Genomic DNA, 72,089 nt, shown 5'->3' with positions numbered 1-72,089 from the left:
TGTCCTCCATCAGATTAGACTTTTGCTGTGCCAACTCCACAAACATGCTCCTAAGTTTTTCATGTCGAACCATCTCTTCAAGAATTTTATCCTCGCAAGCTGTAGCTTGGACTTTCTGCTGCTCATTGGCCTTGTCTGAAGTACAAAATATCAACTTCGACTGCCTGTCCTTCTCAGCTTGCCTTCTATTTTTCTCCTCTTCATTTGACCCTGATGTGATGAGATGGTATGTGTATACAAATTTTTTCTGCCCAACTCTGAATGCACGGCATATAGCTTGACGCTCAACAGATGGGTTCCATTCAACATCCAGCAACACAACCCTTGATGCACCAACTAGATTAATCCCTTCTCCACAGGCTTTGGTCGATGCAAGTAAAACCTTTGCTTCACTAGATGGATCGTTGAAAACTTTTAAGGAGGAGTGTCGCTGCTTGATGTCGCAATTTCCATCTAAACACATAACTTCCCTGTCCTCGTGCCAGTTGAGATAGGATCTAAGCAGGTCCTTAATGAAGTTCAATGGATCAAGAAACTGACTGAAAACCAGCACTTTCTCATTTAAAGCCTCACTAAGCTGTATGAGTTCTATTAGAAATTTGGTTTTCACTCCAGCATGAGGATTCATTTTATCTCTTTTCAAATCATCCTCGCTTACAGAAAGTTCTCCTACTCTTGTAAGCAACAGTGAAGGATGGATAGAGGCTAAAGTCTCCTCGTATTGCCTTCTGAAGTAATTTGTGCTCCTTTGAATGTCCTCAATGACACGCTCCTGCAATGGAGCCGGCTTTAATTTCACCAATACACTCCTCAACCCAGGAAGATGCTCTTGCAATATGTTACCATTGTGTACATGAGCTAAACGGTCAATAATAACCCTAAGAGTTTTTAGGTTGGCATCTTCCATTTCATCTTCACCTTTACCAATGGAACTGGTGAATCTGGACCAAAGCAATTTTGCACGATTTTTCCTTTTCCCTGCATACTTCCTATCAGAATCTTCTTTACATGCATCTTCAAGCTTCTTTTCAAAATCTGGCTGCACCAAGCACAGAGTGTTGAACAGCTCATTAAAATTATTCTGGAAAGGAGTTCCTGAGAGAAGAATCCGCTTCTTCGTTTGGATTTCCGAAACTGCCTTCCAGATAAGGCTATCCTCATTGCGAGGGGTATGCCCTTCATCAAATACTACCAGACCAGGATATTCAAGAAGGACTTTGCTGAACTCTTCACATTCGGCAGTTTTCCGTTTCCTGGCTCTCTCATCCTCAGCATCTTTGCATTTTTTCCAGCCCTTTTTACCATCAGGTTTGTTCCTTTTTCCTGCCAATTGCTCAAACAGAGGGTAACTGATGCCCAGGATGCCACCTTTTTTGCACCAGGAATACAACTTCGCCCAGCGGATTCCATTTACATCTACATCCCTTTCTCGATTGACATGCTTCTTTTTCTTGAAAAGCAGACTGACAGCCAAATCATTTTCCATTCCTGACAATTCAGCCTTGCTAAGATTGTGAATTGGAATGTCGACATTCCACTTTTGAAACTCCTCTTCCCATGTCAGGAGCATGCTGGGAGGAGCAATAATCATTGGCTTGCAATTCGGGTATAATTTCATGTACGTCTGGAGAAAGATAATCGTCAAACGAGTCTTTCCTGTCCCAGGAGCATGAGAAATGATGCAGCCACTCCCACCATCAGAGCCTGTACCTTTTTTCAACGTTTCAAGATCAATTGATCCGGCAATTTTATTCCAGATGAACTCAAAGCCTTCACGCTGATGTGGAAACATGCTACTCCTGGTACCAGGAATTAGATCCCAAACTGTGCCATCAGCATGATCGTAGAAACCACAGTCAAAATGGGAATCACAACCAAATTCTTTCTGAAACTCAAAAAAGCTGGAGTTGTCAGATTTGCCAAGCTCTCTTGCATCTGATCTTCCCCACGGATTTTTGCACTACAACATATAGATCCAAAATATAATGATTAGACATCTGAAGATTAAATCCAATACTTAGATTCAGCATGAAGGTAATATCTGTACACTTAGAGCCTAAACTGATAAAGCACTTTGAAGCAAATAGTTAATCTAACCAAACCCTTATGAATCTAGGATCAGACAATAAAATCATGAATTATCGCAATCAGCACAAACTAACATAATGATTCTTATTACTCAATCAAACTGACACATGAATAGACTTAGAAATATCAATGTACAGAAGAATAAATCAATGCGTTCTTTCTTACTGAAAATATCCTAAGCAATTCAAATGGGAAAGTATTATTAGGTTAAAGGCCCATATCACTGTTATACTCAAAATAGACACAAGATTATAAAAAGAGCTAGTAATTGTTAAAGTCCAACAAGGTAGAGGTGCAGCTAGTTCGCAGCTATAGCATAACTAATACAAAGGGCCAGCTGAATGACTGCCATCACCAAATATGTGTGCCAGTTAGCTTACCTAGCAAAAGAATACAAACTACAGTATAATATAATATTCAACGAACAAAGAAATAGAAAATTAATCAATCAATTAAACTGGAACAAACAAACAACTCCACAACTTCAACTGGCAGCTAACTTTCATTTCAAGAAAATTAGACCTGGTCATTAACTATTGCTATAGGTAAATAACCAGGAGTAACAACAAGGTTCTTGTCAAGAAAGCAAAGTCCATATAAGGTTATTGTGCCCCTACTCAGATACCAATTTGGAAAAATTTTATGGCACTCGAAATGCATGTACAGTGATTGTGACAAGAAACACACTGCATCACAAGCTAAAGCTTTACATCATAATTATGCCCTCTCAATAGCATCATACAGTGCACAGCAAGAAAATCCAGGACAATAAGACTAACAACTTTAAATAAAATGAAGATCAACAGAATGTGTTTGCTCAACTTACAAATTCGGGTACACAGTACTTGATCTCCAGTTCAACAAATGAGCAATATGTACATCGAAGTCCAATTTCTTCATCAAGAACAAGCTGATGTTTCCCTCGACTGCAAAGGAAAGCTATATCAACTTCTTTCTCTGGAGGTAGGAAATCTTCATTTTCAACCTGATGATCCAAGTGGCATAGCACAATTCATAATTCTATAAACAATTTATGTTGTCTTATCATCTGAATTATGTGTTAGTGTGTTGCAAATAAAAATGGCACAGGAAACAGACTTAACAGTATAATGCATGCATTGAAATCAAACCAAACCAACAGCCTTCCATGACTCAGATATGTTATATTCATTCTAAAAGCAAATGAAAGCCTGAAACAAGACTAAATTGAAAGAAAACATTGCCAATGGAGACTGCATTAACAGTCATGTTGTGTCAACAAGTGTAACACAAGTTCAAATCCTAGAACAGAATGAATTATATATCAAATACAAGTTCCATTATAAAGTCTTACACACTATATAAATGAAATAAGCTTAGTTTATATTGCAATCTACCATGATGTATCTGTCACAACCATATTTCACTATCTCTGAATATGTATATATATATATATATATGCGTTTTTTTAACCCTCGATATATTAGACTCTGACTAAAAACCATGACAAAAATACATAATCTAGTAGAACAGTTAGAGAATGGCACATAAGAAACAAAACTAGGATGGCATCCAGCAACAAGACAACGAAAAATCTTTACAGATGAAAAGTGATGCAAATATAAGGAACAAATATAACAGGACAGGGTTAGATACAGAGTACAAAACAAAAATGCTGCTAGATTTATTGTCTCTTCGAACCTGCTGGCCGGAACCAATCTCACAAGATCTCAACGCAAAAGCATACTCAGCCCAAAGCCTCTCCAATTCTCTATCAAAATCTGAAATCTCTGGTGGCTTTGGCTCCTCGACTCCAAAAGTGAATTTGAGGGGAAGCACTGTTTCATCACCAGATGGATTTGTTTCGGCTTGGGGGTCTTTATTTCTAGAAGAAAGTAACTCTTCCAGATTCACTTCCCCTCTCTCAAGAATGGAATCCATGAGAATCTTAGAAGCATTATAATTTTTTTTCACATTCACACCGATTTCCTTTTTCTTTTTGGGCTTTTCCAATTCCAGCTCATCATCATCATCCAAACATTTCTTCTCATAGTCCTTATGTTTCCTACAATCATCCAGCTCATCATCAAAACCTTTCTTCACATATTCCATTTTTTTCCTAGGGTCATATACACATTTCTCTCTATCAAACCCAGTTTTCCTAACTAACCGATGGCCATTCTCATCAGTATCAACATCAACTATTTTATCATTCGACCGAGCTTTCTTTCTATGATGGCTAGTCTTCTTTACATTGAAATCATCATCACTGGTATCCTCGTCATCACTAGTATAATCATCATCTTCACTAGTATTATCATCATCATCATCATCCTCAGTTGGTGAAGATTTCTGGTCATATTCTGAATCACTATCCTCATCATCATTGTTCTCAGTTGATGACGATTCAACATCTTCGCTATCAGATGAAGAAGGTTCCAGCACACCACCACCACCACCACCATCATCATCATCATCATCATCATCAATGCAAAAAGGGTGACTAGCGGACCCAGGTTCCATTTTTTCCTTTCCACTTGTCACATTAAACTGTGAGGCAGTTCGTTGGGGCTCACAAATATCCCCTTCTTTTTTTCCCTCCAAACTCTTAGAACCCGAATCTGAATCTGAATCATTCACAGAAACCATTCCATCATCACTATCATCTACATCGATTATATCCCACTCCTCTGCTCTATTCTTGAAAGCCATATGAGAATTTTTTACATCATCTACACTAGCTGTTGACTCATAGTCCTTCACAGAATCAGACTCCAATTTCTCAGACCCATCACCCCTTTTTCTCTTCCCCACCATTTTCTCCTCTGTCCTTGAACAACCCGACTCCGAGTCACAAACATTATTCGTCTCCTTCTCCTTCTCTTTCTTCCTCATCTCCTCCTCCTTTCTCTTCCGAAAAAGCTGTCTGTAAAATATATCATGACTCTGTCTCGTTCTCCTCGCTACCGGCAAAAGAGGGTCCATATCTAACAATAACAAAGACCCAAACTTTCTTCTACAAAAATAAAAACCCAGAAAAGAAAAACCAAAAAAAAAAAAGAGAGAGACAAAAAGGCGCAAAAGTCAGTGACTTTTTTTAAGCAAACACAGAGCAAATAAAGCAAACAAAACTAAGAACATTGACATTTACAGCAAGAAAAACAAAAACCCATCAAAGATTGTTGAAAACGTAAACCCAGAGAAAACAAAAGAAAGAGAGAAAAGAGTGGAAAGGGTAACAATGGCCGAAAGTTGCAGAGGTAGAGAGAGAGAGAGAGAGAGAGAGAGTGGACAAAATAGGAGTAGGCAAAAGGGCGCGAAAGATTGTGCATGCAAAGGGAAAAAGAGAGAAGAAAAGCCAAGCGGACCACTGTTTTGAAGCTTTTGGGGAAAAGCGACTGACGACGACTAAGGTTTTAGACTCTTATGTAATTTTCCTTTCCCTGTTCCGAAATTACCCTCCTGTGCTCCCTTTTATTACTTTATTTACCTTGGTGTTGCAGAAAGAGGAAATCAACGTGGAGATCTGTGATTGGTTGTTTTTGGTCTTGTACGGACTTTGACACAGTGGAGAATGTAGGTCTCATTGGTCTTGGTCTTGGTCTTGGTCTTGGAGAACTGGAGGATGGGAAACTGAGATTTTAATAATTATTTACTGGGTCAACACCTTGAATTATTATTATTTTTTTTAATTTAAAAACCACTTTTTTTAATATAATTTTAAAATTTTTCTATTCTTTTTTATATAGTTTATGGGATAAACATTGTATAAACTTTAAAAAAAAAAAATTTGTAAAATATTTTTTAGTCGATGATAATCAGTGTTAAATTTAAGAACCATAAAAAAAAAAAAAAAAAAAAAGAGAGAAGAGAAAGAGAGATGTAATTTAAAAAGTCAGTACTTGTTTTGACAGTACTTTTTTTTTTAATAAATAAAACATTAATGGTTCAAGATTTTGTATTGATTGACGATCGTGCCTGGTGCTCCTCTTTAGATAATTAATCTTTCATGTCCACTGAAAAAAATAATAATAATATTTCATATTGTTTTAAAATAATAATAATATCAACAAAAAGTTTGTATTGCCTTTTTAAAGTTATAAAAATATCATAATTTTTATCCATAACAAAAAAATAAAAAAAAAAACACGCACACCCTAATTGAGAGTATGAAATAGTAGCAGGCATTTCTTATCAGTGAAAAAAGTAACAAAAACTAACCCAAAAATAAGCTAACTGGACCTGTAAAAACATGTCTTTTCTATCTTTTCCTTTCCTCTAGGAAGAAAAAACAAAATATGAACTATTATAGTTTTCAAATTTTTTTTTTTATATGAGTTTCAATATTTTCATAAAAAAAACTGAAACCCCAATTTATCTTCTCAAATTTAATTGTAGCCATGCATTAATACCTCTGAATTTTCAAAAAAAAAAGTTTCAAAACTGCACATCCTTAATTTTCTCTCAAATAATCTATTTTATCCAAATTTGATAAAATTTCACATGACATAATAATATGATATAAATCTATATAATAATTTTTGTATTTGAATTGATGATATTGTGTCAAATTTGTATCAGTGTCATCCAATAAAATCTAATAAATTAATAAATTTTAACGGATGAAACATGATAATTTGTGATAAATCCATTAAATCTATTAAATAATGATATTTTTATAATAACACAAATTTTATAATATTAAAATTACTTAATTTATTATTAAATATGTATTAATTTGTTCTTTTTTTAGTTTAATTTTTAAAAAATCTAAAAAGAAACAAAAAAATTTTGTAATTTTTTTTTTAAAAAATATTATGTTATTATTTGAAAACTAAGTTAAATTTAAATTTTCAATTTATATTTATTGTTAATGGGTTAACAAATCGGGTAACTAGTTATATAATAATTTATTAAATGGATTTGAATTTTTCTATTTTTCATACAAAAATTTAACAGATCATGTTTCGATTAACTAAATTCCACACAAACAAGATACAATACGATTCAATATGATACATTATCAAATCTAATTTTATATACATTGGCAAAGTTACTATTTCATTATTCTCTCAAACCAATTCCCTGACCCTTAATAATAATAATAATAATAAATAATCTCTTAATATTACATGTTTAATATTCAAAGTTATATAATTTATTTATTCTTGAAATAAAAACCAACCATTTTTGAAAATAATAGATTATTCAAATACCACTAAACCGTAAATGCTGTAAACATACTTTTTTATAAGTACTTACAATCTGTTTGGCGTTAACGACTAAAAACTATTTTAAATCTAATTTAATTGGATTAGATTTAATGGATTCGTTAAAAAATAATAATTTTGACTAATTTTTTTTAATTAAAAAGATAAATAAACCCAAACCTTTGTAACAAATCCTGACATGAGCAAAAAAATCGCATGGAGTTAGAATCGTGTAGTCCCCAAATACAAAGAAAAAAAAATATATCCTTTGTCTATACTATAAAGGAGAAGAGAGCAGCGGTTTTTGGTCTTTTTTTACTATTTATTTTGGTTCAAAAACGGCACTCTCCCATGCGTTTTTGCCCCCTTTATTTTCATGTGTCAAGGGATGATTGCTCACTCTCAACATAATCTAAACAACTAATTTCTTCTAGGCAGGAAGTGGTAGGAAATCACTGAAAGCTTTCCCTTCCTCAACTCCGTGAAAAGGTTGATAAGACACGGTAGCTGTTGACACTGTTGGTTGCTGTTGTCATGAGCTAGTCATTGCTATTGGTAGCTGTTAGTAGCTGTTGATGCTGTTGGAAACTGTTGTTGCTGTTTTGTGTAAAAATAGTCAATAGGAAGAGTCACGGGTGCAAAGAAGCACGAGAATAAATAAAGAGATGTGTAAGTTTTTTTAATAAAAAAACAACATTGTTCAAAGGTCTTCTTCAAACTATTGTTCTCATCAAAGGCATCCCTCATCTCCCCTTTGGCAGACATATAAATGACATTTCCACAACTATGACTTTGAATTCGTCAAGGACTTGGCCAATATATAAAAATGGGTTTGGCATCTAATTTATCCGACGAAGAGATTTGAAGCCTTCAAGAACTGGGTCTTCATTTTCCAACCAAAGCTTCTATCGATCCGAAAATTTTCTGGCTTATTTCCTTTGTTTGACGATTACTGTTATTTCTTCTTTAATTTCTCATCCCTTTTTCCTTTTTTAACTATTATTGATTTAGCTTTTGGCTGTTTTATGATTATGATCAATCAAGCCTTTCTTTTTATTGCTGTAGAACTTTACTTTATCTGAAAAAATTATCAATTGAACTGTAAATGGTTAAAAATTACTAGAGAAAGTAATTTGTGCTGTCAGAAATCTATGACCTGAAAAATAAAGTAAAAAAGTGATGGGTTCTGTGTTTGAAGAGTATGTGTTTGTGAAATTGTCTTAGTGAACAAGGAAATGGATTTTAGTGTTTGTTGTGAATTGTTTTATTTGTCAACCAACAATTTAACAAACTACATGAACCATAATTGTAAACCAACCTGAGAACTGCCTCTTCCAATTTTCCGAGGGTCAAAGGACATTTGATTGTAATTGTTACTCTTTTTCTTTCGACAAATCGAGCTTTATTCGGGAGCTAATTCAAATAGATACATATAAAGAAACTAGTAAAATAATCACTTTTTTTTTATATATATAAGTGGAAAAGATGATTAGTTTAAGACTTGAAGTAGCCAAAAAACTAGCTGCCTGATAATTTAGTGAATTGGCCAACAAGTTGACCCACTGCACCATATGCATCTAATATGAGCACCTTTTCTCCTTTCTTAAGATTAAACTCCTTGGAGAATCCAACATGAGCAGACAAGCTAGGCATACCTATATATATACCAGTAATCCATAATATGTATTATATATTAATAGCTAATTGATTTGGAAAACTAAATAATTAATAATTAATGAATGGAAATGGAAGAAATTGAGCATGTACCAATAATTTCAAGAATTCCAGCAAAGTAAGAAAGAGGCACATTAGTATGGTGGATCTTGATGAGGTTTTCAAGTTTCTCGATAAGGCTATATTCTTCCCACCTTGTTGTTCCCCGAAATAAGTCACCATCTTTGTAGTCTGGATGTCCAGCATCCAACACTCTAGACACTTAGAACCCACTTAACAACTGCATGTGCATATATGTGCAATGATTAAGTAGTTTTCAATATTAATTAATATTATCAAAATTAAACTATTCTGTCTCCAAATATATATGTGTGTGTATATATGTAAAATAAATAACCATAATATTATTGTTTAAATTTAATAATTGGTAATATATAGCTTGAACATGTAAGAAAGAAAATAAAAATAAAAATAGGGAAAGATACAGAGGCAGGGGTATAATCTGGCCGACCAATCTATTGGCTTTGCATAATAAGTCGCAGAAAGGGATTGTAGGACAAGTAGAGGTTCTTCATAAGAACATCAGTGTAAGCATGTGGAAGCTTAAGCTTAAAGTAGCTTCAGAGCTCAAGATATATATACTTGATTATGTAGAAATGTGTAATTGCTTACATTTCTTAATTAGTCCTCTCCTCACTTATCAAATCATCATTTTATACTTTTCAATCTTTTCTACAATTTTTGCCTTTGCATTTTCTCTACTTTTTTTCTTTTTTTTTGGTATTAATTAGACAGTTAAACTAGTTTTGGCCACCCCTAACAAAGACTTTTTAAAAAAATAATAACAAAAAAAAAAACTTGAACTGTGAGTCCGTGAAAATTGATTTGTTAACTTTGTAATTTATTTATTATGTGGTCTAGATATTGTTGTATTGTTTTTACTTAAATTTTTGTTGGATATTAAAACTTTATTTTTGTTGGATATTAGAACATTATGAAATTTTTTTTTTTTTTTTAAGTGGCAAGTGTGGTTGTTTTTCTTTACCCTTTTTTTTGTTTGTAATTATGTTCTTTTACTCATGTTTCTCTGTAAATAGTTTCTTTTAGATTTTTGTTGCTTCTACAACATAAATTTGGCATGGCTTTTGTTAGTTGGGAAGTTTGGTAAGCTTATATATATGTTTGTTACTTTGTTAGATATGTTTTTTCAAGTTTTAAAATTTTTTTACAAGGTTTTAATTTTGTTGAGTTGTTCTGTTAGTACATTGTTATTGGTTGATAAAGATGATCAGAATGTAAATAGTATGGTTCATATTAATATTATTGACAACTCTTCACTATTTTTTTTAGTTTAGAGTAATTAATATTAATTGGTTTCCTTCTCTTCAATCCGAAAATTAAAATAAATTATAATTGTCAGTGATGGAATATTCATTAATATTTATATGAGTAAGTTCTATTAGGTTGGTTTATATGGAATTCAAGATTCAAAATGTTATACTATTTATATATAACACCATTCTTTAACGAAACATAAATGTTACCAGGTCAACATATATAGGTGCAACTCATTTTAGGAAGAAATTATTTCATTCGTTTCACTTTTGTACCATATCTAATTAACAAAAATAACTTAATACACAGAGATTTTCTTTTTTAAAACTATAAAATTACATAAACTTTTGTTTAATATATTAATGCATGTATTTTACAACTTTTAGAATATGTTATATTTGGAAATAAGGGAGAATCATAATTAGTAATATTTGGTCAGGTTAACAAAGAGAATGAGGTCGTGAAAGTGAGGCAAAAATGACAAGCAGTGTACACCTTTCACAACCAAATGATGTTGAGAAGAGATCACAAAAACTATAAAATCCTCTCCTGTATGATAGGACAAAAAAGAATACTTAATTCGCCATCATGAGACATTCTTTTCATTTATATTAGGATAGTAGAAAACTATAACTTTTTGTAAACTATTACAAAATACTTTGTTTTCAATTTATCCTACAATAGGAGCACTAACATTAATATTTTCAAAATTACAAGATGTAATAGAAAATAGTTTATGTATTACCTATTATATTTCTATTAAATTTTACAATTGTCTTAGAAAAGTACTAATGATGCTAAGACATCCTCGTTTATGATGCAAATATTTTATGTTTTTACTATTTATTATTTTTTTTACCTTTTTGCTCTGTGAAAGAATGTTTTATTTTCTACAAATAAATCATCCTTAATAGAATGTTTTATATGATTATTCTATTCAAATAAACTTTCTCATTTCTATTAATATAAAATTAAAAAAATGATTAATAGATATATATTTTTTAAATTATCATATCATATCAATCATAAAATTATTTTAATTACAATATCTCCAAGCAAAAAATGAATATTCAAATTTCACATTAAATCACATGCGCACGTACCCACATCTAAGTATACATATATATATATATATATAAATATAAATATATGGTTGTAGGCCCTGAATACAATTATTATTATTATTATTATTATTATTATTATTATTATTATTATATATATGATGTTTTTAGTCTTTATTTTTTATTTTTTGTTTGGGGACAGGTGCTGAGAGCATCCAATTTTCGCCCCTGACACGGTACAAATGTTGTACAGATTTCCTTGTAATCATTATATTTATTGATGTAACCTGTAAAGCTAGTTCAAATCAGTGGTATTCATGTAATTAAATTACAACAGCAGTGGCAGATAGAAAACCTAGATGTTTATAAAGCCCACGTTGGCTTTCACCATTTGGGTCATGACCTTTTAACATTGCGGCAAAGAAAATAAATAAATAGAGCCAGCTTGGTGAGTAGAGCATTGTGTAACTACAGACGACAAGCTGTGAAAGCTATAAACATATCTTTCTGGTAATAAAACCTAAGCAAAAAATATTTTTGGGAAGTCCAAGTTCATATGGGCTTTCACCAAATTAGTCAAGAGAATTATAGAAACTGATAGAATCCCTTAAAAAGTGTTTTATTTTCAGCTAAAGTTAGCATAACTTGCACCAATTAACTTGCTTTATTCGTAACTTGCATATCATTCTTTTTCCTGACAATGGATTTCCAAGTTTTTATTTTTCTTTTTTTAATGGTAAAACTAAAAACAAAGTCAGCCTTTCTTTTAATAATTTTTTGTCTTATTTGTCCATAAATAAATGTCACATGCGACACTTTTTGAATGTCGAATTCTTGGCTGTGAAAATTAATGCTGAAGCAGGTTAATTGAATGTCGAATTCTTTGAACGCCAATTTTTTCATTAAAAAAATAATAATGACCAATTATGGTGCATTGCCCAAAAGAAAAGAAATCCAATTATAGCGCGTCGAATCACGAGTCTATTTCCAATGTTAAAATTAATTATTTAGAAATATTGCAAAATATTCAACTCTATTTAATCATATTTCAATTCAAAATATGCCTTGTAAATTTTGTTTTGAAGCAATTTGCTCTTAAAGCTATTATAAAAATGTTAAATCGGCTCCTTTTTAAATATATATTTGTGTATTTACTGTTTAACAAAATTTACCAACTGGCAAGTGGCTCCTAGTATTCAAATTGGTTATTTATGTTACAAATATATATATATATATATATATATATATATATATATATATATATATCATAATTTAAAAAAAAAAAAATTGATAAGCAAACAGAAACAATATTTTGTTTCTTTACCTTTCTGTTTTCATCAAAGTGGTTTTTTAATAAAAATAAAACCTACTTATGATTTTTTTTAAAAATATATTGTATTTATAAAATAAGCTATTCCAAATGATTTTCACATTTTTTTTTTTTATAAATGCAGATACTATTAGAATTATGAATACAACAGAAGTCTAATCGAGATTAAATAAAACATGCGATAAATTATATTATTATCTATTAATTTACTAATCTTTTACACAAAATTTTTTAAAATATTCCAAACTATTTTTTAAGTAACAAATCTGCGTATGGACGTACATGATCAAAAACATGTTTTTCTCTCAAGTTGTTTTTTTCTTCTACTAAGATTTTTAATCTCTAGAAAATAATACATAAAACCTTATATTTGTAGAGGTTAATAAACAGTATATTTATATACTCCTAACCCTAATTTTTTTGGGATTTTGTAAAATATTAAGCTCATTTAATGGATTCATTTTTGTACCTTAATAATCAATTAAATGGATTATATCATTTAATAAGCTAGTTTGGAAATCCTAAGATCGCTTATTAATCAAGATTTTTAAACATAGATTAGTTTGCTTTAAAAGTATAAATCCAACATGAACCATAAAGCATTTCTTTTTTTAAATGTGATTGGCCGAAAATGGTTTGATTTGGTTTTATCTTTTAACTTTAGGTTGCATGAATTTATATTTTCTTACTTTTCCAATTGGTTTCAAGAAAAATTTCCTAGTTTACACAAATTAGAGGATGGTGTATGTGGTGCCTCTCTTATTCTCTATTATCTTTTGGCTTGATGGGACAGTGCCAGCTCCATAATCGTAATCAATCATAATTATGTTATAGTTTGAAAACTAAATCAAAATCTTTATAATCGTAATCAATCATAATTACGTTGTTTTGTTCATTTTTTATCATTAATAAACCAATACTATGTAGCTAAAAAAACAAAAAACCAATCTTACTGTTATAAATTATCCTTTTATAAATATTTAAATTCCATTCCCTGCTTAAGACTAAGCTGGATTGAACTAACTATTTTTAAATCTAACTAAATCCATTATTTAAGTTTACCAATTTAATTTGATTAGTATAGGAATTTTAATTTTTAACATTTTTTTGTTAAAAAAAATTTGCAAAGTACAGGCACTCATAATCGTTATAATGTTGGTACACCACGGAGGCCGTACAGCTGTTTTAAATACAATGGCATTCATGTAATTAAACACAACAACAGTGGCGGATAGAGAACCAGGCTGTGAAGACGGAAGCCAGTTTGGGCGAGTGGCATTGGTGTAATTTACACCAACGGCAATGGCAAATAGAGAATCTAACATAATCTGTGAAGCTATAAATTATTTTTGGAAAGTCCACGTACTCTTTCACCAATTTAGATGGAGAATCGCGGAGGAGACATTTGGTAGAATTTTTTTTGGTTAAAAGTTTTATTATTAAAAAATAAAAAAATTGGTAAAAATTAATAAGTATTTGTTAATTAAAAAAATAGATAGTATAATTTTTGAACTTTTATTTTAACTCATATGTAAATTTAGTATAATTTTTTTTTATTTATAATCAAATATTTATTAATTTTTTAATAAAAAATTATTTTTAAAAATTTACTATATAAAATTTTGTATATTAAAATTTTATTTTTATTAGCTATACCTAACAAATACTATTAATCCTCTAGCAAAACATAATTATATCATGTACTTGTCTAGTGGTTATTAACAGGGAATCCCGCAAGGCGACCCGTTGTCTCCTTTCCAGGGAAGCAAAAATCGACGAGACGGTGGAAATGTTGGCGACAGTTTCCGTTATCGACCCCTTCCGACACCGACAGGGGGGGGGAAGAAGTTTCTTGCACGCGTGTTGTCGACCTGTCACCGGAATTGATGGAAGTCAACGGAATCATCCATTGTCGGTGAAGATTTCGGGTTTTGGGTAGATAAGGTGAAAAGATCGGCCAGTTGTCGACGGGAAAAGGTGGAAATTTTTGGGATATGTCGGCCGGACTGGTTGGGTGTGTTTGTGTTGATTTGTGTGTGTGTTTGATTTGTGGTAATCGGCCGGGAGAAGAATTGAAGGGGGAAGAGATGGGGGATACACAGAAAGAAGAGAAGAGAAGAGAAGAGAAGAGAAAGAGGAGAGAAGAGAAAGAGGAGAGAAGAGATCGGTCGAGAATGGAGAAGTTTGAAGAGATGGCCAGCCGAGAAGAGAGAAGACGGGAAAGAAAGGGCCGGCCGGAAGGGGAGAAGAGATGAGGGGATTCACAGAGAGAAGAGACGAGAAGAGAAGAGAAGGGAGAGGGCCAAAATTGGAAATTTTGGTTTTTTTTTTGTTGTTATTGGCTTTAAAAAAAAAAATTGCATGAGAGGGTGAGAGCCGAAATTGAGGAAATAAAATGTGAATGATAATGCATGAATGAATGTGCCGAAATGATTGATTATTTGATTTTTTTTTTTTCAAAATATTAATCAAGTAGGATACCGAAAGCATAGGAAAAAAATTTGAAATGAAAAAAATAATAAGTTTACAGCTATGAATTCACATGTTCGACTGAAAAAGTAAAGTGACGAAAAGAAAAAATCACCAAGAAATTGCATAAACAAATAATAAAATGAGAGAATTGCGGAAAGAAATAATAAAATAAAATTATTATAGGCAAGTTTGTGTTGTCGTTTTTGTTTTCTTTTTAACTTTAAAAGTACAAACATTCACGAGAAAACTATAATTTTGAAGAGGTAAGGAAATGAGTGTAGTATAAAAATGCATGTATAGCACCTCAGCCATATTTTGATGTTTTGAATCCTTCTGTTTCAGCATAAATTATAGAGAGAGTAAACATAAAGCTTCAGAAAAATAAAATTGAGTGCACGCGAAGTTTTCACTGAAGTAATTAGTTTTCAATCTTCTTTTCTTTCTTTATTCAACATTTATATTCATAAAAGTAATAACTTTTGGAAGATCCACGTTAGAAAAAAAGTCTTAATTTACAATTTCGAGATCCTCAAAAGTAAGCATTTCAATAACAAATATTGTTAAAATTGTGTTTATTATTTAATAATTTCTAATTATTATTGTTATTATTCTTATTAATATTGTTATTATTTATATTATTATTAATCTTGTTATTATTGTTATTATTATTATTATTATCATTATTGTTATTAATATTGTTATTATTGTTGATGTTATTATTATTATTAATGTAATCATTATTATTTCTATTATTAATATTATTATTAATGTTGTTATTATTGTTGTTTATTATTATTATTAATATTATTATTATTGTTATTATATTTATTACCGTTATTACTATAAATGTTGTTATTATTATTATTAATATTGTTATTATGGTTATTATTCTTCTTCTTACTATTGTTATTATTATTATTATCATATTGTCATTATTTATATTATTATTAATATTGTTATTATTATCATGATTGTTATTATTGTTGATGTTATTATTTTTATTAATGTAGTCATTATTATTTCTATTATTAATATTATTATTAATGTTGTTATTATTGTTGTTTATTATTATTATTAATATTATTATTATTGTAATTCTTCTTCTAATTATTATTGTTATTAAACTTGTTATCGTTATTATTATTAATATTGTTATTATTATTATTATTAATATTGTTATTATTGTTGTTTATTAATATTGTTATTATTGTTATTCTTATTATTATTGAAATTATTATTACTCTTATTATTTTTTTACTTGTTATTATTATTATTATTTTTCTTATTCTTATTGTTGTTCTTAATTTTATTATTAACTTAATAATTATGTATGATTATTAAAAGGAAAAATGGAAAGTAGTAGCGGAAAAGTAGATCCAGCTTGGTCACATTGTATTCCAATTGAAGGTAACAAATATGGTACAATTTACAAATAATGTAACCATAAAATGCAAAGTGGTGGAATAACAAGATTAAAGTATTATTTAGCACATTCTGATCTAAAAAGTAATGTCAAAAAGTACCCCAATGTACCTCCAGAAGTGAAGAAAGAAAGTGCCCCAATGTACCTCCAAAAGTTAAGAAAGAGATTTACCATTATTTGAGGAAGAAATAACATGCAAAATTGAAAAAAAAGACAATAGAGGAAGATATTCGTAATGAATTACGGGGTAACTTAGCTCCATCTCGGAGTAATTATGATGATGGTGATGATGATGATGATGATAATGATGATATATGTATATATCCAGCAGATATGCATCCTGATGAAAGAGACTCATATAAAGCTGCAGTCCGTGCATTTAAACAAGACAGATAAGAAGAAGAACAAGGAAGGAACTTTGTTAACCCTAGAGGTCAAGGATCAAGATCTTCTCGAGAGGGTGGTAGTCAACCATGTGCTCAATTTCGTCATGCAACAAGTGTGAGGGAGCCCATTCATAGACAACAATCTCAACAATTTTCTCCAGTTGCACTTGCACCTTCGTTGTATAAGTCATCCGGTGTAAAACAAAAAAAATATAAAAGATGTACAAAAAGTGGTATGAAAAACACATTGGGAAGACTAGTAGCAAAGTTCTTTATTTATGATAATGTCCCACCTGCAAAGGTAAAATCGCACCATTTCAAAAACATGATCGTTGGTGCTCAACAATCAGGTATGGGAGTTCAAATTCCATCTCCATATGAAATTAAGGAAAAATATCTAGACATGGAATATAAAGAGATGCAACAGTTTATTGCAACGTTTAAAGAAAGCTGGAAGACATATGGTTGTACAATTATGTGCGATGGATAGACAGGACCAACTAAGCTGTCCATATTGAATTTTATGGTCTATTGCAAAGGATCATCAATGTTCCTTAAGTCAGTTGATGCCTCAGATAAAATAAAAAACTATAAGTATATATACAAACTTTTGGAGAATGTTATCAATGAACTGGGCAAGAACAATGTTATGCAAGTAGTTACGGATAACGATGCTGCATTCGTAAAGGCTGGTAAGAAATTGATGACACAGTACAACTTGTATTGGACACCATGTGCTGCGCATTGTATTGATTTTATATTTGAGGATATTGGAAAGCATGAAAATATTGCAAGGATCATTCAGCGTGCAAGAATGATAACCAATTATATTTATAATCATAATTGGTTACTTTTTTTAATGCGAGATATATGTAAAGGAGACATCGTTCGACCAGGAGCAACAAGGTTTGCAACAAACTATATTGTTTTAAATAGTCTCCTTGAAAAGAAAACTTATCTAAAACAAGTCTTTATAAGCGATGCATGGGCTGAGCATCAATTGAGTCGAACAAAAGCAGGTAAAGAAGTGGAGAAACTTATCCTTGATAATCATTTTTGGGATTCTGTTACTCACGTTGTTAATTTATATGGGCCATTATATAATACTTTGCGAATTGTTGATGCTAAGTTCATACCTACGATGCCAATATTGTATAATTGTTTTCAAAAAATAAGATATGCAATCAATAACCAAAGAGGAATTCAGTGGGTTATGGGCATTATAAATGCTCGATGGGATAATACACTTTCTCATCCTCTCCATATGGCTGGTAATTTTATGTCAATTACTTATTATTAATTAATATTTTGTCTTATAATTTATATATTAGATTTAATTTTTATTATTATTTTGTAGCATACTTTCTGAATCCACAGTTCCAGTATAAAGAAGGAAGTGACACTGATTCAGATCTTGTACAAGCTGTTCATGATGTTTTTGCAGCATTATATCCAAATTTGAATCGTATATCTCAATTTGGAAATGAAGTAAGATTTTGTTTATTATTTTTTTTAACTAACATAGTAATAACGTTTTTTATAATTTTTTTCATTTTTACATATAGATAATATGCTTTAAAGATGCACGAAAAGGGTTTGGTGATCATACAGCAATTGTCGCCCGAGCGAAAATGATGCCTGGTATGTGCATTTCAATTACTTGTTCTAAAAAAATGTGCTTAATATCAAAAATTTTATTAATATTTAAAAATTTTTTAAAATTTAATATATTTTGATTTATAATGTTGAAATATACAGCTGAATGGTAGACAAAGTATGGTAATAGCACCCTAACGCTCAGAAAATTGGCAATGCGTATTTTGTCACAAACTGTATTATCATCTGCATGCGAGCGTAATTGGAGCACCTTCGCTTTAATACACACAAAATAACAAAATAGGCTCGCATATGAAAAACTTCAGAAATTGGTTTTTTGCTACTATAATATAAAATTGCGGATACGTGATATGGAATTGACAAACCAACCGTAATTAGATTCTGATTATTTGGATCTTCTTGAAATTGGAGCTGACCCTAGTAAAGATGAAGATAATCCTATTATCCAATGGGTTAAGAATTCACACTTAGATGATGATGAAGGCAATCCAGATCCTCGAGTCGCAATGCATGCTTCACAATTAGAGATAAATGTTGAGAATGTTATTGCTGAAGAAGTTATGAGTAGCAATAGTGGAGGAAATTATTTGTTTGAAGTAGTGACAAGGCCTTCAACTAGACGATTTAGTCCTCGTGTAGAAACATTTGGTGGTGGTTATTCTCAACCAAATGAATATGAGGATGAAGATGATGATAATGTTGTTGATCTTGATGATGATGATGATGATGATGATGATGAAGATGATGATGATGACGACGGTGGTGGTGGTGGTGGTTGTGGCAATAGAAGAGGAGGATATTATATAGGTGGAGATGGGAGTGAAACATACTATTTGAGAACCAAGCCAACAACCATTAAGCCCATTTACTGGTGAAGATCAATATACACATGCAACATAGGATTTTGATCATGGAGCTCGAACAGTAGGCACTGGTTCAAGAAGGCATTATGGCACTTCGATGATGAATCAACATGATAAAGATTATCTTTCTAACTCTTTGGATGCAATGAGTTTAAATACACAAGTTAATTCTCAATCTGGAAATTCTAGTATTCCAATTGTGTATCCAATTGGTCAAATGAGCTCACATAATCTTCACAGAGATTATGATGTTGATATCTTCATTCATCCCATGTCTCAAAATGAATGTTATACTCCTCATTGGATAAATCCACACTATCCTCCACTTAGACAATTGGTTGAGATTGATAGAGAAAGATATACTTGGCACATCTACAATTACATGGAAAATTTCTCTAATATGATGAGTTGGAATGCCTATTGTTATACACGTGAAACATCAAGATATGATCATCAATTTGAAGAACCAAGGAATTCTTTTTGGTATTAATAATGTATTAGGGATTATATTTGAGAATTTCTTGTATCTTACTATTATCTGTTAAATTTTCTATATTTTGGTGTGAATTAACTTTATATTTTATTCACTTATAAATAATTTGTTATATTTATAGAATATTTTATGATTATTGTATTCTAATTATTGTATTTTTATATAATTTTATTATATTAATTATCTCATATATAAAAAATTGTATTCTAAATTAAAAATTTACAATTTCCGTAACTTTACCGATATTTCCATCTATATCGACATTTCTATTGATATTTTCGTAAAATTATACCCTCGACATTTTCATTGACATCAATATTTTCTTCACTGCTCCTTTCTTATTTATTCTACTGGCAGATTTCCTCTCTCTCATGTTGCTTAAGTTGGAGTTAGAAGGAAAAATATACGGGGTGAAAATTGGTCGAACATGTCCAGCTATTTCCCATTTGTTCTTTGCTAACGATATTTTACTATTTTATAGGGCAAACATTGAAGATGTTAGACAATTAAAGTGGTGTCTCGATCAATATTGTAAATGGATTGGGCAACGGATAAATCTTAATAAATCAAGTTGTTTTTTCTCTAAGAAGACCTCGGCTCAAACCATTTTCGGATTGTGAGAGCTCCCACAGGAGGCCAAATACCTCGGCAACCCCCTCTTTGTGGATAGAAATCAGTCTACATTGTACGAGGAGCTGCGAAGGAAGCTTGAAACAAAACTACAAGGTTGGAAATTGAAACTTCTTTCTCAAACTGGAAAGTACACTCTTATAAAGTCTGTTTACTGCTAGGTACCTTTATTTGCTATGTCTGCAGTGAAATTTCCATTAAAGTGGTGCAGGGATTTAGACAGTATCACAAGTAATTTTCTCTGGAGAAACAACCAGGATCAAAAAGTCTTTACTCCTATCTCGTGGTCTAGACTTTGCAGGGCTAAAGAAAATGGTGGCCTCGGAATTAGAAAATTCAAAGACATGAACATTGCGTTGCTCAGCAAACTGGGGTGGTTCATGGCTGTTGATTCACACAAGTTATGGGTGCAAGCTTTAAAGGCAAAGTATATGCATGGAACAACCTTTTTGAAGTGTGGCCTCAAGCGAAACAGCTTTGGACGTGGAAGAGCATTTTAGCTTCGAAGTCTTTAATTCTTAAAGGCCTTTGTTACCGAGTGGGAAAGGGGGACCACATAGATATTTGGGAAGATTCTTGGGTTCCCAACAATCCGACGTTTAAACCAAATCCTAGGACAGAATTTGCTTCCATGAACTGTGGCATGGTGAACTCTCTAAAAAATGAAAATGGTTCTTGGGATTTTGACAAACTCACATCTCTTTTTGACAGACAAACAATGCAGAATATTGCAAAAATACCATGCACCAATTCCAACTTGGATGACAAGTTAATATAGATGGGGAATAATACTGGTGAGTTCTCAGTGAAATCGGCCTACAAGATGATGTACAGGGACAATGTTTCAACCTCTAGGTGGTGGTCTTATTTTTGGAAGGCTCCAATTCATGAAAGGTTAAAATTCTTTTTGTGGAAAGTTGCCAACCGGGGACTTGCCACAGCTGAGAACGTAGTAAAGAGGAATATGAACGTGCAAGTAAGGGAATGCGTGCATGGGTGCGCCTGTCTTGAATCTGAGAATCATCTGTTCTTCCATTGCCAAGTAGCTAAAGCTATTTGGTTCACTAGCCCTTGGGGCATCAAATGGGATGGTTTCATAGACCTCCCCCTGGAGGAAAAGTTACTGCTATTAATTAAGCCTGTGGGGAGACTTCCTGTTCTCAATGAAGACAAAGAAAAAAATTTCGTGTTTGCTTCTCTAGCTATGCACCAGTTGTGGAGAACTAGGAATTCACCAGTATTTAACGGTAAAAAAATTCATTTGGAGGAGAGTGTTCAAAGTCTGAAGGTGAGGTTTAGGGAGGCCATAGCAACCTTCAGTAGGACTGATACAAGAAGTGTCGAGAATCATCACAAGTACACTCTGTGGAGAAAACCCCCCATGCAAGTAGTGAAACTTAACTCAGATGCTGCAGTAAAGGAGGGGTTCGGTGTGGCAGGTGTGGTTGCTTGAGACCATCAGGGTGAGATCCTAAAGGTTAAGTCTTTTATCATTCACTTTGATATTCCTGAATTGGTGGAAGCCTTTGCAATCCTCCAAGGCCTTTTGCTAGCTAAAGAAGAAGGATGAACACGGGTTTGGTGCGAATCTGATGCTAGGAATATTATTCTGTGCCTAAATCAAGGAGGAACAAATGACCATCATTGAGCAGCGGAGGGTGTGATTAAGCACATCAATGACATTAAAGCGTTCTTTGTGGAAGTTTATTTTAGCTGGACTCCTAGGAGAGCCAATTTTGTAGCTCATTTTGTTAGCCAATGGTGTCTGTATAACAGGCACATTGGGAATATTTCTTTAAGCTCTCTTCCTTCTGTTTTTACTTATTTTGTAACCCAGGAGAAAGGTTGTATCCCTATCTCCTTTATGTAGGTTTTTGGCCTTTGGGTCTGTTTTGGTTAATGAAACAGTCTTCTCAGCCAAAAAAAAAAAAAAAAAAAAACTTGCTCTGTTAATTTGAAAAAATAAAAAAAGAAAGGCTTGCTCTTTTTTATAACTTGCAGATCATATTCTTTTTAATTATTGACAATGGATTTCAAAGTTTTCTTTGCCTTTTTATAGCAAAACTGAAAATAAAGTTTTTTTTTTTTTTGTCTTTTTTTCTAAAAATAAATGTCTTACCATAATGTTTGAAAAGAAAATAGGTTGTAACCATTCTTGGCTCTTGAAAGTGAACGTTGAAGGAGGTTAATTAAATGTCTAATGATTTAATAGCTAATTATTTTCTTTCTTTATTTATTTTTTTTGATAAATTTAATAACCAATTCAATTGTGGCGTACTATCCAAATAAAATAAATCCAATTAGTATGCTGGATTAATAAGTCTATTTCTAATGTTTTAAATTAATTATTTGAGAAATTTATAAAAATATTTCACTCTACTCTTCATCTATATTTAATTTGCCTTAATAGATTTTATTTGAAGTAGTTTTTCCTCTCAACTTATTGTATAACGACAAATAATTGTTCATTTCCTAAAACTTAACCAACTAATAATTAAATTGGTTATTTATAAAAATGTACATCTAAAACATAATTCTTTTAGAGGAAAAAACATAATTTTTTTCTTAAACAAAATTGACAACAAAAAACAAATCAAAACAATCTTTTGTCTTGATGTCTTTTAGTGTTTACAAGTTTTGATAAAATAAAAATAATAAAGTCTTTATATAGACAATTTAATTTTATTATTTTTTATTTTAAAATTTTAAAAATCATTAATAATAATTATTTAAATTATTATTTAACATTCAAATTTTAATAATAATTACTCATCAATAATAAATAACATTTTTCAAAAAAAAAAAATCAAAAGGAAAAAAAGATCAAAAAGACACAAAAGTTGGCGACTTTTTTAAGTAAACACTGAACAAACAAGCAGACAAAGCCAAGAACAGTAACATTTACGAAAAGAAAAAGCAAAAACCCATCAAAGATAGTTGAAAACGTAAACCCGAGAAACAAGGAAAGAGTGAAAGAGTAGACTTACCAAGCATGCAACAATGGTGGAAGTTGCAGAGGTCGAAATAAATAAATAAATAAAAGGGAGAAAATGGCAAGCGAACAGCTGTTTCGAAGGTCTTGGGGAAATGTGACTGACGACTGAGGTCTTATGTAATTTTTCCCTCTAGTTCCGAAAATACCCTTCTTGTGCCACCTTAATTACGGTATAACCTTTGTGATGCAGAAAAGGAAATCAACGTGGAGTTCTGTGATTGGGTGGTTTTGGTCATGTACGGACTTTTGGTGGTCTTGATCTTGGGGAGGAACAGAGATTTTGTAATTATTAATGCGTCAGCAGTTTAAATTATTTTTTAATATATTTTTAAATTTTTTTTAGTCTTTTTATTTTTAAGAAGTCTTTCTTTTTATATAGAATGTAAATCCTCTTCTTGCAAATATGTATGCAAATATGTATATGTATATATATATAAATGTATATATACAGATCCTCTTCTTGTATATTGGATAAATATTTGTAAATTTTGTATTTTTTAAAATATTTTTTAGTAGATAATAATCCTTGTTAATTTTAAGAAACAAAGGTAAGGATAAATCATGATATTTAAATACAATTTTATATAAGGGACGAGAAAGAGACATGTATTTTTTTTTATGGGAGAAAGTCAGTGTACTTTTTTCTATTAAATAAAACATTAATTGTTCAAGATTGTGCATCGATCGACGTGTCCGGGGCCTCTTTAATTAATATTTCATTTTATTTTACAATTTAAAATAATAATAATAATAATAAATTTGAAGAAATAATAATTATAATAATAATAATAAAACATTATATTGCTAAACTCCAAAATAATCAGTTATCTAAAAATGAATTTGAGTGTTAAACCCACGTATGGAATTTACAAATAATGATCACAATGTGGGGGAAAAAAAAAAAAAAACTAATTAAGAATATGAAATAGTGGCTGGTATTTCTGATCAATGAGAAAGGGTAGCTAATAAAACAACCCAAAAATAAGCAAACTGGACCTGTAAAAAACATGTCTTTTCTATTTTTTACTTTCCTCTGAGAAGAGAAAATAAAATAAAAACTATTATATTTTTCTTTTTTCTTTTTTTCTTTTTTTTTTTTTTTTGGGGTTGGGGGGGGACTGAGTTTTCAATATCTTCAGAAATTAAATTGTAACCGTTGATTGATACCTTTGAATTTTCAAAAAGAATAAAAATTTTAAAACTGCGCACCTCAAATAATCTATTTTACCATTGTGTCATAATCCTCACAATACCGATCCTCCACCTTCAATATATATATATATATATATATGTATATATATTTATTTTTATATATATAAATAAATAATAATCCCTAAACATCGCATGGATAGTATTCAATTCAAAGTAACACAATTTGTTTCTTCTTGAAACAAAACCAACTAATTTTGAAAATAAGATATTCTTCTATTAGTTAAAAGACAATCGTTTCTTTATTTATAATTGTCATTATCTAGATTTAAAACTTTGATACGGATGAAAACATAAGTGAATCTATATAAGGTTTAGGGTCACATGCCACCCCTCAATTTTTTTTACCTTTTAATTTTTTTTTTTTATATTTACTTACATATTTACAAATTTAGCCATCAAAACTCATTATGTCCCCCTGTTTACGCTCCCACCTTTCCCTGTTAAGGGCAATATTTGGATTTTAAATTTTTCCAATTTTTTAAATATTTTTCCCCACTTACCCGCTTATCCATTTTTCTCCCATTTCTTATTTATCTTCAATCAAAATTGTTTTATTTAATATAATATTTAACCATAATTCATTTACCACTATTGAATTACTCTTTTTGGTATTTATAATTAGTTAACACATGCAATTAGTTAGTAAAAAAAAGTTATCTAAATAAAACAAAAACAAATATGCTTATTATAATATTCATCTACTTTATTTAATTTTAATTAAAGAGGGGTTTTTTTCGTGAGGAAAAAAAAAAAAAAAAAACAACAACAACAACAACAACAAAGAGAGGTTGAGTTGTCCATTCTTTTATTAGTTTTTTTTTTTTATAATTTTCAATTTACTTTAATTGATTTTTTTCCATGAGTATGATATATGTTTATGTTTGTTTTTTTCTGAGTACGATATATGTTTATGTTTTTTTTTCCCCTCTAATTATACGAGTACGATATATGTTTATGTTTTTTTTTTCCCTCTAATATAGTTGGAGAGTACGTAACTAAAATGATGCATTTGTGCACATAGTTGTGCATATCTGAAAAAAAAAAGAAAAAAAGAAAAGGGACAACAACAACAAAAATTGGAAACTATATGCTATTTTATAAATTATGTGTGCCCAACTAGAAAATTATTCTCGATCCATCATTGAATAGAAATATTAGAAGTTTCAAATATGAAAAAAAAATATTTATAGAAATATTAAATATCAATAAAAATTTATAAAGAATTACGAAAATTGACTAAATTTATTTAAAAAATATAATTTTTCATTGAGATTTAGGATTAGTTATTTAATTAATTAATTATCAAATTAACTATTAAATTAAAAAAATATTACATAGATATTATATTTTTGTTAATCATTTGATTTATAATAAGAGTTAATGGTCATAAATATACTATTAATAAAATTATATAAAAATAATACATATTTGATAACATTATTTATTAATTAAGATATATAAAAAAAACTATTACAATTATATTATATTTCATAAATATTATTTCAATGCTACATAAAATTCCGTGATAGTTGAAAATTGTTGGTATTTTTCTCATTTTTATTTTGAAATATAAAATATAAGTAATAATTATTAAAAAAAATATATCTCATTGACAATTTTGCATATAATTGTTAATATATAAACCATATAGATCTTGTACTAAATATAACTATCTTGGCTGATAATCATTAGATAAAAATTAGTTGACTCTATGCATAACTATCATTCATTGATGGTTGACTATGAACATAATATATTCCTTGCATATTTACCAAAAAATAAAATATATAATATTCTACATATTTTTTAATTTTTATCTATTTTATAATATTTATACAAATATTAAATTTTTTATTGTTAAAAAATACAATAATGGGTAGGTAGACTTGTGGTTTGTCACATAAATTTTTCCCTAAAAGTGAGATATGTAAATTTGTTTGATATAATTTTTGACATTGTTTGTTAAATATAAACTATTTATTTATATTTGCTTAATTTTTTGAAATTAATTAAAAGGTTAAAAAAAATATCAACAAGCTTAATTTGGTAAATTTTTTTAATAAACATCAATAATATTTATAAATTTTTTGATAAAAATTAAATTTAATAGATATTTTTAAAATTTTATTAAATTTTCATAAAAATTATAAATTTTTTAATCAAATCGCACAAATTGATGTGGATATTTTAATAAAAATTATAAAAAATAATAAAAATTTTGATAGATGTATATGAAAGTTATATGTATTTATATTTAATAACTAATTTTTTTATATATATTTAAAATTAATTTCGACCATATTTGGGAGTTTTTAAACCCTGAGCCCACTGTGAAAGCTATAAATATTTTTGAGAAGTCACGTCCATGTTTTTTCACCAATTTAGACAAGACAATTATAGAAACTAAAAGAAATCTCTTAAAAAGTGTTTGATTTTCAGCTAAAGTTTGCAGTACTTGCACCAATTAACTCGCTCTATTTACAACTTGGCATGTCATTCTATTTACTGACAATGGATGTTCAAAGTTTTTATTTTTCTTTTATAGCGAATCTAGAAATAAAGTTTTCCTTTTTTTTTTTTTTTTTTTTGTTTTGTATTTAGATAATGTTGCTCTTCATGCTACTCTTTCTGCTGATATCTTTTAGCTTCAAGAACATTACAGTGGCGTTGGATAATGCAAATTTGATCCATCATCTGCGTGTAGGAATATGTAGCTATTCATGAATGTGGAGCCATTTTTCATTTTATAGGTGCGTTAGAAATGTGGAAAAATGTAAAGAACATGCCAAGTGATCAATGTAAGGTCCATGTTGACCATTCAAACGAAAAAAAGAAAAGAAAAAGATTTGATTTTTTTTTCTTTTTTTTTTAAACAAAATCTGTTAAAAAATTTAAAAGATTTGGACTTATGTATAACTTTTTTAAAATATGGATATCAAATGTTAAAATTCTTTTACAGCCTCTTAAATAAAAATTTGGTGAAAATAGTACATATCAAAGTGCATTTTGGCCAAAAATTCGATTTAACCATTATATTTTCCAAATAGCATGAATAATTTATTTTGTAGGATTTTTTTTTTTTTGGATATATTTATAAGAGTTAACATCACTAAGCCCCCAAAATACCAAACCGTTTTTTTTTAATTTATTTTTCTTATCTGCACTAGTTTAATTAGAACGTTTAATCAGTACCTTTGAATTTTCAAGAAGAATCAAAGTTTCTGTTTTTTCCCCCCCATTCATTATAAAAGAATCAACATTCCAGAATTGCATATCTTAATTAATATCTAAATATGACGCGGTTACCATCAAATCAGATAATTTATCTATTCCTAAAACCAAAACCAACTATTTTAGAGAGGAATAGATTATTTAACTATTTAGAATAAATTAATTTGACATTTTTATAAGAGTTAATATCACTAAACCCCCAAAATATTTCTTGTTTTCTTATCTTCACAAATTTAATCATAACCTTAGATTGGTACCTTTGAATTTTCAAGATTAATCAAAGTTTTTTGGTTCCCCTTCATTTTTAAAAGAATGAACATTTCAAAATTGCATATCTAAATTTTTCTCTTGAGTAATATCTAACTATGATTTTATATTTGGTGAATAATATCTAATTATGACAGGGTTAACACCAAATCAAATAATTTAGAAGAAATTAATTTGTTTAGTGATTATTGTTCTTATCAACTACTTTTATTAATAATCTAAAGAGAGAGAAATCAAAATATTGATTCAATAACCAATAATAATAGTAGTTATCTATAGTGAGCTCTATTTATAATAAAACATTACAGTAATAGCTAGAAAGTTTAACAATGTCTATTTATTTTTTTGCCACGTTAGATTGACAGCCAAAATCATTGGAGATTTTTTTTTTGAATAAATGTACATATTTTTCATATGGTAAATAAAATCTAGCGATCTATAGAATCATTTGAAATGTTCTAATTACATATTTTTGGAGGATATATAGATATTGTAAAGTTTATTTAAAAGCAAAATTTTCTTTTAAAAGACAATTTTATTAAAAAAGAAAAACTTAATAAAATATATATAATTAATTAACAACTATAAATTGAATTCTACATATTATCATCGAAGAATAATGTAAAAAATAACTATTTATTTATACCATCTATATTCAAATGGTATCAAATTTTATATTACATTACATAAGTAGTAATCCATTTTCATTGTTGAACATATTCTTAAATATATATATATAAATGATTTATCAACTTAACCAATCTTATTTGATTAAATTATTTTAAAATTTTATTTTAGAAAATCAACCTAGAGTTAACCTCTCAAATTTTTATTGTTGTCCAAAGAGGTACTTGAATTAACTATTAAGTATGGTAAATACAGTTGGATCCAATGAAGTACAATAATTGAGTGCCATGAGATATGAACCTGTGAAGTGATTAATATAACGTTAGCGTTGACCATTTGTAAAATAAAATATGAAGTTCATATTATACCCAAAAATAGAAAGAAAATATAATTTTTGATTTTAAATATGCTTAGTCATAGATTTTTTTTTTCTTTTGATTTTACCATTATATTTTCCAGTAGCATGAACAACGCATTTTGCAGGAGTTTACATTTTATGATTTTTTTTTTAACTGGATTTTATATTTTTATGATTGCTTAAAAAAATCTGTACGTATAAAAGTACTTTAGAATTGGATTATGTTACTTTATGCATTTGAAAATTACGAAAACGTCCAACTTCACTCAATTTTCAATTTGGTCCATACTAAAAAAAAAAAAAAAAAAAGGTTTTCAATTTGTTCTATAAACATTTTTTTTTTCCTGAAGCAATGTTCTCCTTGAAATTTTGCATAATGTCAATTTGCTATCTTGTTATTATTATTATTTTTTGATAGAATTTGTCAAAATTGATTGAAATTGGTTTTTAAAATAAAAAAAAATATGTAAATCATTTTTTTTAAACAAAATTGTTCAAAAAATAGAACAGAACAATTTATTCTATTCCAGTTATATATGTTTTATTAATTTTTTTTTATAAAATTCAATTAAAATTATTTTTGTGTTAAATAATTTTTTATTATTGTAAAAATAAATTTAAATACTAAAAAAAATTAATTTTGCCAAATTATAACAAAAGATTTAAAAAGATTTTAGAGAGAAATTGAGATTATACCAAAATTAGATAGATATTGCTAAAAAAAAAATAATTTTTGAAAGCAAATTCAACTTTCTTTTCAAGTAAATTAAACTTTTTTTCTTGGACAAATGTTAAATTAGAAAAGAGAGATTTTTAACTTCATAAAAAAAGTAAGAAAAAAAAAAAGTAAAAAAAAAAGGGGGTTCACAGACGGTTGTCGAGTCCTGGCCACAGTATCAAACGTTCTTGTGACAACGAAAACAGAGACAACAACTAAAAAACGCGTCCGTGTCCGTGGTGGGTCCCACTTTTTTGCTCCAGCTTCCATAATTAGAGGTTTTTCAAAATCTGCCCAAAATTATCGGAAAAAATTTATTTTATTTTATTTTATTTTTTTATTTTTCAAAATCTCGATCTCTTAGAGTCCAAACCCTATTATTTTTTTTTTCTTACCCACCGGAAAAACCCAATTTAAAAATACAAACTAAAAAAAAAAAAAAAAGAAATTTATATAAATATATATATAACTTTTTAAGGAAAGGAGAAAAAAAGAAAACAATTATTATGTAAATAACGAGGGAGGAAGATGGTATTGTCTGTAATATAATTTTCCAGATCGGGGGGGACAGAGTTAAAGCCTTCGATTTTGGTCTCTTAGATCGCCACCATTAACCTACATTGCTACGATCTCATCGCAAAGTTTGAAAATTTTTTATTCTTTTTCATAATTTTTCCTTTTTGAGCTCGATCTGGTTTGAATGGAGTTTTGTTTGGAACTCGGTTTGAGTTTTAAATCTCTGTAGCCGGGTTGGATTTTTTTTTCTTATGTGGTTTTTTTTTTGGCCGATCTGACCGGGGATTTAGGAAATTTTGCATATAGAAACTTGTTAAAGGATTTTTTGAGGATCAGAGTTTTCGGATGAATTTGGGGTTTTGATTAAGTTTGTGAAACTGCATTGTGGATATTCGATAACAGAAAATATATATATACATATATTCGTGGGAATTAGCCGTTTGGTTCTTTTTTTTTGTTTTTTTTTTTGGGGGTTTAATTTGAGAGATGGATCCCTTATCAGTAATCAGTGAAGAGCTTGCAGAGATTGACGGCCAAATTACCGACATTTTCCGGGCATTATCGTAAGAATTTTGCAGCATTTTTTGGTCTCCAAAATTTAATTCAATTCAATTTAGGCGAAAATATCAGTTTTTATTTATTTATTTTTAAAATTTTTTTATTTGCATTTTTGATAAAATGGTTTTCAAATTTAAATTTGTCACAGAAATGGGTTTCAGAAGTTGGAGAAGATTAAGGACTCCAATAGGCAGAGTAGGCAGCTGGAGGAGCTTACGGGGAAATTGCGAGAATGTAAGAGGTATTTGACAATTAATCCCTCTTTTACACTTAAACTCTTATTATTAGCGGATGTTTGATGTGTTAATGCAATTGGGTGATTGGAGGAAGTGGGAACCTATAAACTGATAGTGTTGCTTATGTTATAATCTGATTTAGAATGTAATTTTTTTTTTTTACACGCACGAGTTAAGGTAGGATTTTGACTTTTTGAGCAATGCCTGTAAGATCTGGGTTTTTCGAAGTTAAAATTTGATGATTACAGTGATGGATTCAAACTGTATATGAAGCTGAAAAGATAAAAGAAAGTAGCTCAAGAGTTGAGGAGATTGACAAGGATAGATTATAATCTGATTGGTTTTACTAGCTCCTATTCTTTGTTCATTTATAGGGATTACAAGTATTTGTTCGGATTTGATTCTTTATTAAAATGCCAATCCTAGGTTCATCTGTTAGCGGTGTTTATCTTCTGATACTGAATCTCACTTTTGATGTACTAAATACAGAAGCAACAGACAGCTGGAATTTCATGTGCTCTAATATTTCTGGGGTTAAAATTTCTTGAGATGATGTTTCTTGAACTTATCATTCAATATTGCTATGATAATATCTTGTGTAGTGCCACTGTTTCTCTCTCTCTTTCTCTCTGACTATCTTGTGTAAGTCTTTGCTTTCTCAGTAAGAAAGAACATTGTTCTTCTTTTTCAGGCTTATTAAAGAGTTTGACAGAGAAGTCAAGGATATGGAGAGTAGAAACGATCCAAGCACCAACAAGATGCTTAATGAGAAAAAGCAGTCTATGGTGAGCTGTTTTTCATAAAGTTTATTGCATCTGATATCCTAAAAAAGCTGCTAGTTTGTGACAATTAATTTTCCATATGAATGCTTAATGTTTTCTTTTCCATACAGATTAAAGAGTTGAATTCATATGTCGCTCTAAAGAAACAGTAAGTCATTCGGAAATTATGTATTTGGTTTATGAATTGTTAAGAAATAATTTCATGGATGCATCTATTAGTTTTCGTGCTTTTCCTCATAACTGGCCTTCAGGCCCATGTGAAAACAAATTGAAATTCTCATATTTAATATTTTTGCATGCGTTGAAGATCAGTTAGTCATTTGTACACTGTCATGATTTTCCTTCGGCTTGCAAGTAAGTTATTTGTTGTTAAATAATTCTATCTTCTGCATACAGGTATGCAACCAATCTTGAAAACAAAAGAATTGATCTTTTTGATGGAACGGCTGAAGAGCATGGGGAAGAAAATGTCTTGCTAGCCTCAAGTAAGCATAGACACATAAAAGCATATATACATGTAAATGCATGAATGTATTTTATACTTGCTTCCCTATCTATTGTTATTAGAAATCTATTAGGTGGCGGCATTTGTTTTAAGATGTGGATGTATGTGTGATATTACTGTCTTATCATCATTGTGAACTTCTCTATCCTGTAAATCTGTCATTTAACGTCATTTAATAGGCTTTAACATTTCGGGATTCTGTAAAACATTAAGTCTTATGGAAATTCAGAAGTTTCACAAAGCACTATGTTAAGTTGGTTTAAAATCCTGCCCCTCATCTGATATATTCTAAAATATGTATTTGTGATATTAGCTGTAATTCTGTAAATCTTATTTAAAGACATTCAAGATATTATCATTTCTGAGGCAGAGGCTTTATGTTTTACAGATATGACAAATCAACAGCTTATCGATAATGGAAATCGGATGATGGATGAAACTGATCAAGCCATTGAGAGGTCAAAAAAGGTTGGTAAAAAATGTTTACCTTTTTTCCCAGTGTTGTTAGGAATCCACCTATGCAAAAACTTCAGGCATAGAAATATGTGCTTTATTAGTATTTGATTGGACAGACTTTTTTTTTTTCTTTTTTTTTTTTTTTTTTTTGGCAAAGATTAATTTGCAAGCTTCTTCTTGGTAACATTATTGAAAAGATAAATGTTTAACCAGGATTGATTTCTAGTTGTTTTCTTTTTCGTACTTTTCATGTGTCTGCTAGATTAGAATGCTGGTACCACAAATGTGTTTGTTTTCCAACAGTGTTTTCTGGAAAGAGAGAGAAAGAGAGGAAAAAGTTTCCTTAAGAAGTGCACCACACCATGAATTTGGGTGCAGAAATTGCATTTGTCTGCTAATTCTTAATAAATTTCCGTGCTAATTGAAAAACTTTCTACTAAAGTATATAATAACCATGCGGGCCAAATAGACCCTCGGTGTTTTGGACTAGTCATTTTTCTTTTTGTGGATTGAAGTGGGGGATCAAAATGTACCTCTTATGCTTTGTTTGCCCCTATTAGTGGCTAGGTGGTAGGGTTGGTCCCATATAGTTTCATTCATGTTGTGGCCTTCTTTCTCACTTTTTTATAGAAACTTTAGACGTGAACTACAATCAAGAGGGGAAAAAAAAAAAAAGTAAAGAGAGAAGAAAAAGGGAAGACTACATAGAGAACTCAGAAACCATGCATTGATCCTTTTGTGTTTTGAAGCTTGATTGTAAGTCTCAACTATTCACACAAATTTTGTTCTTTTATCTGAGTTATAGGTTGTTCAAGACACTGTCAATGTTGGAACAGAGACAGCAGCAGCTCTCAAAGCTCAAGTATGTAACTAGAGATGATTATCATTTCAGATTCAATTTACACCTTTTATTTTTTATTTTTTATTATTTACAGTTTAGATTGGGATGAGAACTAAAGACATTTATCACTTTTATGTTTAGACTGAACAAATGAGTAGGATTGTTAATGAGCTTGATTCAATCCATTTCTCAATCAAGAAAGCATCTCAGCTGGTCAAGGAAATTGGTAGGCAGGTCAATTTCTGAAATATCCACTTCTTTCTCTTGTAATATGATTTTATTTCTGTTCCATATTCCAAGTTTTTACTTTTCATTTTAATTTTTTCTATCAGGTTGCAACTGACAAGTGTATTATGGTATTTCTTTTCCTTATTGTTGTTGGAGTCATAGCCATTATTATCGTGAAGGTATGTATATATGCCTACTTTTTTAGATGCTAGATTTTCTTTTTGTCATTTGCAGTTACGTATTGGATGTTCCTTCTTTACCTAAGATATAGCCGATAGACAACTGCAGAACAATCATTGTTCTTGATTCTTTTTCCTTTCTTAGCTTTCTTTCGTTACTTTATATATTGCTTTGAATATGCCACTCGGATAAATTGTTTTTTCACTGTGAAAATCTTATACTGAATCTTTCATCTGGATATCTTCACTGTGCTGCTTCAAGGTTTTTTTTCCTTTTTTTTTTAGCCCCGCCTTTTCTTTTGACTTAGTGAACCTTGACTTACTTTTGCATTTGATCAATCATTATTTACAAGTGTTTGAAAAATTAAAATATTGTTGGTTTGCTTTTGAAAAGCAGAATACCTTTTTCCCTTTTTGGTTCAATGTATTTAAAAGTATCTAACATGGTCCCCAAGATTGCAGATATTATTAGAGATATTGACCACAAGAAGTGGTTTGTGTACTATCAAGCTGGGGTCAAATTTCCTGCCAATGCTTTGGTTGGGGAGAATAAATAAGAATTTCCGTGATTTATTAATTCTTTCCTGTTGCCAGTACGCATGTAGATGATGAAACATCCTAAATCCTTAATTTTTAGCAGGTTTAGTTTAACACATAGATCATATTGGTTTCATTTCAAGATCAGCAAAAATATCTTGTATGTGACACTGTTTATAAGGAGTGCATTTTCATGGAAATATGTTTAGGCATACTGTTTCTACGTTTATATTCTATGACTCCGGATTTACTTGCTAGGTCACTTGTACTACCTTAATCATGTATTTTCCTTCACTGTATGTGTAAAATGTATCTTTCTTATTTCTAAATTTTCAGATTGTGCATCCAAACAACAAGGACATCCGGGATATCCCTGGATTAGCCCCTCCGGCAACCCGAAAATTACTTTGGAGCCAAAGATAAGAAAAGAGAAAAAGTTAGGAAGGGATGATCAATGTCTTGACTTTTGTCAGGATGGTGTTTGTGCTGAGATTTTATGAACATGAGTTTGGCTTGTGATACTTTTGCCAGTCCTTGGTGTCACACAGCAAAAGTGGTGGGTTAGTGGAAATAATAATGTCATTGTAATTTTTGCCCTAGACCGGCCAACATTTTCCAAATGCTAGTTCCTAGCTGATGAACATGAATTGGATGAGAGATATGTATGGTCACATTTTTTTATTTTGTTCCCCAGACCCTTAAAGATTATATTTAAAATTGAGGGATATAGCCCATGTGTGTAATTGAGGTTGTATTATTTTATATCCTGTATAATAATATTTTAGAGATTTTTTTTTTTCACTTATTTTATTTTTGACTTAGAAATTTTCTCATCATGGTAGTTATGGTCCCTTATCTATGAAACTTTGGGAACAACAAAGTAATAAAGTTTTGTCCAATAATAATCTTTATAAGTTCAAAACCTATACACTCGTAATAAATAGATAAATAAATAAATAAATTAAAAAAACCTAGCCAAAGTCTTCAAAGAGTTTAACCACATAATTATACACTAGTTATTGGTGGACATAAAAAATTAGCTGAGGGATTGGTGAGACTTACGGTGTCCAATAGTCAATACATTTTTTGTTTTTTTGGCTTGTAGTCCAATAGTCAATACATGTGCATACTTAATTGATTCTTATTATTATTTTCTTGAGAGTTAGGCAACAAATTAGTCCATCTTGTTGGGGAATTATTCCGACACCTTTGAAAACTTTTATTAGGTCTTTTTAGTAGGTTTCCTATTAAGGAACGATCGTCAAGCAAATTGTTTGGAAATTATGTGGAAATAGACAAAAAAAAAATGTTTGTTATTAAAAAAAATAAAATAGAATTATATTTTGTTTAGTCGCGTGATATTTTTATATTATTATTTTCAATTTTTATTTCTTTCAAAGGCATTGACTGGTAAAGTTTGGCCTTGTTTTTTGTTTGGTAATGTATAGTTTGACTTACGTGTAAAATATTTTTTCTTGATATGATCGATTATAGATGCGTTTGAAATAAGAGTAGAGTAGTGAAAGAATTTCAATATAGGGATACTTTGTTTGAAATTATATGATGAAAATTTTTTTTACATGACTGTTCTAAATTCAACGAAAAATATGAGGATGGTTCTTTTTTTTTTTTTTTTTTTTTGGGTATAACGAGGATAGTAAATCTTATGAATTTATATTTTATGATTATTGGAGTATGTATGTTTCATACTAATTGCATTGAGTACATTGTCCAACAAATTGTCTATAACGATTGAAGAATATAAACTTTCTATTTATGATAGTCACCTATTAAAATTATAATCAGATTGCATAGCATGGTTTACTTACCAATATCAAGCATTAATGATTATTCAATTTCGAACAATTTTGAATTCATCTTGAGTAAAAGTAAAATATTAACATCTTCAAGTTTTATGATTTTAATTTTTTTGACAAAAAGGAATAAAAGAGAATTAAAATAATTTTTTTCCCAAAAAAAAAAAATAATTTGAAGGTTTGAGAGATTGTTAACAAATGATATACATTTCATGGTCATTGAAAAAAAAAAAAAAAAAAAAACTGGAGAGTAATATGATTGCATTTGTAATTTACTAATTCAAAGTAAAAAGGAAAAGCAGAAAGATAAAAGGAGTGGGAGTAAGGTTCAAATCCACATGGACACGTAGGAAGAAACATAAATGGGTTACTTGCTTTTGACGCATTGATTGAAGCTATTAGTGGCCATAAATGGCTGAAGAAAATGCAAATGACATTTTTGTTTTTTTTTTAAGGTTTCACTTTGGTCGAGATTTATTCATGGCATCCTTCAATTTTTTGGTCAAAACCCATAAAATCCAACAAATCTCTCCCACGTGTAAACGTGTTCAAATTGATGATATTTGACGAAATTTCAATCAAATTGATATTATTTAGATGGATGAATTTTAATTAGAATTTGAACAAAGTTTTCCTTCTTTTTCTAATTTTCCTTCCTAATCATATTTGCAAAAAACTTTAAAAAAAATAAAAAATGCATGTTTGTGGAATATTTTTTAAATAGTTCTCAATACTTAAAAGAGAGACATAAAAGATAAAGCAATTGTCAAAAATGATACTTTCTATTCTCTATTATTATTTTTTTTCATCGTCATATATATATATATATATTTATTTTGAAAAATCAATTTTAAAATAAGAAAATATATCATAAGTAAATTGGGTTGATTACAACATACATAGATTAAACTATTTAATATACTCATACTAAACACGATTTTAAATATTACTTTCTCATTAACCGCCCCTATATCTTAACATGAAAGAAAAGGTCAAAAAAAAAAAAAAAAAGCCTAAAGGTCAACCAAGTGGGCTAGAATGAGACTTGTTATTATTCAAAAAGCATTAAAAAAAATAAAAATTGATTAAGGTCATTCTTAGCTTATCGCTGACAAAGTTAAGAGACCAAAGCATCATATGCATGGTTTGAAAAATAAACCATTTTTAATAAAGACAAATCTTTGCTGGGCTAAGAAAATGTAATGGGAATCTGTATGTGGTATGATGATTTATGGCCCACATTCTTTGTGGTTTTGCTTAAATTCGAATTTCATATCAATATTTTAGGCCTCACATACTATTAGTATTTTATTTGTTTTTGATAAATAATAGTATTTCATAGTTGTTTTCCAAAAAAAATAGTATTTTATAGTTTTGAAAGCAATAGGAGTGATTTTTAAAATATAAAAAGTAGCCCCAGTTTTCTTTGCATATATTTTATAAATATGAGCATTCATCCTCTTTTTCTATAAAATATTACGTATACATTTATGGTTTTCAAACAACTTAATCGTCAAGATAACTCATCGGCACTTGTTTCAAAGTAAGAAATGGAAGTCGGGTATATATATATATATATATATATAATGCCAATTAATAAATAAAAAATTTTCCATGCGTCTTTTAACAGCTTTTTCTTCTAATGGGATTTTTCTTGATGGCTGAAAAAGGTTTTCGTTTGTCTTGTAAAAGTCAAAGTGTAAATTGCATTTTTATTTTCCTTTTTGGCAATCATTGCCAAAAGCCATCTGAAACATAACGAAAATCTTAATTTATATCCGATACTTAAAGCAAGAAACATATATATATATATATTCTATTTGGGTGCCTTTTGGACGGTGTACGGACACCGTGGCTTGTAATTTTCAGATATATATGCATATTATGATGCATACACACTTGGCCAGAGTTGAAAGAAAAAAGGTTAAGAGAAAACACATGAAACAAAACGTTGTCGATCGTTTGGAGAATTATATACATGATTGTCTATTTTCTAATAATTATTCTATACAAAAAATATTACATGTATCATATAATTCATATTGTTAATGGAACTGTGACTATTCATATAGAAGCTAACCAGTTTTATGTACATATTTAATGGGCGAGGAAACATATATAATATGGATAGAATAACAATGATTTTATTTTATTTTATTTTATTTTCTGATCAAGTTTTGTGTGATACGTACTGCCTTGATACAAAATTAACATTCCTAATAAGTACTGCTTTGATAGAAAATTATCATTCCTGTTTTATGGTTTTACTTTGCCATTTTAGAATTAATATTTCATTGTATTTATATAGTCCCCTAATGATATATTTTATTAAAAGTTTAATATTTAAAGCAATTAAAAAACTAAAATAGTAGCTTTTTGATGATTTTACAATTAACTAACATCACAATTGATAAAAATTGAAGTCTACAAAAAACATATTACCCATAAAAATTACTTAATTTTTTATAAGAGGCTAATTTTTTAAAATGCAACATTAAACTGGATTATTTCAAATTTTATTTAATTATATTGGATTAAATTTGAAATAATTCAATCTAATCAGGGTAGCTACGTTTAAAATTATCTAGTTAAAGTTGGTCCAATCTGATTAAAAGAAAAAAAATAAATCCAGTCCTGTATCACAAGCAGATTTGTTAGTGAATTTAATTAAAATACATCTTAGCTTATTAAGTGTAAAATTTCAAACTTAAAAAACCAACCAAAAATTGCAATTTTTTTTTTCTTTTTCGATATTAAAAAGATTATAACTTTGGAAAATGTTTAAAAGTTAAATCACTGGTTTGGTGAAGCTCGGACCGACCTCATCAAACTATTGAAGAAACCATAAAAAAAGTTGGTTTTTTGGTTTTCACAAAAGAACCGACACATTAAATTCCAAGCGCACTTTGTTGTTCTGTTTACCACATGGAAGCGTCATCAGCTTTCATGTCATATTGTCATCAGCTACGCAATTTGTTGAGAAAAAAGATTGCATGCCCTCGTTTCCTAGGCGGTTCATTAATATAATATAATAATAATAAATAAATATATATATATAATAATATTTGCAGAGATGTTAGAATTAATGGGCTACAACTAACTAATAGTGAGTCAGTAAAAAGTGGGTTTTTTTTTTTTTAATTAATTAAAATTAATTAACGTTGCGGTTTTTCATTTTCTTCACTCCAAAGATGAATCTAATTACAGCAATCTGTTTGTTTCGAGGGAAAAAACCATGAACTTGGGATCACGTAGTTCCTACGCATAAAAATAAATGGAACCCGAATATGAAATCTACGAGGACCGAATAGGAACACCATGTGCTTCCGGTGCATGTGAGTTTTTTGCACTCTGTTTCCGTCGTTGCACCAGACAAATTGAATTGGATTTTGGATGTGATAAGGTTTCTTTTTGAGACTACCAAGAAAGAGTAAATAGCAGACAAAACCAAAAGTCAAGAGTCTTATGGAGACCACTGTGCAAACGCGCTGTGCTTTAAAAGATAACATTTTCCAGTGGGAACAAACGCTATTGAAGTGTTTGAAAGTTGTTGAAAAGGTCTACTTCTTGGTCTTTGCTTAGGTGGATACATTACACGGTGGGGTTCTTCCCTTTCTTTTCCTTAATTTTTTCGTTTCATACACGGTATCTCTCACGGTATCTCTCAACCAGACGTTTGATCTCTCTGTCTCTCTCTCTCTCTCTGTGGACATGGGTTTTTTGAAACCTTTTTCCACCTATCAACCTTTGTTTTCTCACCTGGGTTTTTCTTCTTTCTTTTCCCCTCACTTTGTCTATCTGTTTTAGCTATAACTTTTCAATTTCTTTAACCACACGGTCAAAACCTCCAATCCAAGATTGCTTTGAGTTCCTGTCGGCTTGTGTGTTTTTTCACTTTCCAATTCAAATTTTCTCGTCTTGGGTTTAGTCTTTTTAGTCCCTTTCATCAACTGGGATTCATTCTCCTCCTAATTACAATTTTTTTTTTTCTATATAATCTGTTTGATTCCTTAATATTCCACTCGGTTTCATTTATCCCTTCCCTTGTTTTTGTCTTTTTCAAGCTACTGTGGGCCATTAATTCTTTGTGTCTATCTCATTTTCTTCTAGTATAATACGTAATTTTTTTCTGGGTTTTCTCCAAAATTCAATTTCTGCTTCCTCTTTCTATTTTTCTTTCTGATATGAACGATAAAGTAGTTTCATAGAGACATTTGAATTGGTGAGAATTCTGTTTGTTTTTGAGATTTGAATAGCGATGAAGTGCTTTTTTCCATTCAAGGACAAGTCCAAAGCCAAAAAAGGAGCACAATCAGCACCAGAGTTGAGAAACAGATCTCATAATCCGGCACTAGACCGTGCAGTGAAATCTTCGGGTTCATTACCATCTCCTCGGAGCATACCTGAATTGTACAAAGAAAAAGAGCAGAATTTTAGAGTTTTCACTTTTGAAGAGCTTAGAGATGCAACAAATTGTTTCCACAGGTTGCTGAAGATTGGGGAAGGAGGTTTTGGGAGTGTATATAAAGGTTCAATCAGGCCTGCTAATGGTCATGGTAATCCTACGGTGGTTGCCATCAAAAAGTTAAACCAGAATAGCTTACAGGTTTAATCTTTATTTCTCAGTTATTTCCTTAGCCTTTTATTTTATTTTTTGCACATTTTCCTTTTGAGTCATCAATCTGCTTTCCTATTGCAAATTTGAAGTGAATAAAACCAAAATGAACCATCTAACAAACTAGTTTGTTAAAATCAGAAAGCTTTTTTTTTATTTTTTTTTTATTTTTTAAACAGTTCATATGTATCTAGAGCAAGAGATTCTGCAGCCAATTGGGCTTTGATTCTGTAATTGAGTGAAGAAATAACTCAATTGTGCCAAATTCTGATATTGGGAATGCTATGTTATAAATTATTATTATTATTATTATCATCTTTTTTTTTCTTTTTAAAAAAAAAAGGTTGGGGGACTGACTTTTTTCGAGTATTTGGATAAATTTTAAAAACCTTCATTAGGAAAAAATGTTCAACCTGTCGAGGATCGAAGGATGTTGGCCATCTTCATTTGATTAAGAGAAGAAATTTTGATTTTGCATTTTTAATGACATCAAATTGGTGATAGACTGAAATTGAAAAATTTGTATTTTGGAATTCACATTTGAGTTATTGTAACAGACTGTTAGTCAAAAGCTTGAGCAAGAACAGAGAAGAACGTTTACTTGACTTGAGATGTTTCATGTACATATTTAAAATGCCCTTGCTAAATGGGCGTTTACATATATTTAAAATGCCTTCGCTAAATGGGCGTTGAACTAAGACGTTACCCCAGTGTCCAAGATGATGACCCCATTTTGGTAAAATAAAGTGCTTTTGATTATGTTTGGTAAAAGGATACACTTTTCCATGCCCTTTCTATTATATGTGTGCTTAAAAACTGCCATTTCTTGAACCATTGATAACTTCCGAATTATGCAATCCTCGAGTTGCATTGTGTGCCTCAAGTGTAAAAATGTGATTCATCTATTTTTCTTTTCGAGTGTTTTAAGGCTTTTATTTGTTTCTTCATTGTTGTTTCATCTTTTTGATTACCAGTCTTTTGGTTTTCTTTTTTCCATACAGGGTCATAAAGAATGGCTTGCAGAAGTACAGTTTCTTGGTGTTGTTAGTCATCCGAACCTGGTAAAACTTATAGGATACTGTTCTGTAGATGGAGAAAGAGGGATCCAACGGCTATTGGTATACGAATTCATGCCTAATAAAAGCTTAGAACATCATCTTTTTAATAGGGCCTTGCCTGGTCTTCCTTGGCTGACAAGATTAAAAGTCATGCTTGATGCTGCTGAAGGTTTAGCTTATTTACATGAGGGATTGGAAGTCAAGGTACATTACATATTCCTTCTACTCAGTTGACCTCAGTGGATATCATAAATTTATCAAGTTGTTCTAAATCTTAACTATCTTCAAAATAGTATCTGTAATGCTTGTTTGCTTAGTTTTGGCTATGTTTGATACTGACAGGACACTGAATATGCAGTTAGACATTCTTGTTATTTTCAGTTGTTTATCTCTGTTTAATTTTTAAGTACCTGAGCATTATAGCATAAGCTTTTTATAAATGGCCTATAAAAGCACCCTAGAATTTTACCATGGGGGATTCTGCCTGCAACTTTTAAGTTAAGAGTCGACTTGGGAGTTGCATTATGTTCAAGACATGTTTCTGCATGATAATATTTCCATCTTGTAATTGTGCTCCTTCGTTTCCTGGGAATATGCACTTTCTTTGCTAGTATGTGCCTTTTATTTATATTTATATTTTTTATTTTTCTGTGGTGAATATTTTACTATCATGTTGGTGATACATTTTAGAAGTGACAAAAACTGGATTTAGGTCTCTTTGTGAGCTTGGCTACCTATTTTTGCCTGCTAATTTTGCTGATCTCTTGCTCTTCTTTTTGCTTGCCAAATTGTACTTATAAAATTAACCATTCATTTTTGCATTCTTTGAAGGTGATATATCGAGATTTCAAATCCTCAAATGTATTACTGGATGAGAACTTCAAGGCAAAGCTATCAGACTTTGGGCTTGCTAGAGAAGGACCAGTGGGTGACCGTACTCATGTATCCACAGGGGTAAGCGTGTTGATGATAATTTGAGTTGCATATTATTAGTTACATAAGATAAGCAGTTGATTCATAACATATAACTATCATACGTAAAACCAATGCTACAGCTATGCCTTGTACAACACTCCATCTTCATATGTTTGATTTTTATGTTTTTTTAACAGGTGGTAGGAACATATGGATATGCTGCCCCAGAATATGTTGAAACCGGCCACCTCACAATCCATAGTGACTTATGGAGTTTCGGTGTGGTGCTGTATGAGATCCTCACAGGCCGACGAGTGTTGGAAAGGAACCGTCCAACAGCAGAACAGAAGCTTCTAGATTGGGTAAAACAATACCCGGCAGATGGCAAAAGGTTCAGCATTATAATGGACCCTAGGCTGAGAGGCGAGTTTTCTGCCATTGCGGCAAGGAAGATTGCTAAGATAGCAGATAGGTGCTTGAACAAGAATGCAAAAGATAGACCAACAATGAAACAAGTTGTAGAGAGCTTGAAGGAAGCAATACAAGATTCAAAGCAAGGAACTTCTTCTGCAAATAGAAGTCCTAGGTCGTCTCGATCTGAATTGGTTAAGGGGAAGTCGAAGTAGAGTTTGTATAAGAAGAGATTTGTGTTAAGAGAGAGAGAGAGAGAGAGAGAGAGAGAATCATATACTCGGATATTATACATAAGAGAGTTGGTATAAGATTCAGCGGAAATGTTGGTTCTATTCAATTGAGCTGAAAAGTCCTGTCCATGCTATTCTCTATTGTAAATTTTAACTAAAGCATAATCTTCTATATCGTAAAATTCTTGGTTTGGAAGTGGCGGGGAAAAATGGGAAGTCAATGGCTTTAAGTAGCTGTGATGTTGTAGTTTCGTGAGGGTTTTACCTCATTTATTTTATTTTTTACCTCGTTTATTTTATTTTATTTTTTGTTTACATTGTTGCTAATTATTTAGACGAATTCTGTTGAAAGAAAGCATAGTTGTAGATTTGAATTTGGTTTCTTTATTAATGTTTCTGAGTAGAAGGTGTGTGGGGTTGAAATGGGGCAGTCTTTAATGTGAGAAAATAAATTATCCTACTTAAATTTATGTGATTTTGGTTTCATCTAGCAGTTTGCAAGATTTGAATATGAGCAATACACAACTTCTTATTTTTGATAAAATGCAATAACACTACTACCTTTGATCTTCTTTTTATATACTTTCTCAGTTATGGGATTTTTTCTCCTCCCAGTTAGCCCTTTTTTTTTTTTTCCCTTCTCGCTCTCAGTTATTGGAGGAGCCATTTTCCCACCATCTACTAAGCAGATTTTCTTGCAGTGGATTTTCTGAATTTTCTGGGATGCTAATTGGCATCAACATGGTCTTCTTGCAAACCTGTTGTCCAAATGGATGGGGTGATTGGAATGTTAAAAAAAAATAATAATAATAATAATAAAAAACAAGGGACCTAACAAGCTGCAATTTTGGGATAGTTGCAAATATGGATCAACTTGTGGGGGATAACCAAATAATAGATAAATGATATAAGAATTGAGAGAAACAAATGGATTTTCATTAGATAAAGTGTTACAATTTGGACTGACCAGGCTTGTTAGAAACCTTGTAGTATCTGGTTTGAAATAAAATTGGCTAACAATTCATTCTATTGAGATATAAATACAGTGAGATATGTGTGCGTTCCAAATGGTCTTTAGCTTTTAGAGCATGCCAAATTATGGATCAAAGCATCTGTAAAGTTTAGTTCCATACGCAATCCACAGAAATTCCATGAATCCATTGTCGGAGAAGTTGCTGATTGTCTGTTGGAAGTTTGCTGTATACTTATATAGTATGTCGGTAATACAGTTTTAAGTGATTTTTATTTCTTTATTTATTTTGGTAATAATTTATCTATTTATTTTTGCTAAAACGGTTCTAGGTGATTTTGATGGACAATACAGTTGTAAGTGAAAAAAAAAAAATAAATAAAAATTAAATTAATCAAAAAAAGGGAAAAAAAAAATAATAATAAATAAAAGGAAAGGGAAAAAAAAACCAAATTCAGGTTTCTTTGCCGTCTAAATTTACTTTCTTGGTCTATGTTTTTAGTTGCCAAGTTGTGCTTTGTTTTATCCACATTCCAAATGAAATCTTATCATTTTGAATGGGCTGTTGCTCTCAAATTTTTAATTTTTTAATTAAAAAAAATATGATAGTGACCTGGCTTTTTAAAACACATGGCAGTAAGAGATTGGATCGGTGGTATATAATCCTATTTCTGGTTCAATAATAAATGGGCCTGACCATGGATGAAAATGTCCACAATATTTCGATGACATTATCAGAAAACTTCTATTTCCGACTTCGAAAAAGGAGGCAAAGAAAAATCTTCCATGGTATCCTGGATATTATCAAAGATATTCATAAATATCGGTGATATCGTCAATATCAGTAAATATATGCTGTGAGATAGTCAAGAACTGACGAGATTTACCGATAATATCGCCAATTTATCGTGGATATATAGTGAAGAAAATGATGAGAAACCCTAAAGGGATGATAGATACTTGGGCCGTTGGGTTAGGCCCGTTTTGGATGGGGCTCAGTTAATATAAACATGTTGACTCGCTTAAAAATTATTAGTCTTTTTCCTCAATATAAAAAGTTTTATTTTTTATTTTTTATTTTATTTATTTTATTTATTTTTCGGATAAAAAAAATAAAAACCTTTCTTAAATAAATAAAAATTGAATAAATATGGGCAACATTTAAAAAAAAAAAGGCCAAAACTTTAAAAAAATTAATAATAAAAAAATATTTCAAAAAAGTGATAAATGCTAAATAAATCTTGCATGTATTTACACATAATAAATATAAAATTATTTACTTACGAAACCATCATTTTTATAGATGTGCTTGAAAATTTTATCCATAAATGCTCAACTAACGTCATAAATAATTTTTTATCTAAAAAAATAATATAAATAATTTAAGTTATGATAATAATCAGTGATAAAAATATCAGTATCAATGAAAATATTGAGAGTATAATTTTATAGAAATATAAAAGAAAATATTAATATCAATGAAAATATTTATAAAATTATAAAAATTATAAATATTTAATTTAAAATATAGATTTTTATATATAAAATAATTAATATAATAAAATAATATAAAAATATAATAATTATAGTATAATGATAATAAAATAGCTCATAAATATTAAAAATTTTTGTAAATAAAAAAAATACGGTGTTTTTAGCACCAAAAATATAAAATTTTTGTTTGATAAATTTAAATAAAGACAATAAATGTGAATTGTACAAACATTTTAATTTTTTAAGAAGTCAAAACACAATCAATTCACAAGCCCAAAACTTTATGATTAAGTGGAAGCCCAAACATTTTTTAGTATGGCCCAAATCCAGCAGCACCAATGTTTTCTTCTTCATCTCTTATTTTCGGCAGCCACATGCAAAAGTTCTGCATATTTCGTTTCATCGGCAACGATAAATTTTGAAAATATTGTCGTATTTCACCTATTTGACTCTATTCCTGTCGATATTAACAGTATCATTTATTATCATGCATTTCGTCAACAAAATCTACGACACCGAAAACGGTTTTCATTACCCCCATCATCAAAGGATGGCAATTTATCTCGTACACTTCAAAAATAGTGGTGCACCGCCCTTAATGGAATGGTTTTTCTCCCAAAAATTGGAGTGATCAGACGGGCTTGGGACAATAGATGAAAAACCGATTTGGGGCCGAGTCGGGCCAGAAGAATAAATACTCCAGCCCAAACCCGACCCAGTATGTATATATTCAATTAATTTATTTTTATTTTAATTTTTTTTATCATTCCCAATTTTTTATTAACAACACAGTTGAGCTCCTTGTGCTGCTAGCAGGATCTCTCTTTCCTTCTTGTTTTTTTATTCTTGTAAGAGCTTTCTCTACCATTGTTCTAAATCAGACATTTTGTTCTTTACTTTTTCGTTTGTGGGGAGCCGTTTGGGGATTGGGATTGGGGGTCTAGGCCATCTGACATTTAGGAAGGGGCGACCAGCTCGAGTTAGGAAGATGGAAAGCTGTTGATTTTTTGAAACCGGTCGGGGGCACTCTATTTCTATTTTATTACTTTCCATTTTCTATTTTTCCTTTCTTCTAATTATTTCATTTTCTTACTTTTTATTTTTTCATTTTTTATTTTGCCTCTATAACAAATAATTCTAATCCAATTTTTCCTTCTTTTTTTTTCCAAAATAATAATTTTAAAACATTTCTTCTTTAGTGATTGGATCATAGCATTTCTTCTTTATTACATTTCTTCTATTTATTTTTATCCTCACAAAATATTTTAATTTTATATTTTGCATCCGATTCATTCATTGAAGTATACTTGTTTAATCCCCTTTAATGCTATGAAATCTTTGTTTCCATGACAAAACTATATATATATATATATATATGCATTTGATCACTGCGGCAAAACTGCCTTGAATATGTAATTGTTTATTTTAATTTCCTCTTACACTTGTTATCATTCAACAAAAAAAAAAAAAATATGGCCAAAGTATGTGCACTTGCTTTTAATTTTTATTTTTTATTTTTGTCAGTATCATCATATTGTGTTAATAATTAAACATGGTCTTGCTAACACTCATTGCATTATGGAAAACAAGATTGACTCTTTAGATTTTCCAAAATCATTCATACAAGACCATAATAATTAATTTGTTTGGAAATAATATATATATCAATTAAAAAGGGGGAAAACCGCCCCGTCCAGTCTCCACCCCGTAAAATTCCCGTTCCCGCCCCGTATCTAAAGAAATGGGAAAAACCGTGGGGATGGGATGTAAAATTCCCCGCGGGGATGGGGACGGTATTTTAAATACCAACCCCGTCTTGCTCCGTTGACAGTCCTATCATTATCGGTGTCGGATATGGTGTTTTTTTGATATGGTTAATGATATTTTCATCACTGAATTAATAATTTCTCTTTATAGAAAATAATTTAAACTCTTTTGATTGAAAAAAGTAATGGTAACACCTAGCAAGAACATGAACGACAATATTAAGAAATTTATTATTATTATTATTATTATTATATAAATAATAAATCTTCCTCAAATAAATTAAATAATTGGTTATTCAATAAACTTTCAAGTTCTTGTATCTCGAATTTTTTAAATATTGGAATTTATGGTTAAAAGTTTAAAATTTGACATAAAACTCAATAGTACATATGATAGTTAAAGTTTCTTTTTTTTTTTTTTCGTTTTAATTATATTAATAATTGATATTATAACAACATATTCCTTATATATGTTATTTATTATTTGCTTCTTATTTTATAAAGTTTGTTCACTGCAAAAGATGCATTATTAATACATTTAGCGTTTTTAAATGGTTTCAATAAAAACTTTTAACATTTTGATAAATATAAGATGTTTCCAAAAATTTTCCAAAATGTTCATCTGACATTTGGGTCCTTAATATCTTTAACGATATCGACATTTTCTTTCTTGCACCTGACTATATATTATATAATATATAAAACCTCTCATACAGATCTAGAGCTGTGTTGGATCATCTATATCTCATTAGAAGTATGGTTGGAGCCAGTGAAACAAATATCGCCGAAACAGGCAATAAGTCTGTGACAGTATCGGGTATCGAAGGTCGTCGATACTGATAAAGAGGGGGGGGGGGGGAGGGGAGTTTTTGTCACCAGTGCTGGAGAAATGTCGTCGGAGTTTCGGATTTAGGGTGGAAAATTATGGAAAACGAAGTGGAGAAGTTGGTTGTCAGTGGAATTATCGGTGGAAATCTCGGCCGACCCTCCCTCATGATCTAATTTGGTGTGTGTGTGTGGGAGAGGAGCTGTCTGAACAGGTGAAGAAGAAGCAGAAAAAAAAAGAAAAAAAAAAAAAAGAGAACAAGTGGGAGAGAGATGCCATCGGAGAGAGAGAAAGAGAGGGAGGAAGAAGACGAAGGGAAGAGAGGAATAAGAAGAAAGGATAAGAAAGAAATCTTTCTTCCCAAGTGGGGGAAAAAGGAAAAAGAAAGAAGAAAAAATAATAATATAATAATATTATATTGTATAAAGGATGATATATGACTTTTTATATTGTAGCATATCAATACACATTCTTTTATCTTTTTTATTTTTTTGTCTTAGTTTTTAATTTTATTTTTTCTATTCAAAAATAAATAAATAACACTGTTAGTTTTTCTGTTATATAATATATAGGATTTTAGTATATATGCCTAATTGGATGAGTATTTTATTATTATTATATTTATATATTATTTTACTTTATTAATTATCTCATACGTCAAAATTTGTATTTTAAATTAAAAATTTACAGTTTTCATAACTTTATCAATATTTCTATCGATATTGACATTTCCATCAATATTTCTATAAATTCATATTTTTGATATTTTTATCGACACCGATATTTTCTTAACTGGTTGTAGCTACACACAAGTTAGTGGAGCAGTGCCTAAGCAAATAAAAAAACAAATTGGTGGAGGGGACTACAAAGGCTGTATATTATTGGTCTGGACTCCTACAGGGTAGATAAGCAAATATTGTGTTGATCCAAATAGTTTCTGGGTCGATGATCCTCACCATAAAGTCAATTTCTTTCAAAAAAAAAAAAAAAAACGTATGGTTGGAGCTGTGTTGGATCATTCCAAGGATGGTTGTTTTTTGCAAAAGCTGATTGTCTGCTGAATTATAATCTGCTTTCCGCTACCAAGAAGTAGAGGGAGCTCATGATAAAGTTCTACATGTTGCATCGTAGACAAATCCTTGTTTGGAATCTTTTATCTTTTGAAGTTGTTGCAATTTTTCATTCCACTTCTGGTGGTTTTAATTATGCAGCCTATGTGAAATATGTTGATGAATGCTGAACCTATTTGAAAAGCAACAATCGAGGATGGATCTTTTTTAAGTTGTCTGTTGAAATTCTATAAAGGTCAAATTCTTGGTCTATTAGATGGTTGGTCAAATGGTGTCAATAGCAGTAGATGGTGGTTGTGGGGATAGCGGTGTTAGGACCAGATAAGAGAGAATTCCACGTAACTTGGATGATCGCAATTTTAGTTGTTGTTCTCATTGGTCTCTGGTGGAACCACCAAGGATGTGCGTGCTGCAAACGGTATTGCCATGTCCCAGGAAGGAGTTATGTGGTTTTCAGAGTCCATTGGATGTTGAATTAAGTTGTCGATATCATAGTTTAGTAGTTTAATTAATAAAGAATGAACAAATAAAAAAAATGTATTTACGTCTTATAAATGTGTCATTTAGAACTCTGATGATGTAATGAAGAACCTTTGTGAGAGTTTTAAGGCATACTGAGATTCATATCAGAAGTTCAGAAGAGAATATGTAATCTTTAATTATTATTATTATTTTACCATTTCATATTGGTATATATGTTTCAACTCTCTTGGCCCTTTTCCTTTTTTTTTTTTTTTTTTTTTCTCTCTCTTGCAAGTGAGACAAATTTGATTCTTGAGAGGCATGGTGGGTAGTGGAAACTTATAGTCTTGTTCGAACATGAAAGTGGGAACTTAAAGTCTTGTTTGGAACATGGATTTCATTCACTAAAATTTGCCATTTTTTCCATGGAAGTGGTAAGAGAGGTCTTTATTTTAATTCCTGACAGTAGTACTGAAATATGCCATTTTTCTGCCATGCTTTGCAATATTGCTTCACTAACAATACAAGTTGCTAAACCACTCGGCTACTATCTTTCAAAATAAATAAATAATTAAAGTCGGTGATTGTTTTGACTAGCGTTCAGATCTCGGTTCAGAGCACTTGGTTTCTGGGCCTGGCCCATCTTTCCTGGTGCCTTCATGATTTCTTACATCAGCCTCCCTAAAATTCTGTCACTAATTTCTTCTAAAATTTTCGGAAAGCCTTAATTTTTTTTTTGTTAACCCGACGGTAAATTTGTTGAAGAAATTTGCATCCCATGATTTCTGTTTCCTGGGATAACCAAATAATAGATAAATAAGAAAATCTTTGAAAATCAGGAAGCTACAGATTAGAATTGAGAGAAACAAATGAATTTTTATTGAATAGAGTGTAACAAATTAGATCGATCAAACTTCTAATTATAAGAATGTTCAATGAGCCCTTGAATTCATGTCTAGTTTGAATGAACATTAGCTAACAATTCATTCTGTAGATATATAAAGTACAGTAAACTTTTGGTGTTTTTAGAATTGTCTTAAAAATTTCCATCTTCTCATTATGTTGCTTAAGCTACATGTCTTGATGTATACTTATAAAAACTGGGTTCAGGTCTCGTTGTGAGCTTGGCTACCTATTTTGCATTCTACTTTTACTAATTTCTTGTTTTCAATTTTCACTTGCCAAATTGTACTTTGAATACACTTTACAATTCGCTCTTGCAGTCTTTGAAAGTGCTGTATCGAGATTTTAAAATCCTCAAATGTTGGTAAGTGGATTGATGATAATCTGAGTGGCATATTATAAATTATATTAACATAAATAGTTACTTCATAAATTAGACATTTTATAATGTGTCATATACAAAATAATTGCTAATTATCCCCCTCAGTATTTGAGTTAGAAAATGCCTTGGGTTTAGCCACATTCTTAATCATGCTTTATTACTATTTTAATTATTTTTTTATTATTAAAATGTGGAGATTCCAATTCTAAATGGTCATTCTAGAAAATAATAGTTTTGTCACTAAAATATCTAAAAAATGATCTAATAACAATTTCGAAGGATACAAATCGCATATCACCATCATATTTTACAATTTTTGTGGTTGATGCATGGAATTTTCGATTTTGCTTGTTATATAAAATAAGATCAATCTTGATAGGTGTTGAGAAAGACGAACAATCGGTTAAGGAACAGTGAATCTTATGTTTATATATTAGTAAAAAATATATGCGTCAAACTTGATAAGCTACCCTTCCACTTGATATGAGGTGTGAAGAGAAATATCTCTTTTTCATGACTTCCACTCACAGATCCTAGTCCGAAAACGTGATCGACCAGGGCCTATTGATGAATGAAAGAAAAGGTTTATGAGCCCTAGCCCTGGAAGCCCACACCAATTAGAGTAGATCGTTGGCACAAACTCTTTGCAACATGATGATCCACAATTACATGTCATCCATAATTGTCTAAGATGTTAAATTTGTTTTACAACCAAAACAGGAAGAACAATTAACTGCATTAGTTGATTGCTAGATATCATAAGGAGATGCAAATTAAACTATTAGTTTTGCTTTGGATATTGTTTCGGTTTGAAGATTGGAAACATAGGCAATTCGAAATTGTTACTCAGTCTTCGCTCAAATCTTCTTTCTAAAACTGTGCATCACCTGGAAACTCTCTTGTTATTTTGTTTGACGCTTATGTTTATGGTTTTGACAATATTTTATTCACTAGGGTGCTAAGGGATAGATTGCTCACCACATTCTAAATGGCCTTTATCGTATTCAATAATATGTTAGAGTTATCGAAATTTTTAATAAATTTATTTATCAAATAATATAATATGATAATATTTAATTAATTAATTAATTTTATTTATTTTTTTGTTTATATATTTATTTATCTATATTTAAATTATATAAATATATCAATCAATAATATTTAATATGTATCATTTGATAAAATAAATTTGATTAATATTTTTATACTTATAGTATTATTATATTATATTTACTCCAAAAAAATATCAAAAAATTACTATAAAAAAATGCCAAATAAATATAATAGCATATCAAATATTATGTGTCGATATTTGATTGATTTATATTTAATTATATTTATTTATTATTTATAATTAAATTATAATAATATATTAACTAAACTAAAATTCCATTTTTTGCAATACTTGCGTTCTTTATGCAAGAAGAAGATTTAGAAAGAATAAAAAAATTGGATTTAAAAAAATATGCTTAAGAAGTCCTTTGCTGAGCACAACAGAATGAAAAGGAATTTCTATCATTTCAAAATCCTATTTTTATTGAAGAGAAAAAAAATATATATATATATATATATATATATATATTAACACATGACAATTATGCACATTGACAGATTTGTTTAGCTAGCATTCCTCCTTGCCAAAAATGATCTTTTGTTATCTTCAAACACAGTGGGGAGCTGGGTTTATACTATTGGAGAAAATCTTCAATGACGCGGTGGTACCAGATCTGCTGGTACCACTCCAACTCATCATATGCCATGTGCAAAAAATTTTCCACGTCAGCTTACCATTCTATCGCAAATCCTTTGACACGCGCCCCCTTTTCTTCTTCCTAGGACTATGGCTTCTGGTTTCTTCTTCCATGGTAGGGCTCCTGGCTTCTCCATTTTCTTTGAATTCAAGTATGCTTTCTCTCTTGCTTTCTTGTTTTTGTTTTTTTATTTTTTATTTTTTTGGTTAGAGCTTTCATGAACTAATTATTCGAATTTTCTCAGGTATGGATTCATGTTAGGTAAAGAATCTGCTCGACAAGAGCTAGGCGACCTGATCGAAGATCTTCGTCGAGGAAATCCCTACCAAGATCCACCACCATCTCATTCTTGAATCCAATGGGTGTTATTTAATCCTTTAATCTCTTTTCCCCTCTTACTTATTTTAAAGTAATTTGTTATTGCTCTTCTGATTTTGAAGCACATAAAAAAGCTTCGATTGTGTGGCTTTTTTTAATTGTATTATTATTATTATTTTTAATTCCAGATATGGAGATCTTGTTTGTTTCCTGGGTTAACCAATGGATTTGATAAATGTGAAAAATCTTAGAAATTCAAACCTCAATTAACCCTTGAATTTTCAATGTCTGGTTTGAATGAATACGAGCCAAAAAATTATTCTATGGAAAATATAAATATAGTGATGATATATTTATTTTTATTTTTTCGAATTTTATTAATTTTTCAGCGGACAATACCAAATTATGAGTCAAGCATAGATAAAAGTTTTAGCAGACAATGTCAAATTATGTGTCACGCATACATGTATAAGTTTTAGTTCCCTCTGTTCTCCTTTTTCTTCACTTTATTCCTATGATGATTCCCCCATCGCTCAAGAAGATAAGTTTTTAATTTTTGTAAATTTTAGTTGTCCGGAATGTTGTTTCTGCTAATTTTTGGTTATGTTTTGATATGACCGACAGGAGAAAGAATATTCCAGTTAGACATTCTTGTCATTTTTCAGCTGTTAAAAATCTTTGTTAATTTTAAATTATCTGGGCTTTTTAACATCAGCCTGTAAAACATGTTTGAAGATGGAGGAAATATCTGCAACCTTTTAAAGTTAAGAGTTCGACGTGGGAGTTGCCTTGTGTTTGAGACAAACCTCTCTTTGATATCTGTTACATACTAATTGTGAAAGTATGAATCTAAACTGTAAATTATGAATCTAAACAGCTAAATTACAATTTTTTTTTGGGTCGCACATACATGCATAATTATTGTGGATGGAGGTGGCTAACAACTAAAGTCTCCATAGGATGCTTTCAGTTTGGGGGAAAAAGAAATGTAAATTTCTATTTGTCATTATGTTGCTTAATGTTTAAGCTACATGTCTGATGGAAGTGTGCGAATATATAAATATATATATATATATATATATATCCACTTGCCTTACTGGTATGTTGGTGATACATTTGCAAGTGATAAAATTTGGGTTCAGGTCTCTTTGTTCGTTTGGATACCTATTTTTGCCTTCTGAATATTGTCTTGCTCTTCGTTTTCACTTGCAAAAGTGTACTTTATTTATACAATTAACCATTCATTCTTTGCATTCATTGAAGATGATATTTCGACGTTTCAGATCCTCAAATGTATTGCTGAAAGAAAGTCTCAGGTTTTGGGCTTGTTTGAAAAGGACCAATCTTGTTATTTGTAGGCTTGAATGAAAATCTCTCAGTTTTACTTCTTTTCTACTTTCTTGCTGTTAGTTTCCTCCATTTCATTGAAAGTCAATAATTCCGGAAGATAAGAAAAATTTGTTTGCTAAGTTCATATCCTTATCTTTATTTTGAAAGAGGGCAAACACAATTCTCATTAATTTTTTGGACTTTGACCAGGTGAGAACATTGGTAAACAGACGGTACCAGACAACTCTAATTGTGCTCTCTCCTGAAACTATTAAGAGCTTGAGAAATCCAAATACTCTGGTTGGTTTGCATTACAATGAGACCTAGCCGATCATGACAGTAATTCCCTCACTTGGAATTTCTTGATGAAGCACGAATAAAAGATAAAACCCAGGAGGTGCAAGGTTCCTAAAAGCTGGTGTGGTGACCTCAACTTCGTACACGTTTTGTACAATTTGAGTGACTCTTTCAGGTTCAAGTACTAACTCTCTATGATTCATTGAGAATGAGTTGGTGGTATACGACGGCGATACCATTGTCACCGACACCGAATCTTTTGCTATTGGACCACCACCACCCCCATTACCGATCACTGTAAACCGAACAGTCAGCTTCTCCCGATAACCAAGCTTTGTATCATTAGGCGGGTAGATAATGGTGGGGCGAAGATTCGAAAACTCTTCATCTAAATACCAGGGACTAAAGGCTTCCAATCTCAGCTCCGTTGGGAAAGCCACTTCTGATGAGAAACTGTATTTCATGTTTGGATTGCTTCCACCAACTAGGACTCTGCCATCCCTGAGTAGTATCGCTGTGGAAAGGTACATCCTGGGTATGGAGCTTGGGTTCTGCAATTTGAACCTTGATCCCTCTCCATCTTTGCTATTGGGTCGGTAAATAACTGGCTGGAAAACTGGTTTCCGGCCCAAATTTCGGCCTGCAGTCCCAGCTTCTGCTCCGTTTATGATCAAGACGTCGCCGTTCGGAAGCAATGTCATATCCGCCATGACTCTGGCTTGAGGCATGGTTTCTATGACCCATTGAGGCTTCTGGTCGGTTATTTTGATGCGGGCACAAGTATTTGAAGCTCTGATGAAGTTACCTTTTAGTGCCTGAGAGTATGAACCTTTTGGAGCTCCACCACAGATTAATACTTCTTCTTCTACTCCCACGTTCGATTTGAGATTCTTCAAGGGAAGAAGCACAGCAGAGGTGTAATAAGTCGTCGAATCTCCTCGACCTGGTATTTCTGGGTAAATCTTCACGACCTTATTGTTCACGAAATCGAACAGGATTGCTCGATTGTTGTTGAAAATAAATATGTTCCCATCTGTGTTAAGAAACACAAATGGGTAGAGATTATTGTTGTTGTTGTTGCTTGAAATTGGAAGTTTCGTTGAAGATACCGATTGGGTTTTAGGAAAGAACTCGTAAGCAAACAGGGAACCACGCCCAGGACCGATGATGATGTGTCTGCCAGATGGACGGACATGATTAGTGGCATAGAATCGAGGGTGTCCTCGTCGTGCCGCTAGTACCACATCCATCACCTCTCCAAAGCAATCAGAGTCAGAGTTAGAGACAGAGCAAGGCTTATAGGTCCTAACCTTCGCTTCTACTCCATTCCCATCTCCGTCACTTTGTACAAACCGTACAAAAGTTCGGCCATCTGACGTCACAGCAGCGGAGGAGCACCAAACGCCGTCGTCGGCGGTGTCGATAATCAGCGGTCGGATGGTATTGGTGGCGACGTCGTACTCGGCGGAGTGTGCTGTGCAGTCGACTTTGTTGTTACGACGGTGACGGCGACAGTTTCCGGCACCCATTGTTAAATTGGACGGACCGTAATGCGCACCGTCAAAAAGAACAACGCGATTGTTGTTGAGCAGTTGCATGTGAGTGGCGGAAACACCGATATTATGGTGCAAAACTCGCCAGTGGCCACCGGCGGCCTTCGTCGGAGATGAACCGGCTCCGGCGAATAGGTGGAGAATGACGAAGAAGAGAATAAAATTTTGCGGCTTCATCATTTCTTTTGGATTGGCTAGCTATCGCAATTGCACAATCTTATATACAGCTTTGGCTGCATTTTTTTAAATATTTTTTTTTTCTTTTGACAGATACGAATTGCCGAAATTATGAACTCGGCATTTGGACCAGATGTGGGGTCCTACAAGCACATGACATTCCCCAACTAAAAGTTGCCCATTAACTTTTCATTCCTCTTTGGTGGTTCCCGAACTTTTGAGAAGTCCTTTTCAATCCTAGTAGTGTTTATTTTTGGATAGCGTGGAGTAGTCTGTGTTGTGTTCAAGATTTTAATGTGTTTTCAATGAGTGGGACAAAAGTAGGTGGCAACTGCCTGAGGGACGACGTTAATTGGGAGATCTTCTTGAAAGGGCAGGCATCCACGAAGCAAATCATCATAATATATTTTTTTTCCCACCCTCAAAACCTTATTATTAATATGTTAAGACAAAAATTAATAAATGCATTTTTTTTTTTTTAACACATAAATATCTGTTTCAACTACTGCATTTTTTAATTTTTTGCTAACACAGACTTATATTACAAGTATTACAATAAGATTCTACAACCTCTTTTCAATAGGAGAGATTTAGGCCAAAAAGGATAAGGTTGAATTGAGGTACCTGTATAAGGACCAGTCAGCACAATTACAATTTTTTTATTATAACAATTAAAATTAGAGATTTTTTTGTTTTTTGGATTCATACTTTTAGTTTTAGCTATAAGATGACATTAACCACAGGTTGGCAATCATCCACAAAATCCATTTTCCTCCAACTCTACTGCATTTAAGAAAGTGACATGAACAAGTGGGGTTAGGGGAATCCAAGACATTTAAGAAGGTAATAAATCCACGCCATGCCTATGACTTTCCAAGAGCCATTCAAAGAACAAACAATTAATTCTTTAGAGGAAAAAAGGTCTGCCTTTTTTACACCGTGCAGGATGTAACAAACTTGCCAAGTCAGCTTCAAAAACAAAGCACAAAACGCAACTAGTCAACCAGTGAATCTGGACAGGGAAACTTGAGATTTCCTTCTATTAGATTCGCTTGTTTCTTATTGGTGTTACTGAAAATAAGAAATTGAACTTATATAGAATAAGTAACCAGTTTAAGATGATATTATGAGATAATTAATTAGTATAAGATGACCAAGGATAAGATAGTATATAATAAGTGAAGGAATCTGCATAGTTATACCCATCCTTAACCTACGCAACCATATGTACCTTTCTCGTTCATACTCTATTTCACATATATATCTTCTTACCACTAATCTACCTTGTTACTTTCTACTAACACAAACACATTTATAAAATATATACATATATATATTTATATATATATACTTTCTACTAACAAAAACACATTTATAAAATATATATATATATATATATATATATATATATATATATATATATATATTGTGGCACCAGAGACTCGGTCACATGAGTGAAAAATGATTGTCCACTTTGGCAAGGAAGAAGCTTATCACTGTTTGCAAGGATGCTGCGCTAGATCCTTGTAATCACTGCTTGTTTGGTAAGCAACATAGAGTCTCCTTCAGTTCCTCTGCATCGAGAAGATCAGAGTTGCTTAGTCTGGTGCACTCTGATGTTTGTGGTCCCATGGAGGTGGAATCATTAGGTGGCAACAAGTATTTCCTAACCTTCATTGATGATGCTTCACGGAAGGTGTGGGTATATTTCTTGAAAACAAAGGACCAGGTATTGGATTACTTCAAACTGTTTCATACCATGGTAGAGCGTGAAACAGGAAAGAAGCTGAAATGTCTCCGCTCAGATAATGGAGGCGAGTATACTTCCAAGGAGTTCGATGCCTACTGCAGAAGACATGGCATTCGACATGAGAAGACGGTCCCTCGCCCCCCACAACATAATGGAATAGCCGAAAGAATGAACCGAACCATTATGGAAAAGGTCAGAAGTATGATCAGTATGGCTAAGCTGCCAAAGCCATTCTGGGGAGAAGCTGTTCGTGCCGCCTGCTATTTAATCAACAGATCACCGTCAGTACCGTTGAATTTTGAAATTCCGGAGAAAATGTGGTCGGGTAAGATTCCCTCCTACTCTCACTTAAGAGTGTTTGGTTGTTTAGCTTATGTACATGTATCCAAGGAGCTCAGACAGAAGCTCGATGCAAGATCTACTCCATGCATCTTTATAGGATATGGAGATGAAGAATTCGGATACAGGTTATGAGACCCGAAAACAAAGAAGGTTATTAGAAGCAGGGATGTAGTATTCCATGAAAACCAGAAAATGGAAGACATTGAAAAGCCCAGAATGTCTCCTAATTGTAGTTCTAGTGCCGAGAATTTTTGTCCTAATCCAGCACCAGCACAAATAGCTACAGAAGATAATGAGGTGCATGAAGATATACCAGAAGCAGACCAGGAGGAAGAAAGGGATATTGAGCAGGGGGAGACTCAATCCTCTCAAGCAGCTGCAGGGCCATCACAGCGGTCAGATGATGGTACATCTCCTGAAACCAGTAGTTTACAAGTTCGGAGATCTGAACGAGGCCGAATTCCATCAAAGAGATTTCCAGAATCTGAGTATATTCTGCTTACTGAAGAGGGGGAGCCAGAGAGTTTCCAGAAAGCTATTTCTCATCAAGAGAAGGAAAAGTGGCTGCAAGCAATGCAAGATGAGATGAAATCCTTGCAGAAAAATCATACTTATGAGTTGGTTGAGCTTCCAACAGGAAAAAAGGCACTAAAGAATAAATGGGTGTTCAAGCTCAAGAAAGATGGCAGCAGAAAGGTGGTGAAACACAAAGCCCGATTGGTGGTCAAAGGATTTCTTCAGAAGAAAGGAATTGACTTTGATGAGATTTTTTCACCAGTGGTAAAAATGACTTCAATTCGAGTCATTTTTGGTTTAGTAGCAAGTCTAAACCTAGAGCTTGAACAGATGGATGTGAAGACAACATTTCTTCACGGTGATTTACATGAAGAAATCTACATGGAGCAACCAGAAGGATTTGAGGTTTCAGGGAAAGAAAACCTCGTATGCAAGTTAAAGAAGAGCTTGTATGGCCTCAAGCAAGCACCAAGACAATGGTATAAGAAGTTTGACTCGTTTATGGTGAGTCAAGGTTATAAAAGGACTGCAGCAGACCAGTGTGTTTATATTCAAAAATTTTCAGGTGGAAACTTCATTGCACTTTTGCTATATGTGGACGACATGTTGATCGTTGGACAAGATGCAATGAAGATTAGTCAGCTGAAGAAAGAATTATCTAAGTCCTTTGATATGAAAGACTTAGGACCAGCTCAACAAATTTTGGGAATGCAAATAATCCGAGACAGGAAGAATAGAAGGTTATGGCTATCTCAAGAGAAATATATTGAACGGGTAATAAAGAGATTCAACATGGATAAAGCCAAACCGGTCAGCATTCCACTTGCAAATCATTTCAAGTTGAGTAAGAGATTGTGCCCCTCATCCAAAGAAGAGATAGAGGAGATGGCTTCAGTACCATATTCTTCAGCGGTAGGAAGTCTGATGTATGCAATGGTGTGTACCAGACCAGACATTGCTCATGCAGTAGGTGTTGTGAGCAGATTTCTTTCAAATCCTGGAAAGAAACACTGGGAAGCAGTAAAATGGATTCTCAGGTATCTTAAAGGTACATCGAAGCTGTGCTTGTGCTACGGGGGAGGTGATCCAATCTTAGAAGGCTATACAGATGCAGATATGGCCGGAGACCCTGATAATAGAAAGTCTACATCAGGTTATCTCTACACTTTTGCAGGGGGAGCTGTGTCATGGCAGTCAAGATTGCAGAACTGTGTTGCTTTATCCACTACTGAAGCAGAGTACATTGCCGCAGCAGAAGCGGGTAAGGAAATGTTGTGGTTAAAGCGTTTTCTCACAGAATTGGGCATCAAGCAAGAAGACTACAAGATACATTGTGATAACCAAAGTGCCATGGATTTGAGCAAAAACTCAATGTATCATTCCCGTACAAAGCACATTGACATCCGCTATCATTGGATACGCGAAGTAATAGATCAACAGTTGCTGAAACTGATGAAGATCCACACAAAAGAGAATCCAGCAGATATGCTAACAAAAGTTGTTGCTCAAGAGAAGCTGAAGCTATGCAGAGACATAGCTGGAATAGATGGCAGATGACCATCAGTTTTAAATGCGGCTGGAGGGGGAGAATTGTAAAGTCCAGCCGCACTACCCACAGCCACCATTTTTGACACACCGACAGCCACCATTCTTGACACACCGACAGCTACCATTCTTGACAATACCGAAAATGGATTGATCAACAATTGTGAGCTAAGCTGTTGAAGATTGTGGCCATGCAACCGACCTTGTAAGCCTATAAATAGGCTCCTTCCCGTTGCATGCAAACCAAGCCAAGTGAGCAAAGCTCAATATTATCCCAAGTGAGGAATATTGAGAGAAAACTCCGAGAGAGAGAGTGTTTAAGTTCCAGAGAGAGCTTGAGAGAAGAGTGAGCAATTCCAGAGAGAATTGGAGAGTGTAGGGAGAGATTCCACATGAGAATCCAAGAGAGAAGTTTTTATTTTTGTATTCTATTTCAAAGAGAGTAATAGAATTCTTTTATTTTTCTTCTCATATTTCTTCTATAAAGTGGTCAGAGAACCACAACATATATATATAGTGAAAGGCCTTCAAGTTGTATGATAACAACACCAGAAAGCCTTGCTATTAGCACATATGTATGATTAAAAAAAAAAAAAAAAAAGATCAGAAGAAGAAGAACAAGGAAAGAGTATTGGCATTATTTTTGGGTTTTCAAAAACCATCTCTTCTTGTCTTACCAAGGAAAAAAAACAAAAAAAAAGAACTACATACCTAAAATGCTACCTCCAAAAAGCCTTATACATAGCAATGCATTTTCACATTAGAAGTAACTTGGTAATCACTACATCTTCTTTCCTTGCCTTTTTTCCATTTCATTCAGAACCAAGTATCCATGACCAACTCCATCATTTCTAATATAACTAATAAAGTTCAATAAAGAGTGAAAATTTACAAACTGAACACTATAAAAGCCAAAAAGAAACTAAATATCAAGCGCCAACAAAAACCAAGAAAAGTAAATTGCAAATACAGCTAGGGTTGGTAACTTAACACATTAAGCATTATCACCATAGCCCTCACTACCCTTCACTTTTTCTTCTCATAGATTTGATTTTCATCTTTTTGATAAGAAACATATCTTTTTAAAACTAACAATAAAAAGGAAATAAAAAGTTTTTGGAGCAGCCACTCAAAAGAGCAAACAGAACAAAGCTGAAAAATAAGTTTACACTGGGAATTCAAATAAACTAAGCGTTTTTTTTTTTCAATAATTCTATCAAAATTAATATATATATATATATATAGTCAATTTCAAATAAAATGTATTTTATTTTATTAAATTAATTTTTATCTTTAATAATTATTTAATCATATCAAATATTAAAATTTAAATTAAAAAAAATAATCAATTTAGTTATATATTAAAAAAAATAAATTATGCTCAAATTCAATAATTAATAAATATAATTTTTTTTTTAATATTTGATCGTATCAAAATAAATGATAAATATTTTGATAATTTCGTTTGATATCTCTAAAAATCATTCATGAAAATTATGCAGGCAAACAATAAGAAAAATTGAAAAACTATAGTTTTTTTTTGGGTATTATAAAAAGGATTTAAACGTTTTTGTAACATAAAGTCAATGATGTCGTCATGACTCATGTCCATGGAATGGTATAAAATATTCCACGTCGTGTACTTTTGAGTTTGAATCCGTTAAGCAACGCATGAATAAAAGAATATTCACAAAAAAACAAAAAAAGCATGAATAAAAGAAAAAGAATGGTAGGTGAAGCATATATTTAATTTCCAATATTATATATTTTTGTATTTTTGGGTAATATTAAATTCATTATATTCAAACAGTTGCACCTAGATCAAAGTTTCAACTATTTTTCCTTTTTGTTTTTTGCAATTGTACACTTTTTGAGTTCAAAAAGCCTGTTTGGTATAGATTTTTGAAAAGCCAAAGTAGTTTTTGAAGTTTAAAAATTACTTTAAAAATGTGAATAGTTTTCAAAAAATGCCCATAACCTCTGAAAACATTTTTAATGAAAATCGATGACTAGTGGCTTGGCTTCCTCCAAAAACACTTTTGCAAAAGCAAAAGAAAACTCAAAAACAGAATAAAAACTAAATCAAGTAAGGCCTGGAATAAGTGAAGCAAAAACAGAATAAAAAACTAAACCAAGCAAGGCCTAAATAAGTGAAGCAACGCAACATGTAGTTAGAAAAGGAAATAGATATGGTAAGTGAGGCATATATCCAATTTCCCAACATTGTATATATTTATATTTTATTTCAAAAGAAAAAAATTATACCTTCGACATCGTTATATATACATATATGTGTGTGTGTTAATACAATCACTAATAATAAAATACTACAAAAAAGCAATGATAAAAAAAAAAATGGAAAAAAAGAAAAAAAAGAAAAATAATGAATTATACACATATGGGCATGTGGGCAAAATACATAATGAAAAGCTTCTCCTCCGTAACTTAAATGTACACACACACGCGCGCGGGGTGACAGTGATCAATGTATCTTAAATTATATATGATTCAATATTTTACATTTTAAACAATTTTTTTTTCTTTTCTTTTTGATATGGTGCATCTTGAATTTTACTTTTCTTTACATCATTCTCATATTTTTTTTGGTTAACTTTTTAATAGACGTATCACATACTTGGCATATGGGACAGAAAATAAAGATACAAAATATAATTTCCTATAGTTTAAAATGTAAAATACAAAAACTTTTAAATAAAAAATAATTAAAATATAAAAATATTGAATAATATTATTAGCTTTTAAAGAAGTTTGTAAAAAAATTTAAAAAATTATTTTTCAAAATAAAATTAAGAACCTTTACATATAATAGATATTCTAAATAAATAAATAAAGACAAACAAAAAATTTGCACGTGTTAATTTTTTTTTTTTTTTGAAAAAGTAAAAGTTTTATAACAACAAATATATAGAAAAAAAATTTTTAAGTACCTTTTCCTAAATAATAAATATAAATGAAAAAAGTACATGAAATAAATAAAATAATATATATTATGATACTAATTTTCCATCTATTTTAGATTTTATAAATACTTTATCATTTTTTAAGGGTCTTTATTTATTTATTTATTTTTTATAATTTAGAATCTTTATAATATGTGTAAGTTATTATTTAAATTTTATAAAAATAAAATAAATATCCAAGAAAACATAAAGATCAATAAAATTTTAAAAAAGTATTAAAAAATAATTTTTTGGGAAAAATAAAATTTATAAAAAATACATATTAGAAAAATCTTAAAAGTAATTTTCAAAAAAAATAATATAAACATAAAATTACGTGTAAGATAACATATTTTATAAAAATATTCTTTCAAAGTTTTATTTTAGACTTTATTAATACTTGATTACTTCTTTCTTATAAGTCTTCAATTTTTTTTTTGCTCTCTATAATATTTACATTTTTTAAAATTTTCAAAAATTACATTTGTATTCCTTTAAAACATAACTAATTTATTATTCTTATAATAATTTTCATTATTGAAAAAAATGTATTGATTTTTCATTAATATTTTATTTGAAATTTTTTATATTTTGCATCTTAAAATTTTATAAAATTGCACTTCCACCTTATTTTTTTTGTCCCACGTGCTAAGTATGTGACAGGTATGTTAAAAAATTAACAAAAAATAGAAAAAGGATGCAAGGTGTTAAAAAAAGTAAAATTCTAAATGTAAAATGCCAAAAAAAAAAATTCAGAATATTGTCAAACTATGTATTACACCCAAAAAAAAAAAAAAAAAAAAAGTATCAATTCATTTTATGGACATGTGATGCAAGCTAATGAATTGGGCCTGATGAAGGCCAGAGGCCCAGAAGGATTTTTGGGAAAACCATTGATGTGAATCGTGATGCAGCTGATGACCCACGCTTGCAATGATATCCATAACCTTATATAAGTTTTAGGATCCGTTTGGTCTTATGGATTGTATTAATCTGTAATATATTAGCTTGTTGTATAGTCTATATTATATTAGTTTGTACTATATTGTATAGTATTTGGTTTAGTCTGTACAATAAATCTATAATTGATATATAATATTAATCATTTAAAAAAATTAATATCAAGTAACAAAAGTAAACAAAATTGATTTTGTATTATAATTTACCATTTATTCAAATAACTATATTATTCATAATATCGATTGTGTATTTATTATTATTTTTTTGGGAAAATTATTATTATTATTATGATCATTCGTAAATAATAAAAATATTATCTAAAAGTGTTATAATATTAAGTTTTTTTAAAAATTACCTTTTACAAAATTATCGTACACATAATAGTTATGTGTGTGTATATATATATATATATATACATAAAACAAAAAGTAAAAAAGAAAAAAAAAAACCAGAAAGCTTTCCCAACAAAAATATGTTTAATATTAAAGAGAAAAAATATTGTTTTGAATTAAAATAATCCCAATGCTTTCCCAGTGCTTAACACTTGCCAACATTGTTTTGCATTAAAATAATACTATACAGAATTTTATGTTTGGCACCAAACATGCCGTCAATTCATTCGGCTGTTTGGTAAAATAATTTTTATAAATTAATTTTGTAAAATAAAAATAATAAATTATATTTCAAATTTTTAAAATTTAAAAATATATCTAATAATATATTTAAAAATATTTTATGAGAATGAAAATGGTAAAATAATGTTAGATAAATGTAAATAATGTTAGATAAATGTTTCATATATGATGTATGTATATGGGAAAAAATCTTTATTATTGAAAATTGTAAATTGTCCATATTTGTGGATGCTTAGATATTAAATATAATATATAAATATCAACATAAAATAAATATTTTTGATTTACAATGATAAAATTTGTTTGATTGCTTCAACATATGCGTTTCAAAATTTTGTGATACTAGTAAAATATTTCTGGATGTTTTATAAATTTAATTATATTTCAAATAATTTTCAACCATTTTCAAATCTTATATTTCAACAATTGCTACCAAAAGCATTTTTTTAAAATTATTTTTCAATTTATAAAATAAAAACATTTTGTAAAACAGTAAAAACAGACCCTAAGAAACCAAAACAAAAATAAAGATGTATGGTTGCTAATCTGATAGAGGCCCAAAATATCAAATACAAACTTTCTTTATTCTGAGTTTGGGTATCACTTGGTTGTTTTGTGTGGAGCTTGAGTTAGGATACTCTAGATCATGTAGAGTTTTAAAAGTTTATCTGGTTACAAATACAACAATTCCACAACAACAATTGAAGAACAAAAATGTGGAAATTCAATAGCAAAGTGAAATACCCTATAAATAAAAAAGAGATTAAAGGAGCAAAAACTAATTAATAGGTTCTGAGTAGCATTTCTAACATCCTATTAATGATTTATTTTCCATGGCTAAAGAAGAAATATTTTTTATGAAGAGAAATGAGTATTTATACCATGAAAGCATGTTGAAGAAAGGTGTTCAAATGTATGAAATACGAGAAAAGTTGGTGAGTCAAAGAGAGAAAAGTTTTGAGAGGCCAAAGTCTAGAGAATTCTCCCTCTCAAAAGTATTCATTGATGAGAAAGTGTTGTTCTTTAAACAGGAAAATCCCTAAATCTTGCTCTCTCAAATAATCCGGCAAACTTTTATCAAATCTTTTCTTTTACAAAACATATCATGAGTAACTCGTGGACAAAAAATATGGTATTTCCTTTTGATAATGCTTACTGGTTAACTCTCAAGTAAGAGAAAAAATGTGACTTAACTCAAAATTTAACTCTCAAGTAAGAGAAAAAAAGTGATTTAACTCAAAATAACAAGACTAAACTCATAGTACTATTATTGCTGTATTATGTTGGAGTAAATAAAATGTGGATTGAAAACATACATAATTAAATTCCATTTAATATTAACAATTAATTTGTAAAAGTACTAACCTCCAAACGAAATTATTAATAAAACTAAATCTGCAATCATGCAAAATAGAAACACGTTATAGTAGTGTCAATAATAGATAAATTGCTGTCAAATCCCTCTCTGATTGATTTAAATGATCTCTTAAAACTCTAACATAAATACGGAGTGTATTTTTCTTACTTGCACTAACAACAAAATCTCATTCTTTTAAAGACTAAAGTCACGTGTAAGTTAAATGACTTACAATTAATTTTAATATACACTAAAATAATAATTTAATAATAAATATAATAATAGTAATAATAAAAATGGATAAGTCAAATGGGCCTCTAAAATGAGCTGGTCTTCCAACTCAATGGATCAACTGAAGTATTATGGAAAGTATGTGCTCAATGAACCTATTACACAATTCATTAAATAAGTTTGTTCCATTAGTGACACAAATGAACCTTATAAGTGGGTTAGGTTATACCAAGTTCACACAATATTTGTATATATCTAACATATTACCCGAAGGAAAGAAGAAACTTTAAGAGAGAGTTTGGTTTTATACATAAGAGAGAGAGAGAGAGAGAATCATATACTCGGATATTATACATAAGAGAGTTGGTATAAGATTCAGCGGAAATGTTGGTTCTATTCAATTGAGCTGAAAATTCCTGTCAATGCTATTCTCTATTGTAAATTTTAACTAAAGCATAATCTTCTATATCGTAAAATTCTTGGTTTGGAAGTGGCGGGGAAAAATGGGAAGTCAATGGCTTTAAGTAGCTGTGATGTTGTAGTTTCGTGAGGGTTTTACCTCATTTATTTTATTTTTTACCTCGTTTATTTTATTTTATTTTTTGTTTACATTGTTGCTAATTATTTAGGCGAATTCTGTTGAAAGAAAGCATAGTTGTAGATTTGAATTTGGTTTCTTTATTAATGTTTCTGAGTAGAAGGTGTGTGGGGTTCAAATGGGGCAGTCTTTAATGTGAGAAAATAAATTATCCTACTTAAATTTATGTGATTTTGGTTTCATCTAGCAGTTTGCAAGATTTGAATACGAGCAATACACAACTTCTTATTTTTGATAAAATGCAATAACACTACTACCTTTGATCTTCTTTTTATATACTTTCTCAGTTATGGGATTTTTTCTTCTCCCAGTTAGCCCTTTTTTTTTTCTTTTTTTTTTTTTTTTCCCTTCTCTCTCTCAGTTATTGGAGGAGCCATTTTCCCACCATCTACTAAGCAGATTTTCTTGCAGTGGATTTTCTGAATTTTCTGGGATGCTAATTGGCATCAACATGGTCTTCTTGCAAACCTGTTGTCCAAATGGATGGGGTGATTGGAATGTTAAAAATAATAAAAAAATAATAATAAAAAAAAGGGACATAACAAGCTGCAATTTTGGGATAGTTGCAAATATGGATCAACTTGTGGGGGATAACCAAATAATAGATAAATGATATAAGAATTGAGAGAAACAAATGGATTTTCATTAGATAAAGTGTTACAATTTGGACTGACCAGGCTTGTTAGAAACCTCGTAGTATCTGGTTTGAAATAAAATTGGCTAACAATTCATTCTATTGAGATATAAATACAGTGAGATATGTGTGCGTTCCAAATGGTCTTTAGCTTTTAGAGCATGCCAACCAAAGCATCTGTAAAGTTTAGTTCCATACGCAATCAACAGAAATTCCATGAATCCATTGTTGGAGAAGTTGCTAATTGTCTGTTGGAAGTTTGCTGTATACTTATACAGTATGTCGGTAACACAGTTTTAAGTGATTTTTATATCTTTATTTATTTTGGTAATAGTTTATCTATTTATTTTTGCTAAAACGGTTCTAGGTGATTTTGATGGACAATACAGTTGTAAGTGAAAAAAAAAAAAAAATCAATTAATCAAAAAAAGGCAAAAAAATTAAAAAAAAAAAAAAGGAAAGGAGAAAAAACCAAATTCAGGTTTCTTTGCCGTCTAAATTTACTTTCTTGGTCTATGTTTTTAGTTGCCAAGTTGTGCTTTGTTTTATCCACATTCCAAATGAAATCTTATCATTTTGGATGGGCTGTTGCTCTCAAATTTTTAATTTTTTAATTAAAAAAAAATATGATAGTGACCTGGCTTTTTAAAACACATGGTAGTAAGAGATTGGATCGGTGGTATATAATCCTACTTCTGGTTCAATAGTAAATGGGCCTAACCATGGATGAAAATGTCCACAATATTTCGATGATATTATCAGAAAATTTCTATTTCCGACTTCGAAAACGGGGGCAAAGAAAAATCTTCCATGGTATCCGGGATATTGTCAAAGATATTCATAAATATTGGTGATATCATCAATACCAGTAAATATAGGCTGTGAGATAGTCAAGAACTGACGAGATTTACCGATAATATCGTCAATTTATCGTGGATACCTAGTGAAGAGATGATGAGAAACCCTTAGGGTGTGTTTGGTTCATGGCATTGGCCAGGATAGGATGGGATTGTGTCCCAAGCATGATGTTTGGTTTGCCATTTTGAGTTCAGGACAACTTAACCTAAACAGTGATTTTATCCCATTCGATTGGGACTCATGTGACCCGTCTCCCCCCCGGATCATTTTTGTCCCAAACTCACCGAAGCAGCTCTACTCTCTCTCATAATGTCTCTCGCCGAAGCAGCTCCTCACCGGATCGCGTCTCTCTCTCGCCGGACGTCTGCATCTCTCCCAGGCACAAACACGGCCGGTGAGTATTATTCTTACTCTATCCTCTATCTCTGCATCTCATGATTCTTACTCTATCCTCCATCTCTGCATCTCTGCATCTCTTCCAGCCGTTTCTTGACCTTCTTCTCCTTCTTCCTTCCGTTTCGTGACCTTTCTTCTCCTTCGATCAACTTCAATAAAATGAAATCCGATTGTTAGTCGATCTAGAAAACTTAGGGCTTTGATTTGGGCAGTTTTTTTTTTCTTACAGTTTGGGCATTCTTCTTCTTCTAACGCTTTTCATTGCTTTTCTGCTTCTCCATTTTATGCTTTCTCTCTCTTTATATATACATAGATATGTATGTATGTGTTGGCATGTGTGAATGCATTTTGATCTGAAATTTGTTCGTTTTGATGTTGAAGTATGTATATTGAATCTAGGTATTTGAGTATGTTTGATTGGGTTGCTTGAAATTTGTTCATTTTGATGTTGAAGTATGTTTGATTGTGCAAATTAGCCTTTACTGCCATTGTCATTTCTTTCTTTTCTGTTGAAGTACCAAAAAAAAAAAAAAAATGAAGAAAAGGGAGAAACAGAGAAGATGTGGTGGAGGTTCATGAGATTGATGATAGCGAAAAACAGAGAAGATGCTGTTGAGTATGATGAAGATGATGATGATGGTGATGAAGACAATAATGAGGATGAAGAGGTTGACAATGATGAGGGGGATTTTGCTGAATCTGAGAGCACAGGGAGGTTGACAAGCACTGAAGGAAAAAATTGATGGCCATGAACAAGGAGAGGATGATCGAGATGAAGATGATAATGGTAGCTTTATTTTAGACCTACTAGCTATAAGCTAATGTGGATGCAACATCCATTTATGAATATTTTTTTTCAAACACTTGCTTTATCAATGATTTCATACAATGCCTTTGATTTGATATGTTGATTTCTTTAACTGTTTGAGGTAATGAATATACATTTGTGAGATTTTGATGCTTTTTTTAAAATTTTTTTTAATATTTGTAGTTAATATTTGTTAGGGGGATTCTATTTATTTGCAAATTCGATTAAAGATGATGCTAAAGCACTAGCAAGGTGTTGTTGTGTAAGAGAGAATAAGTTGTGCCATTCTTTGGTGCTTCTAATTAGTGAGGAGGATCCTTGAGAAGCTAAGAACTTTATGCCACTGTTGGGGCTCGGTTGAGAAGTGCTAAGGGATGCTCCATGAGAAAGAAGTTAAAAAGGACTTGAAATATAGAACTCTGTCGAATAAAATGTCATCTAAGGTCCTTCTTCCACACTGTATTTTTCATTTCTACTTTCGTTTTAAGCAAGCAGTGCCGTAGCTGAGTTTTCTGATATTATGTAATCTTGATCAATAGGCAGGCACTAACTTGATTACTTTTTAGTTATAGATGAATCAATTTTTGCCAAATTTAAATCAGACTTTACATGCTGAAGCACTTGAACCAATTCCTTAATGTTTAGTATAACATTGTATGATCATATAGTTTATACCTTGAGAGAAGATCAAATGTAGCCTTTTGTGGAATAACATGAGCTCCTACACATACAACACTGAAGTTTGAAGACCAGGGGAAAAAAATAAATAAAAAAGATCATCAAAAAGTATTAGCATTGCTTTGTTATCCCCTTCGCCGAATAAGCACCCCCTTCCTCCCTCAGTTTGTAATCCAACTTAATTAAATATGAACAAGCTTTTAATTGGATAAATATAAGTTTGTGGGTGAAAAAAAAATTACAATTCTGTAAATATAAATATATAATATTTATAATTCTAGTTATATATGAAATTAGTTTTTTTTTTATTTTTAGTTAATTGTTATTTATGAAATATTATGTTATAATTTAATTTTAATTTATATTAATAAATTTAGGGGTTGTAAAATATATTAATATAATTTGTGGCTGTAAAAAAGTATTAAAATATTGTATGCAAATATAAATATACAAATTTACAATTAATATTAAATATAATGTTTTTTTATAAATATAAAAAATATCATTTAATTTTTTCACTTTTAAAAATAATTATTTTAAATAATTATAAAATAGTTTAATCCAGTCCAATCTGCAACAAACATGGAACAACTAGTCCACCATTCAGTCCGGATCTATACCAAACATAAGACTAGACTATTATATCCTGTCCGATCCGATCCGATCC

The 72,089-nt window shown here is 30.8% G+C and overlaps 4 protein-coding genes and 1 long non-coding RNA gene across 5 annotated transcripts in view; 3 read left to right on the top strand and 2 right to left on the bottom strand.

Annotated features, from left to right (window-relative positions):
• The window catches only part of LOC107409287 (SNF2 domain-containing protein CLASSY 3), a 5,822-nt gene extending 381 nt beyond the window's left edge, over positions 1–5,441 (bottom strand). The window contains exons 1-3 of the mRNA XM_048463675.2: positions 3,769–5,441; positions 2,915–3,073; positions 1–1,960 (exon numbers count right to left, since the gene is read on the bottom strand). The exon at positions 1–1,960 is cut by the window's left edge and continues 381 nt beyond it. Coding sequence (XP_048319632.2) covers positions 1–1,960; positions 2,915–3,073; positions 3,769–5,052 — 3,403 coding nt within the window. The 5' untranslated portion in view covers positions 5,053–5,441. The remainder of the gene's footprint in view (positions 1,961–2,914; positions 3,074–3,768) is intronic.
• Positions 5,442–30,332: 24,891 nt separating this feature from the next.
• On the top strand, positions 30,333–35,606 carry LOC107430411 (novel plant SNARE 11). The gene is made up of 10 exons (XM_048464606.2): positions 30,333–31,048; positions 31,192–31,284; positions 31,971–32,064; positions 32,172–32,209; positions 32,458–32,546; positions 32,955–33,034; positions 33,828–33,884; positions 34,005–34,097; positions 34,196–34,270; positions 35,144–35,606. The coding sequence occupies exons 1-10, from the start codon at positions 30,972–30,974 to the stop codon at positions 35,228–35,230; spliced, it is 783 nt and encodes a 260-aa protein (XP_048320563.1). The 5' UTR covers positions 30,333–30,971; the 3' UTR covers positions 35,231–35,606.
• A 4,649-nt stretch (positions 35,607–40,255) lies between these two features.
• Positions 40,256–44,155, top strand: LOC107430417 (probable serine/threonine-protein kinase PBL19). The gene is made up of 4 exons (XM_016041250.4): positions 40,256–41,230; positions 42,241–42,501; positions 43,129–43,251; positions 43,410–44,155. Exons 1-4 carry the CDS (start codon positions 40,883–40,885, stop codon positions 43,836–43,838), a joined length of 1,161 nt encoding a protein of 386 aa, XP_015896736.2. The 5' UTR covers positions 40,256–40,882; the 3' UTR covers positions 43,839–44,155.
• A 9,806-nt stretch (positions 44,156–53,961) lies between these two features.
• LOC107430420 (aldehyde oxidase GLOX1) lies at positions 53,962–57,637 on the bottom strand. Its single transcript, XM_016041254.4, has one exon. The coding sequence runs from the start codon at positions 57,155–57,157 to the stop codon at positions 55,451–55,453; it is 1,707 nt and encodes a 568-aa protein (XP_015896740.3). The 5' UTR covers positions 57,158–57,637; the 3' UTR covers positions 53,962–55,450.
• An 11,772-nt stretch (positions 57,638–69,409) lies between these two features.
• LOC125421457 (uncharacterized) lies at positions 69,410–70,888 on the top strand. Its single transcript, XR_007239808.2, has 2 exons — positions 69,410–69,934; positions 70,452–70,888. It is a non-coding gene; the product is annotated as an uncharacterized LOC125421457 (long non-coding RNA).
• Positions 70,889–72,089: the final 1,201 nt, after the last annotated feature.

Source organism: Ziziphus jujuba, chromosome 6 (genome assembly GCF_031755915.1).
Source record: "Ziziphus jujuba cultivar Dongzao chromosome 6, ASM3175591v1".
Classification (NCBI taxonomy): Eukaryota; Viridiplantae; Streptophyta; class Magnoliopsida; order Rosales; family Rhamnaceae; genus Ziziphus; species Ziziphus jujuba.
The sequence above is the reverse complement of the archived record's forward strand: the minus strand, read 5'-3'. Positions and strand labels throughout refer to the sequence as shown.

Coding starts and splice junctions, on each gene's coding strand:
- LOC107430420 (XM_016041254.4), bottom strand. CDS start 57,157: ATGATGAAGCCGCAAAATTTTATTCTCTTCTTCGTCATTCTCCACCTA.
- LOC107430411 (XM_048464606.2), top strand. CDS start 30,972: ATGGATCCCTTATCAGTAATCAGTGAAGAGCTTGCAGAGATTGACGGC. Junction 31,285..31,970: donor AAATTGCGAGAATGTAAGAG/GTATTTGACAAT, acceptor CTTCTTTTTCAG/GCTTATTAAAGAGTTTGACA. Junction 33,035..33,827: donor CCATTGAGAGGTCAAAAAAG/GTTGGTAAAAAA, acceptor TCTGAGTTATAG/GTTGTTCAAGACACTGTCAA.
- LOC107430417 (XM_016041250.4), top strand. CDS start 40,883: ATGAAGTGCTTTTTTCCATTCAAGGACAAGTCCAAAGCCAAAAAAGGA. Junction 42,502..43,128: donor ATGAGGGATTGGAAGTCAAG/GTACATTACATA, acceptor CATTCTTTGAAG/GTGATATATCGAGATTTCAA. Junction 43,252..43,409: donor GTACTCATGTATCCACAGGG/GTAAGCGTGTTG, acceptor TTTTTTTAACAG/GTGGTAGGAACATATGGATA.